At 39.7% G+C, this 72,089-nt stretch overlaps 1 protein-coding gene across 1 annotated transcript; it reads right to left on the reverse strand.

The window, feature by feature from the left end:
• Window positions 1-7,014: 7,014 nt before the first annotated feature.
• LOC112630798 (cytochrome P450 2J2) lies at window positions 7,015-38,861 on the reverse strand. Its single transcript, XM_025395419.1, has 9 exons — window positions 38,600-38,861; window positions 28,173-28,335; window positions 25,436-25,585; window positions 24,871-25,031; window positions 23,063-23,239; window positions 21,073-21,214; window positions 18,433-18,620; window positions 14,163-14,301; window positions 7,015-7,208 (listed from the first exon to the last, which is right to left on the reverse strand). Exons 1-9 carry the CDS (start codon window positions 38,807-38,809, stop codon window positions 7,030-7,032), a joined length of 1,509 nt encoding a protein of 502 aa, XP_025251204.1. The 5' UTR covers window positions 38,810-38,861; the 3' UTR covers window positions 7,015-7,029.
• Between the last annotated feature and the right edge of the window lie 33,228 nt (window positions 38,862-72,089).

Consider the following 72,089-nt stretch of genomic DNA (forward strand, 5'->3'; position numbering starts at 1 on the left):
CCCATGCCAGTCCAAAATTCAGCAGAGCAGTCAAATCTTAAAGCTCCAAAATAATCTCCCTTGACTCCCTGTCTCATATCTAGGTCATATTAATGCAAGAGGTGGGTTCCCATGGTCTTGGGCAGCTCTGCTCCTGTGGCTTTGCAAGGGATAGCCTCCCTCTTGGCTGCTTTCACAGGTTGGCACTGAGTGTCTGCAGCTTTTCCAGGCACATAGTGCAGCTCTCAGTGGATCTACCATTCCGGGATCTGGAGGACAGTGGCCCTCTTCTCACAGCTCCACTAGCCAGTGCCCCAGTGGAGACTTCGTGTGGGGGCTTCAACCCACATTTCTCCTCCACACTGCCCTAGCAGAGGTTCTCCATGAGCACTCCACTTCTGCAGCAAACTTCTGCCTGGGTATCCAGGTATTTCCATACATCCTCTGAAATCTAGGCAGAGGTTCTCAAACCTCAGTTCTTGACTTCCGTGCACCCACAGACTCAACTCCATGTGGAAGCTGCCAAGATTTGTGGCTTGCACTCTCTGAAGCCATGGCCTGAGCTGTACCTTGACCCCTTTCAGTCATGCCTGGAGCAGCTGGAATTCAGGGCACCAAGTCCCTAGGCTGCACACAGCAGAGGGAGCCTGGGCCCAGCCCACAAAACCATCTTTTCTTCCTAGGCCTCCAGGCCTGTGATGGGAGGGACTGCTGTGAAGACCTCTGACAGTCCCTAAAGACATTTTTCCCATTGTCAGCTCCTTTTTTACTTATGCAAATTTCTGCAGTCAGTTGAATTTCTCCTTAGAACATGGGATTTTCATTTCTGTCACGTTGTTAGACTGGAAATTTTCCAAACTTCTATGCTCTGCTCCCCTTATAAAACTGAATGCCTGTAACAGCACTCAAGTCACATCTTGAATGCTTTGCTGCTTAGAAATTTCTTCTGCCAGATATCCTAAATCATCTGTCTCAAGTTCAAAGTTCCACAAATCTCTATGGCAGGGGCAAAATGCTGCCCGTCTCGTTGCTAAAACATAACCTTTGCTCCAGTTCCAAACAAGTTCCTCATCTCCATCTGACACCACCTCATCCTGGATTTCATTGTCCATATCATTATCAGCATTTTGGTCAAAGTTATTCAACAAGTCTCTAGAAGGTTTCAAACTGTCCCACATTTTCCTGTCTTCTGAGCCCTCCAACCCATTTCAACATCTGCCTGTTACCTAGTTCGAAATTTACATCCACATTTTCAGGTATTTTTTCAGCAGCGCCCCACTCTACTGGCACCAATTTACTGTATTAGTCCCTTTTCACATTGCTGACAAAGACATTCCTGAGAACGGGCAATTTATAAAAGAAGAGGTTTAAAGGACTCACACAGTTCCACAGGACTGGGGAAGCCTCACAATCATGCTCACAATCATGGTGGAAAGTGAAAGGCACATCTCACATGGCAGCAGGCAAGAGAAGAGAACATGTGCAGGAAAATCACCTTTATAAACCCATCAGATCTCCTGAGACTTATTCTTATCATGAGAGTAGCATGGAAAAGACCTGCCCCCATGATTCAATTGCCTCCCACTGGGTTCCTCCCACAACACATAGGATTTATGGGAGCTAAAACTCAAGATGAGATTTGAGTGGGGACATGGTCAAACCATATCAGGCACTATGAGGTCAGTCCCCCTCCTGGACCTCTCCTAGGTGCATGCAGCCCCACTATGCCTGACTCAGGCACACTTTCCTAACAACTCAGGGTATCCTGTGTGTCCTGCTCCTCCTCTGCTATAAGTCCCTCAACTTCCAACCTGGTTTTAAATTTATATTGCAGCATGCATGTGTCTGCATCTCTTTGTAGGAGAGTGGTAGAGAGAAGATCCACAGCCTGGGTGCCTTTTGGCAAATCCATGCCTCATCCATGATACCACAGATCATGTTATATTGCTTGCACACCATGTGTCATCCATCAGGCACTGACAAAAGACAAGGGGGTCAGGGGCCCTGGAGCTTCCAAAATAGATGGAAGAAAAAGAGAGTTAGAAGAGTGCATACAGAACAAAATATTTGTGTGGGACAGGAAGTCTTTGGACAAAATGGGGGCTCATATTTTAGAGCCTTTCCATGAGCTTTGAGAAAAAAGAGATATTTTCTTCAGTTACTCACAGCCATCTATTAATTGTGGTTTCTGATTAGTTGTGCTCGCATCCTATTTGGCCCAGGATCCCATTGCATTTATCAGGTCAGGATGAGTTCTCAGTGTTTTTACACTTATTCCCCCAAGTAACAGGTGTGTACTGCCCATCTAGAGTCACAGAAGATGCACAGCAGAGTAGAAATGGAACTCAGAGATGACTTCAACAAAGTCCTTCATTTTACAAATGAGGAAACTGAGACACACAATGTATTTTGGCCAGTGTCCTTTTGAGTCTCCTACTTGGGTGATCTGATTGGGGAAAAATGGAAGTCCTGGATGTTTGAGAAGTTCAAGTTCAAAGCCTGATTTGATTGGTTTTATTCTCAGAATACCACTTGGCCTGTTTTCTAGAGATGCAAATTTCTGGTGGGTTACAAAAAAAAAAAAAAAAATGCACATAGGTGGGGCTCTCACCTCTATTTTTTCTTTTACTAGGGAAGGATCAAAGACTCCTCCTACACATTAAAAACCCAACCATGTTGTCCAGACATACCCTTTTCTTGGCTCCCCAGCTAGCTTAGCAGCTGCAAACATTCCTCCCATCCTTTTCTGTTTCCCTTTCTCACAGCATCAATTTAATTGGCTTTTCTCTGAATCCCAAGCAACAGGAAGAAAGAGCCCTGTGACTTCATGACCCATTTTGTTTTAAGCTATTTAAATTACTTAGGTCTAACTACTTGCTATGGTTTTGATGTTTGTCCTCTCCAAAACATATTTTGAAACTTGGTCCCCAATGCTGCATTGTTGGAACGTGGGGCCTAATGAAAGGAGACTGGGTTATGAGAACATGGGCCTCATGAATGGATGGACGTCATTGTTATGGGAGTGGGTTCATTGTTATGGGAGTGGGTTCATTGTTGTGGGAGTGGGCTGATATAAAAGTGAGCCTGGCACCTCCTGCTTTCTGTCTTTTGCATGCACCTGCTTGTCCTTCTGCTGTTCTGCCATGTGATGACACAGTATGGAAGCCCTCACTAGAAGCTGCCACAATGTCCTTGGACATCCCACCCTACAGAAATGTGAGACAAATAAACTCCTTTTCTTTATAAATATCCAGTCTCAGGTATTCTGTTATAGCAACAGAAAACAGACTAAGACACCACCTTAGGAAAAATGATCTTTTTATAAGGCTTAGCCCAGGTTCCCAGGGAGTTCACTTGTTTGCATTGGTACTGGGGTCAAAACTTCATGTACTATCAGTGTTACCTGGCCTTCTACTTTATAATCCTTATCTTTCTTCAGCAGCCACACCTAGAAAGAGTGAGCAGGATTTTGGCATTTCTGTTTCCCTGCTATAAAATACCAAGGTCAGCCAGGTACAGTGACTCACACCTGTAATCCCAGCACTTTGGGAAGCCGAGGTGGGTGGACTTGAGTCAGGAGTTCTAGACCAACCTGGACAACATGGCAAAACCCCGTCCATACTAAAAATACAAAAATTAGCGAGTTATGGTGGCATGCACTTGTAATCACAGTTACTAGGGAAGCTGAGGCAGGTAAATCACTTGAACCCAGGAAGCAGAGGTTGCAGAGAGCCAAGATCATATCACTGCACTCCAGCCAGGGCAACGGAGCAAGACTCCATCTCGAACAACCACCACCACCACCACAACAACAAAACAGGGCCCAGGGAGTTTAGGCTGGTAATATTAGCCACAAAAAGCTTACGATCTTAATTGCAAGAGAAGATCACACCCACCATCGTTAAAGGCAGTGTGAAACAACATAGGAATAAGTGCCTGATGGAGGATTAAAGGCCAGAAGGTATTGTTAAGGATGAAAAATATTTCCACATTTGTTCCTGAAACCTGTTTCCCAGGTTGGTTAATTGTGGTCACATCCCACTTGGCCTTGGGTGTGTGCTTATGTAAACCACAGAAACTGTTTCAACTTGCTTTCCCTGTCTCTAAATGAGGAATAAAACCTGCCCTGCTGACTTATCAGAGGATCAGTTTGAGACAGAAACAAGATAAAGCATGAACAGTACTACCAAATTGGGGAGCCTTCATAGCTCACTTCTGTGACTGCTCCTAGGGCCCACTTTTAACTCTTATCAACTATTTTGCACCGCTTTGACCTGAGCTTCTCAACAGATCAGAAGCAAATACATATCTCACAGAGGAAGCAGGAAGAAGGCACACTACAGATAGAACTTTTATGAAGTGCCTCATGGTTTACAAACCACTTAAAGCTCACCATTTCTTTTGATTCTTATAAGAACTTTCTTTATGGAAGGAATCATTATCCTCTTTTCGTCTCCTAGATAAAAAGGTAAATTATTTAGCATGTAAATGATTTTCCCAAGGCTAATTTGGAGGAGACAGTAGAGCTGGGATTTGGATCTAGTTTTTTCTGAGTCAAATTCCTCTGATCATTCCTCAAAATCACTTTCATTTTGTCCCATCACATCTGAGCAGGCATCAGTGGCTTCAAAACACATGCCATGTCTTCTTACTTTCCTTGCCCCTTCCTTCCTTCCTTCCTTCCTTCCTTCCTTCCTTCCTTCCTTCCTNTTTCCTTGCCCCTTCCTTCCTTCCTTCCTTCCTTCCTTCCTTCCTTCCTTCCTTCCTTCCTTTCTTCCTTCCTTTCTTTCTTTCTTTTCTTTCCCCTCCTTCCTTCCCTCCCTCCATCCCTCCCTCTCTTTCTTTTTCTTTCTTTCTTTTTTCTCTTTCTTTCCCTTCCTTCCTTCCTCTTTCTTTTCTTTCCTTCCTTCCTTCCTTCCTTCCTTCCTTCCTTCCTTTCTTTCTTTCTTTCTTTCTTTCTTTCTTTCTTTCTTTCTTTCTTTCTTTCTTTCTTTCTTTCTTTCTTTCTTTCTTTCTTTCTTTTCTTTTCTTTTCTTTTCTTTCTTTCCCCTCCTTCCTTCCCTCCCTCCATCCCTCCCTCTCTCTCTTTCTTTTTCTTTCTTTCTTTCTTTTTCTTTTTTGTCTTTCTTTCCCTTCCTTCCTTCTTTCCTTTCTCTCTCTTTCTCTCTTTCTTTCTCTCTCTTTCTTTCTTTCTTTCTTTTTCTTTCTTTCTTTCTTTCTTCTTTCCTTCTTTCTTTCTTTCTTTTCTTTCCCCTCCTTCCTTCTCTCCCTCCCTCCCTCCCTTCCTTTCTTCCTTCCTTCCTTCCTTTCTTTCTTTCTTTCTTTCTTTCTTTCTTCTTTCTTCTTTTTTATTATACTTTAAGTTCTAGGGTACATGTGCACAACGTGCAGGTTTGTTATGTATATATACATGTGCCATGTTGGTGTGCTGCACCCATTAAATCGTCATTTACATTGGGTATATCTCCTAATGCTATCCCTCCCCACTCCCCCCACCCCACGACAGGACCCAGTGTGTGATGTTCCCCTTACTGTGTCCAAGTGTTCTCATTGTTCAATTCCCACCTATGAGTGAGAACATGCAGTGTTTGGTTTTCTGTTCTTGCGATAGTTTGCTGAGAATGATGGTTTCCAGCTGCATCCATGTCCCTACAGAGAACATGAACTCATCCTTTTTTATGGCTGCATAGTATTCCATGGTGTATATGTGCCACTTTTTTTTTAATCCAGTCTGTCATTGATGGACATTTGGGTTGATTCCAAGTCTTTGCTATTGTGAATAGTGCCGCAATAAACATACGTGTGCATGTGTCTTTATAGCAGCATGATTTATAATCCTTTGGGTATATACCCAGTAATGGGATGGCTGGGTCAAATGGTATTTCTAGTTCTAGATCCTTGAGGAATCACCACACTGTCTTCCACAATGGTTGAACTAGTTTACAGTCCCACCAACAGTGTAAAAGTGTTCCTATTTCTCTATATCCTCTCCAGCACCTGTTGTTTCCTGACTTTTTAATCTGCTCAGTGAAATAAAAGAGGACACAAACAAATGGAAGAACATTCCATGCTCATAGAGAGGAAGAATCAATACCGTGAAAATGGCCATATTGCCCAAGGTAATTTATAGGTTCAATGCCATTCCCATTAAGCTACCAATGACTTTCTTCACAGAATTGGAAAAAACTACTTTAAAGTTCATATGGAACCAAAAAAGAGCCCGCATTGCCAAGACAATCCTAAACCAAAGGAACAAAGTTGGAGGAATCACACTACCTGACTTCAAACTATACTACAAGGCTACAGTAACCAAAGCAGCATGGTACTGTACCAAAACAGAGATATAGACCAATGGAACAGAACAGAGCCCTCAAAAATAATACCACACATCTACAATCATCTGATCTTTGACAAACTTGACAAAAACAAGAAATGGGGAAAGGATTCCCTATTTAATAAATAGTGCTGGGAAAACTGGCTAGCCATATGTAGAAAGCTGAAACTGGATCCCTTCCTTACACCTTATACAAAAATTAATTCAAGATAGATTAGAGACTTAAATGTTAGACCGAAAACTATAAAAACCCTAGAAGAAAACTTAGGTAATACCATTCAGAACATCAGCATGGGCAAGGACTTCGTGTCTAAAACATCAAAAGCAATGGCAACAAAAGCGAAAATTGACAATGGGATCTAATTAAACTAAAGAGCTTCTGCACAGCAAAAGAAACTACCATCAGAGTGAACAGGCAACCTACAGAATGGGAGAACATTTTCGCAATCTACTCATCTGACAAAGGGCTACTATCCAGAACCTACAAAGAGGTCAAACAAATTTACAAGAAAAAAACAAACGACCCCATCAAAAAGTGGGCAAAGGACATGAACAGACACTTCTCAAAAGAAGACATTTATGCAGCCAGCAGACACATGAAAAAATGCTCATTATCACTTGCCATCAGAGAAATGCAAATCAAAACCAGAATGAGATACCATCTCACACCAGTTAGAATGGCAATCATTAAAAAGCCCCTTTCTTTCTTAGCAAAATCACACCCGAGGAACAGCGCAGAGGTGGTGACTGACTGGGGAAATAGTGATGCCCATTCTAAACTTCGGGCTCAGCTTCTCATTGTTTGGGGGCCTGAAGGTAAATTTTTGCACAAGGGAAGTGAAGAAAATAAACAGCTCAGTCCTGGCCAACTGTTCTCCGAGGCATGCCCGCTTTCCTGTAAGACAAAATCAAAAGATGGGTTAACTTCTCAGGTGGCATTTGTGCCTAGCAGAGATAGATGTCCTCAATCATATCCCAAAAAACTGGAGCAGAGGAAGGGCCTGTAGGCCCCAGGATGTTATGGCCAGCAGCTTATTTAAGTCTGACAACCACTTGGGTTCATCAATGCATAGAAAGCAGAAGTCCAGGAACACAAAGTCAAATGCTGTCAGGGGTCTGGCATGTGAGCTTCCAGGGTGAAGTTGCAGGGTGTAGGACCATAGAAGTGGAAGGTGAGGGCTGACCTAGAAAGAGGGTGTTTAGCCTAAGAGCTTTAAAAAAAGAATTTAACAAACATGACAAAAAAAGACAATAAAAACAACCAAATATGTTAACTTTTTCAATCCCTACAAAAATTGTTGAAAATACAAGGAATTAAATGTCAGAGCAGAGTTCCTAAGGTATAAGTCATCTTTTCCCTGTGCCACTTTTCGTCCTTAATCATAGGGGCCTTCTGGCATGGGTGGCCCTCTATATTGTGACTGCTTTGGCCTTCGTCCTTCAATGGTTCTTTTTATGCACAGTGGCCCTTTCCCTTTGCAGGCCCTTTCCCTTCCCATTTCTTCTAAAGTGTGGTCCAAGGCTGGGTCCTGGTCTCCACAGCTGATACCTAACACTGTCCTGACCTCATCCCACTCCCTGTTATGTGTGGATGAACTGGAGGCAGAAGGACAGAGATTCAATTCAGCTTCTCCTACCTCTTAACCACATGATTGGGGCAAATTAACCTCTCTAGGCATCCGTGAAAATGTACGTGTGCATATTAGTGAAAATGAATACGTGTTTAAGATGAGAACTTTATATACTGTGTGAGCTACATGCTGAATCCAAATAGGCCAAATAATTTAATAATTTATACCTCAAAACAAAGTATTTTAACATGTCACCTAGGTAATAATAAACAGCTGTACAATTGCTTATTATTAACTGGATCTGGTTAATTCTCAAAAAAATAGAAGAATACAATTTAAAAGATGACCTTTAAAGAAAACCTTTTGGGTGGTAGCATTACTCAAACAGCTTTCTGTATATTACAATTCTTTACTGTGATACTTTCCATAATGTACCTTTTATTCTGAAATAATTTCAAATGTACAAAAAACTTGGAGAGATAAGACAAAGAACCTGGCTCTCCTGAATTGTTTGGAAGTACATTGTCTACATTACCCATGAAATCTTCAGTATGTATTTTCTAAAAAGAAGGACATTCTCCAACATAATCAAAATGCAACCATCCAAGCCAGGAAATTAACACTGATGAATGACCATCTTCTCCTGAGGTCCCGTTCAGGGTTACCAGCTGTCCCAATGTCCTTCATTAGAAAAGGGTCCAGTACAGCCAGTACAGGATCACGGTCTGCATTTAGCTGTCATGTCACCTTAGTTCTTCAGTCTGGAATAAGTCCTCACTCTTTATACAACTTTCATGGCACTGGCCTTTTTAAAGATTACAGACCAGCAGTTGTTTTGTAAATGCCTCTCATGCTGTCTCATGATTGGATTCAGGCTGTGAAGTTTTGCAGTTTTGGTAGGAATATCACCAAAGTGATACTGTGTTCTTCTCTTTTTATCCTAGCAAGTGCTGTACAATTTTGATATGTGACATTGTTGGTAATCACTTGATTAAGGTGGTGTCTACCAAGTTCTCTTGTAAAATTATTCTTTTTCTCTGTAACTAATAAGTACTTCGAGACTATGTCAACAAACCATTCTCATTAAACTGTGATCCACTCTTTTCCATTGCTATTTCTTGACCATATTATTAATTGCTGATAGCTACCAAATTGCGATTTTTAAAATTCTGTCATTTCTTCCACATTTAATAGTTAGCACTCTACTAAAGGAAATGCTTGCTCCCCTTCCCATTTATTTATTCACTCATTTATTGATATCAGTTGGATTCATGGGATTCCTGTTTTTATTCAAAGGGTTATAATCTGTTACTATCATTACTTGTTCTGATGCTCAAAATATTCCAGATTTGACCATTAGACGCCCATTCAACCTGTCACTTCCTGACTTTTGGCACAACAATCTATTCCAGGTTGATCTTATACTTTCCCTTTCCCAGCCCTGGAATCAGTCATTTTTTCCAAAAGTCCTGGTTTCTTTTAGTGGATAATAATATGTAGAAATCAAGATCTGGGCATTAGGCATGCTCATTGCTCTCCAGATATTGTTGCCCCTCGCTCATATCGGTGGCCAGAGCTAGGGAATATATGTATGTATATAATGTGGGTATATGTCCAAAACTGTGTGTGTATACATTATATATATATACACACACACACACACCCCATATTTAATCTACATTTCTATATTTATTGACTTATCTATTGAAAATCTGAGTTCATTATAGATTATCTCAGATTCCAATCCAACACCACAAAGTTTGATTTTCTCCCTTTCTTTATTTGCAACTTCCTCTCATTATCCTCAATATATTTATTTATTGGATCAGTATCCCTTGTATATAACTTACCCCTCATCACTGCCACAGCCACCCTGTGCATATTCCACCTCATACCATTTGTGCTCTGAGACCAGCTCTCAGCTTCCACCACCCCCTCCCCTGTGTGAATGTCCTCCTCGCCCCACTTGGGCTACATTACCCCACACAAGTCACTACCGCCATCTCTATTGTGTGCATTTTTAACAGCTTACTTTCTCCCTAAGTAATACATATTCACAGCAATAATTTAAAAAAGCATGACAAAGAAAAGTATAAAGACAAAACCATAAAATGTTTGTAATCCCATAATCTAGACAAAACCATTGTCAACATTTTAACATATTTCCTTATTGTCCTTGTGGAGATTCTTTGTACATCATAACAAATATGATTCCCTGTAGTCAATTCTCTATGCTGCTTTTACCTCTTTGTATTTTCCCATGTAATTTAATATTCTTGGAAATGTATGTATGCCTAAGTTTTGTCCTCTGTCTGTAACAGGTTGTTAAGGAAATAAAGTTAGATCATATATGCAAAAGTGCTTAGTAAAGGCAAACGTGCTTCATGGTTATGTCATTATTATATTATTTGTGCCTGTGTTTCCCACCAGTGTGTGTCTAATTCATCTCTGTTCCCCTCACCTTTATCTCTTTATCCATCACAAATAGTACAATTAGCAACAGGTTAAAATGATACCAAATCAGTTTATTGTAAATATACCCAAGATTCTCCTAAAAGAATCCATATATCATGGCAAACTGGACCTAGCAAGTCAGGAACCAGGATTAAAGAACTGGCTTCATCAGTAACCAGCTGTGTGACTATTAGTAAACCATTCATTCTCGCAAAGCTAAACTTATCTCATTTGTCAAATGCATGAAATAAATTCTCTCCTAACTATGTTACACGGCTAGGCAAGGATCCCAATGTAATGGCAATGTGAATTTGCTTTTAAAAGCATGAAAATTAGGACTGTTAGGTGTCATACTTATGCCTGGAAGAAAGGAAACTTGGCTCCCATCCCTGGTGCTTCCCCAAACTATCACTAACCAAACAGGCCAGTTACCTCAGTAGTAAAATGAGAGAATTGACCTACATTTTTGGCAAATTTCTTTCCAGCCCTATCTCCTAGAATCTAAAGATTTTAACTGGAAAGAGAGGAACTGGGTTCATGTATTTCATGAAGTTGCTTCCTGCTTTGATGGATCAAACAGGAAGCATTTAAATGAGGAAAAGTAAATATAAATTTGCGGTAAAACTTTGAAACCTGTCCTGATTATGCACACTTTAGAAGCTGTTACATCTTGTAAAGTGAGGACTTCGGAAGAGTCCTCTAGAAGACTCTTTACCAAGAGTAAAGGAACAGCAAGGAAAAGCAACTGCGTGCCAAGAGTGGGCATGTGATTAAAAAGACAGTTGTGTTGATGTTTTGTTAACCCTTTGGATTCTTCAGATTTCTATCTCCTGATCCATTTAACTGGTCCTCATCCTATCACATCTTCTGTGGGACATCCCAGATACATTGCTTGCCTTCTATGAATTTCATTCTTCTCAGAAAAAGAGATGGTAAGAACAAAGCAGCCTCAATTTCCCCCTCTTCTTGGATCCACATCATTTGTAATGTGATGTCATAGCTCTTCCCATTAAAAATTGTAGTAATATCCCCTCCCCTTAAACTGGGGCTGGCCTTATGACTGGCATTGGCCAACATAATGCAATGGAAGTGATGGTGTGTCAGTTCCCAGTCCGGACCTTAAGAGGCCTGTGTACTTCCATTCTCCCTCTTTTGACCTTATCACCACCATGTGACTAAGCCACGGCAGCTTGCTGGAGGATGAGGGATAATGTGAGAAGGGCCTCACTGTCCCAAATGAAGATATCCTAGATCAGCCATCAGCCTGCTGACCTCTAGTCAAGATCAGAGAGACCAAGGGGGCCGAGCCAAGATTGGCAGAGCCACATATCTGACTTACAGACTTGTGAGCAATAATTCATGCTTACTGTTCTAAGCTGCAGAGTTTTGAACTGTTTGTTATGTAGCAATATGCTAACTGATGCATGTGTTATGAAATTAGTGAATCTTAAAGTAGAGAGGACTTTAAGTAAGCTACATTCTAGTCTTACTAGAGAGAACACTAGACTAGAAGTATAAAAACTTGAGTTTTAGGTCCTGTTCTGCAAATTCCTTGAGCATATGATCTTGGATAGGAAACAACTCTCTCTTATTTTTAGTTATCTTAAATTAAAAAGAGATCCCAATTCATTTCCTGCCTATTAATAACTGGGCTGTTGTAAGGATTAAATTAGACAATTTTCTTGCAAATGAAGTCTCTAAGAGGGTGCAATACAACTCTCAATAGCAAAGCAGCAGTGAGTCACTGCGTATAGTTTTTAAAAAGACTACTGCTAATTCAGATAAGATAATTTTTTAAAAACGGGAGACATGAAGCAACTCTGAGAAAGAGGCTTGTGATACGAAGAAAAGATATCCAGGCATCACTTAGCCCAGAGTATCCTTTTTCCTTTTAAAGCCATGGCCTTCTAATAAGATTCCTCTCATCACAGTTGCAGATGGCATTAGGTGAAGCATTTTTGTGGAATGTAGAAAAGGTCACATTTCTACCATTTCCACATGGATGTTGTGCAAGAGTCAAAGAACAGGAATAATTAATTATAATAATTGGAGCATAATAGCTGAAACGTTGTGCTATAATACAAAATTTGAAACTATCGTAGACAGGAAGACTGGAAGATATTCCTACATCTTATATCAGCTTTCACATTCGAAGTGAATTGTCCAATGTGAGCGGAGGTGACAGAATCAGATGAAGAAAGACAAAGACAGCACTGATCGTCAGAATCAGCCCAGAGACATCTAAGGCAAGACAGCACAAGACAGCACAGTGGGAGAGCATGGGCTTCGGAGTCATACCAACATGGGTCATTCTGTTTCTGTCCTTTCTGAGCCTTAGGGTCATCCTCAGCAAAATGATGTTGTCTCAGAACATCAATACGTATTTTAAATTAACAATAAGAAAACTATCATGCATTCCACAGGGTAAGTCTGTGTAGCATTTAGTTATTTTCAGTAGAGAGTGTTAGGAAGAACGCACATTTTAGTTTTTGATAAATGTGGTCGACACTGATCCTAGCTCTGCCACATGAGTTTTATGACTTCAGTTTCTATACTGGGTTAAGCTTCAGCTTCCTCATCACTAAAAAGTGGTTACAGTAACATAAACTTTATATGATTACACTAGAACATATGCACCATGGGAGCAGTTTTGTTTTGTTTTGTTTTGTTTTCTGTTTCACTCATTCATTGTCATATCACCAGGGCTGAATGCTTGACACATAATAGATGCTCAATAAATACTGATGGAACTAAAGAATTGTGAAATTATTTGAAATAAACTATGCAACATATCTAACTCAAAACCTGGAACATACTAAGAATTTTTGTTATTGATTTTTCAATGTCATGAGTTAAAAATATATTTTTGGACCTGGTTATCTTAAAAACAGGAGAAAAAAGAGAGTTTTCACTGCCTCTTCTTTCTTAATTTTCAAGTTACACATTATATAAATGTATTAATTAGATTTAAAAAATGAATTAAAATTACAAAGGCCAAAGAACCTTTTCGAGGGCGTACTTAGAGAGTAGAATCCAATCTAGTGAAGCCACTGACTGATGCCCATGTGGCAAATAAGTTTCTCCTTCCCCTTGTCCCTCTCTATCTCCTTATTATAGATCAGTTCTATTTCTCTGTGAGTGGGCAGTCCTTAAAAAGAACTGAGGACATTTTAAAATTTAGTAAAGATGGCAGCACTCCACCGGGTGCAGTGGCTCATGCCTGTAATCCCAACACTTTGGGAGGCCGAGGTGGGTGGATCATCTGAGGTCAGGACTTCGAGACCAGCCTGGCCAACATGGTGAAACCTTGTCTCTACTAAAAATACAAAAAATTAGCCTGGCATGGTGGCGCATGCCTGTAATCCCAGCTACTTGGGAGGCTGAGGCAGGAGAATCACTTGAACCCGAGAGACAGAGTTGTAGTGAGCTGAGATCACGCCATCGCATTCCAGCCTGGAGCAACAAGAGTGAAACTACGTCTCAAAAAAACAAAAAACAAAAAGCAAACAAACAAAAAGCAGCACCCAATCCTCTTTGTGAGCTGGAAGTGGAGTCTGGGTCTCTGTCCCCAGTGTTCCAGAGGACAGAACACAGGAAAGCTGAAATCTCCAGCAGAGGCAATGGAGGGCTTAGGAAGTAAGGGCAGGCTGAAGCAACGCCCAGCCCTGGAAATCCCAGGGCTGACCCCTACAGCAAGATGGAGTGATTGCACTGGCCAGGCTGTCTGGAGATGTTCCAGTGAAAGCAAGGGAATACAGGGAGAGAGCAGGGGAGCGTTGGGAGAGGGGCCCTGGACTCCCATATGCCTGTTTATTACAACTTACCTATTGAGAAGGGTAGAAAGGCTTCTCTTTTCTTAAACTGTCCATTCTCCAGAAAATGCTCTGGATTGAACGTGTCAGGGGTGGCCCACTCTGTGGGGTCCCTGTGCAGTGCCGTCAAATTGGTCAGGATCATGGTCCCCTAGAGAAAGCAGCAGAGACTCAGGCAAGGCTTGACCCATGAAAAAGCACACCAATGCAGAGGGTGGTCATCCTCGGGCTTCCATGCTGGAGGCTGAACATACTCTGAACTGCCCCACCCTCCCCAACTGCAGTACACAGTCTCCTGTGTCCCCCAACCCAGGACCCTCCTCTTTGTCTGGGACAGCCTACAAATTAGATTGGATTTCCCTGCTGGGAATTTTAACAGGGATGTTTGGCTACACTTGAGTGCAGGATGGATCTTCCTTACAGGGACAGGTCAGTTTAGGTAGGTCTCGGAGGGAGGGGACGTGAATACACTGATGAGAGAATAATCCAACAGTCAGTCTGCAGTGTACCAAAACCAACCCAGCTGCTCAGTGAAGCTATAACGATGGCGGCTCTACAAAGGTAAAAGACATCTCATTCATCTTGGCTTCGCCATTCTCTTTCCTCCAATGTCTAGTACACGGTACCCCACTCCCCACAGTAGGTTTAGTAATAGAATCAGGCAGACCCATGAAAGGAGCCCCTGTCCACCCAGGTATATATTAAGAAACACAGGAGTTCCCAGAGGGAGCTTTTCCTTTACTCTGCCTTTATCCAACCCATCAACGAGATTGGTCAATGTTACTTTCACCTCCATTCCATGTCCACCATGCCCACTTAGTCCAGACTTCTTCCCGGCTTGCCTGGACCCCTGTTACAGTTTCCTAACTATACCCCAAATCCTGTCGCCCCTTTCAATCTGCTTCAGACTCTGGAAGAGAGTGAGCTTCCAGCATGATTTGGTCATGTCACTCCCCACCCCCACAGCCCCCACTGCTCATATCTAGGACTTGACACACTTCAGTAGTCACCCATTGCTCTCAGGGCAAAGACTCATCACCTGGTCCCAGTCTGGGCCACTCTTCCCCTCTGCCTGCACTCCCACTACAGGGCTCTTCTTTCAGTTTCTCAAACATGCCGTGTTCCTACTTAGTTCAATACCCTTTTTAAATGCTAATTGCCTTGCCAGGAATGTTCTTCTTCCCCACTTTGTCATCAAGCTAACTCTTAATGATCCATTAATCCTCAAACATCACTTGCTTTTGGAAGCCTTCCCTGACCACTCCTGCTAGTCTGTGTTTTTAAAGACCACAGTGAGTTTTCTCCTTTGGGCAGTTATCATGTTTCTAAATATGTACTTGCACGATTAATTTTCTCAGGGTTATTTTGCCAGACCTGAGCATTTCAGGTATGTAATGTTTGTTGAATTCATTCAAATATTAACATATTAATATAATATTAATTCAAGGAATTTAAATCATTAGTTTTCAATATTAGTATAACTATTTCTTTCTTTCTTTTCCTTTTTCTTTTTTTTTTTTTTTTTTTTTTGAGACGGAGTCTAGCTCTGTCGCCCAGGCTGGAGTGCAGTGGCGCAATCTCAGCTCACTCACTGCAAGCTCCATCTCCCCGGTTCAGGCCATTCTCTGCCTCAGCCTCCTGAGTAGCTGGGACTACAGGCATCACCATCACACCCAGCTAATTTTTTTCTATTTTTAGTAGAGATGGGGTTTCACTGTGTTAGCCAGGATAGTCTCGGTCTCCTATCTCGTGATCCGCCTGCCTTGGCCTCCCAAAGTGCTGAGATTACAGGCATGAGCCACTGTGCCCAGCTTTTTTTTTTTTTTTGAGACAGAATCTCACTCTGTCACGGAGGCAGGAGTACAGTGGCACTGTGTCGGCTCACTGCAACCTCCGTCTCCTGGGTTCAAGCAATTCTCCTGCCTCAGCCTCCCAAGTAGCTGGGATTACAAGCACCCACCACCATACTTGGCTAGTTTTTATATGTTTAGTAGAGATGGGTTTCACCATGTTGGCCAGGCTGGTCTTGCTCCTGACCTCAGGTGATTCACCCGCCTCAGCCTCCCAAAGTGCTGGGATTATAGGCGTGAGCCACCACGCCCAGCCAATAACTGCTATTTTAAGCACTTTCTGTACTAAGTACTAAGTTAATTACCCTACATGCATGATCTCATTTTACCTCCACGTGGATCTTGTAAAGTAGGTTTAAATGCATTTTTTCAGATGAAGAAATTGAAGCTATGAGAGGTAAAAAAATGGGCCCAGAGTCAGACAGTGGGAAGAGGCAGAGCCATGATTTGAACTAGGTCTATTTGATGTCAAAGTCATAGCTTGTAGACTGTGTAACACACGGTTATTTCAATTTGTCAGTTCCCAAGATGATTATTAAAGCTGACAAAAATCAGTGGCAGAAGTCTGTTGAGCCGAGCTGGTTTCCTTGAGTTAAATAAATTGCTAGAAAAATGCAAACAGCACCAGGGGAATTTAGACCTCAGCCTTTATCCACTAGATGGCCAATGAGTAAGAAAATAGTAAATGTAACAGCTGCTTTTCCTGGCTCTGCAGGGACAGTAACCAAGCAATGTCCAATGGGTAAGCTCTTCTGATTCTACTTCTTGAGATTTTCCCCAGGTATGACACACTCAGAGGTACTTAGACAAACTGGAATAGATCCACAGAGGCTGACCAAAGTGGTTAGAAAGTAAGGAAAGGAACTGAAAATATGCAATGTGGGGAGAGGGCACTAGAGGGCACATGATAGCTGTCTGCAGAGATCCTAAGCATGGTGAGTGGAGTGACATCAGAATTCTGTTTGTTGCAGAAGCAGAAAATGAAATACTGCATGTTCTTACTTATAAGGGTAGCTAAACATTGGATAGACATGGACATAAAGATAGGAACAATAGACACTGGAGACTACTGGAGGAGAGAGGAGGGCAAGGGTTGAAAAACTACCAACTGGATACTATGCCAGTCACCTGGGTAATGGTTCAATCATACTCCAAACTTCAGCATCATGCAATGTACCCTTGTAACAAACCTACACATATACTGCCTGAATCTAATACAAAAGTTGAAAGAAAAAGAAAGAAAGAGTTCCACTTGTGAGTACAGGGAATCTAACCGAGAGCAAATGAAAAAATAGCAGGGAGATGCTTTTAAAGTGGACGCAAAGCACCTCCTGTGAAGGGAGAATGGTGTCATGCAAAAAAACAAAACAAATCTGCTTCCAGATCCCAACTCTTCATAGTTGAGAGATCTCATGCAAACCTAATTTTTCTGAGCCTCTACTTCTCAATCCATAACATGGAAATAACAAGCTTCTTTTGAATAAACTTACTCTGAGAATTAAGACATTTTGAAAGAGGCCACACTGTTCACAACACATAATCATTGCTTAATACATGTTCGCTCCTTTCTTTCCCTTTCCAGTAATGAATATTGCACATGCTTAGATTGGCTTCCTTATAAGATAATAAATTATACATCTGCTGGACGTGGTGGCTCACACGTGTAATCCCAGCACTTTAGGAGGCTGAGGCGGTGGATCATGATGTCAAGAGATCGAGACCATCCTAACCAACCAACATGGTGAAACCCCATCTCTACTAAAAATACAAAAATTTGCTGGACATAGTGGTGCATGCCTGTAGTCCCAGCTACTTGGGAGCAACAGAGCGAAACTCTGTGTCAAATAAATAAATAAATAAATAAATTAATTAATTAATAATACATCACAGGACTATAAGAAAAAACTGGAAAAATGCCTGTGGGGATATTATGTTAAAAACACCAGCATTAAATGTGGTGTTGTCCCAGGTGGTCTTAAATGTCCTTTCACATTTCAGCATTCTAGAACCCCAGGATCATGAAGCAGAATTTCCCAAAATTTGGCAGATCCCTAGTCTGGTGAGATGTTCTACCAAAACAAAGAAAACTGTTCTGTGATAAAGTCTGACCTAGAACTGCTGCCTGTCGCGTGCCCGCAGACTCACAATGCACATTAACATGGTAAAAACACTGAGAAGCACCACAGGAAAGAAACGCCAGTCTTTATCTAAACATATTTAACGTAAGAATCCTTCCTGCTCCCCTCCCCACAATACCTATTTATATCTAGCTGACACATGGAGAAAATCTAGTATCATATCAGGTATAAGATATCTTTCTCTTCCATTTAAATGACTCCTCAGGACAAGAATAAATGTCACTTCTCAAGTTCAGGTTTTCACCCCATCTAAAAGATGGGCTTGAAGATGTGGGGCTAAGCATGCTTAGTTACCTTGGGCAGGTGGTACCCAGCCAAAGTAGTATCAACTGTCGCTTCCCTGGGAACGTTCAGGGGGATGATGTTGCCCATTCTCTGCACCTCATGGATGACGGCATTGGTGTAGGGCATGGACTCCCGGGCGGCTGTGCTCGGCTGCTGCCCCTGGCCGATCACTCTGTCAATCTCAGCTTGTACTTTTTCTGGTAAAGAGGGAAGGGTTCTATTATTTTTTAAGCTTTTATGCTTTATTATAAAGAGGTATGAGTGGTCTCCAAGATCTCATCTGTTGTATTTAAATTACTGACCAGGTTGCAAGAAATAAAATGGTTTGTAACTTTTTGAAAGGCTTATTCAGAAAACTACCAACTCTGTAAATCTCCCTGAGCCTGGTTAGGCTATGGGATGGAATGACCAGGATTAACATGGCTAAACTCCATCATATCAGACCCCAGCAGCCTTGGTGTCTGGTGAAGACCCACTTTCTGGTATACAAATGGCACTTTCTCACTGTGTCCTTACATAGTAGAAGGAGTGAGGCAGCTCTCTGGAGTCTCTTTCATAACAGTATTACTCCCATCCCTGAAGGCTAATCACCTCCCAAAGGCCCCACCTCCTAATATCATCACACTGGGAATGAGCTTTCAACATATACATTAGGGCTGGGGTGGGCCCAAATATTCAACCCTTAGCAGATCTACAGACTCTAATTTCTCGGGTAGACACGTAAGAGTGGAAAGCGGGCCCTGGGGTAAGACCCATCGGATTGCAAACTTGCTCTACAACATTGATGCCTCAAGTTACTTACACTCTTTAAATCTCAGTTTCCTTATTTGATGAGGGAGGATAAATCTACCTTCATCTTAAGGATGTTTTGAGATTTACATGAACTGATGTTTTGAGATTTGTGTGACCAGATAGGACTGCTACCAGTTTCTTTCGCTGGTTGAGTGCTCACCTAGCCAGTGAGAGAAACTGCAGCAGTCTTACCTCTTTTCTCTTTTTCTAGAGTAATAGAGATTTTAGCTGGAGACCTGACTGCCCAGCTAAAGAATATATTTTCCAGGTCCTATTGTAACTGAGTGTGACCATATGACTAAATTCTGACTAATAGAATGTAAGCAGAAGTGACGTTTAATCCTTGGAACAAGTTCTTAAAGAAAGGATATGCGCTTCCTTCCCCCTTTCGCTTCCTACTGGAGGAAAGCCTATTGGTGAGCTGTCTTAGTGCTAACAAGAGCATCATTCTAATCACAACAGAGCAACAAGTTGGAAGGAGTTGGGAACCCTAATGACTTTGCAAAGCCTAGTTGGGATTTTTTTTTTTTTTTTTTTTACCTGAAAGTGAAATAAATTATAATTTTTGAAAAACATTTTATTTGTGGGTAAAATACCCACAACATAAAATTTACTATGTTAGCATTTTTAAATGAACAGTTCAGTAGTATTCAATATATTCACACTGTTGGGCAATCACTCTCCAGAACTTTTTCATCTTGCAGAACTAAAGCTCTACATCTCCTCCCTCAGCCTCGGGCCACCACCATTCTACTTTGTGTCTCTAGGCGTTTCACTATTCTTGATAACTCATGTAAGTGGAATCATACAGTGCTTGTGTGTTTGTTACTAGCCTTTTTAACTGAGCATGACCCTGGATGCATATACCTAAATACACACATATAAAGCATACATTATGCAGATACAGAAGAAAAAATAAAGTTCTGTAAACAAACTTACCTTAGTACATGGGAAGCACTCTGATCTTTTCTATTTTTATCTTAAGAAAAAAAGTTGGTCTTGATCCACTAAATTGATTTTATGACTCATTAATAAATGGTTACCCACAATTCGAAAAACTGTATTGTTAAGCATTCCCATCCCCCATATGTTCAAACTGTTCTGGAAGCTGGAGGAAGAAAAATGATGTGAACATCATTCTTGAGTGGACTATAGTCTGTGGGGAAGCTATAGAAATAATACATGATAAGCCTAGTAACAAAGGCACATTACATCATCTCTGGAGGGAGAAAATGTTAATAATTTCCTAGGGGAGTGCAGAAACATCTTAGAGAGGTAGTATTTGAACAGATTCTTCAAGAAGAGCTAGGAGTTTACTATGTAGGAAAACTGGGCAAGTAGAGGGGAAAGCATATATCATGACATAGAGCCAAAATACAGACTACAAAGAAAATGACGTGTCACTTAGTGAGGCCACCATGGAGGGTAGGTGGGGCCAAGGCTAGACAGACAGAAGGGGCATATCGGAGGGTGACATATACCAGACTAAGGTGTTTGAACATTATTCAGGGGGAAATGGGAAGGCATCACTTAAAAGAAGGGAAAGACACAACTAGACTTTCACATGAGAAAGTAACTGTTTCCTGGAACTGTCTCAATGTCGATTGACTTCATGGATTTCCCTCTTGCCTCTGAGCTTCTTGAGGACAAGGATTCTCTCTCACATTTGTATTACCTGGGCCCATCACAGTTCAGACAGAATATGTGAAGAATGTGCAGTTTCCAAGACCTCATCACTCATGACTGTTCTGCCTCTCTTTTCATCCTACAATGAGATCTTCTGGCTCTGACTTCAGGCAGCACGTCCCAGGAGGCACTATTCTGTCCTGGTCCAGGCTCACTCACTGACATGCTCACCTTGGATTTCTGGGTAGAGGGCCATATAAAGCAGAGCCCATCGTAGAGTCGTAGAAGTTGTCTCGGTTCCAGCAAAGAAGAGGTCCAGAGTGCTGCAGATGAGGTTTTCTTCATGGAAACTTGAAGTAGAATTGCCTGTGTGCTAGAAAAGACAATGTTTAATCTTATTTATTGGTTTATTCAGAGGATTCCTGATTGTTATAACACACAGGGGCTTCTTCCTAAGAGGAAATTTGGAAGAAAAGGTCCCCAAAAGAAACAGTTTTCCCTTTGGCCTCTTTAGAAGGCAGACTTTTATTACAGCAATATCGTTAGCACTGTCCTGCCTCAAGTGCTGGACACCTTTGGATGGATGAAAATCAAGACAATTGTTTTCTTTTGCCTCTAATTTGGGGGAAGCTTTTAGTACAGTGAAAGGAGAATGGGATGTGAATAAGACAGATTTGGCTTCCAATATTAACCACTTCAATTAGCAGCTGTATGACCTAGGGCAAGTTACTTAACCTCTCTGTTCTTCAGTTTCCCATTTTATACACTGGAAATAGGAGTGCACACCCCTTAAGAGGGCATTATGGTTTACATGAATGCAAGGATGCATAGCAAATACTTGAGAAATGTTTGTACTGATAACAGAAAAGACAAATGGAATTCCTCTTGTGAACAACAATTCTTATATCTCCTCATTCATCTTTTCCTTTCCAATTTGAACCTCACTGATTCTAACAAGCATTCCTCATGACACTGATATCTTTAACATCAGCTTCTGGAAACTTCAATTTGTCCAATGTTGCTCTTGATGTTAATGGTCCCTTCCTTACCTGCACAACATATAGCGAATCTCCTCCTCTGAGGTGAAAACAATACTTCTATAAATGTCATGCCAATAAGGTTAAATAAGAGGGAAAGAAATCCACCATTCTTTCCAATCCAGAAGGAGGATTGGATGTATAAAGATGACAGTATTGACACAGAGATACATGTTAACCAGAGGGGTAACTGTGTTCAAAGTCATGCATCCAATTTGGTTTCCTCTTTACTTCTGGCCTGTAATGTTGGAAAGTGAAAGGTACAAGACAGAAGGAAAGGCAAAAGCCCAACTCAGGCCTTAATAAAGTTGGCCTTTAAACTCTGGCATCTAACTCAGCTTTACTTGTATTCTCTATGGGGGCTGAGAAAAGGATATAGGTTATTGGGTCCAGGCCCAACTAATGATAGAACAGAGCTTTGAGGATTAACTGCTATGTTCCCCCTTTGTGTATACCTCCAAAAAACAGTAGAGGGTAGGGGATGGGGGATGAAAGGGCAGTATTTGGGCATTCACAGGACCTCAAACCAAATGCCATTAACCCCCATCTTTATCTCTAATTGCATCATCAATACTGAGTTAATGTTACTCTACATTTTCTGAAATATTGCCCTTAGTTTTACTCCTGTAGCAGGCTGAATAATGACCCACAAAGATGCCCATCCACATCCTAATGTCTGGAATCTAGGGATGTTACTTTATAGGGAAAAAGGAACTTTGCAGATGTGGTTAAGGATTTTGAGATGGGCAGATTATCCTGGAACATCCCAGTGGGCCCAGTGTTATCATAATAGTCTTTATTAGAGGGAAATAAGAGGGACAAAGTCAGAGAAAGGATGCCAGGATGGAAGCAGATACCAGAGAGAAGAGAAGATGCTGTGCTTCTGGCTTTGAAGATGAAGGAGGTGGCCCCAAGCCAAGGGATATAGGCAGCTCCTAGAAGCTGGGAGAGTAATAGAAACAGATTCTCCTCCAGCACCTCCAAAGAGAGCCAGCCTAGCCAAAACCTTACCTGTAACTCAGTGAAGCTGATTTCATACTTCTGACATCTAGAACTGTGAGAGAATGAATCTGTGCTATTTTAGGCACCAAGTTTGTGATCATTTGTTATAGCAGCAGCTGGAAACTAATACACCCCTATTTGTGCTGTAAGAAAAAAATACAAAATGACTTTGGTTTTCTCACCTTTGACATTTCTTTGAGGTAAGCATCAATAAAGTCTCTTGTTTCTGCAGGATTCCAATCCTTCCTGTGTTTTTCAATCATATGAGAAACAAACAATTTCAGTTTTTCCCAGTTGCTGAAAAGAGTTTGGTGGGGTCCAGGCAGGAATTTCATTAGCCATGGAAAGATATTGTAGAGCTAATTGAGAAAAACAAAACAATCATGCAGATAACATTGTGCCTTTTTTTCACTTTTTAAGACAACAGAAACCATCTTCTCTTTCTATCGCTTTTATTTGCTCACACTTAAACCTTGGTTATCCTTGACCCCTCTTTTCTCTCTCACCCCTCTAGTGAAACAGTTCAGCTCTCTGTCAAAAATATATCCAGCCTCAGACCACTTGTCACCACTCCAACAGTTTGCCACCAAAAAAAAAAAAATACTTATGAGACATCTGGGGACATCTGAGCACTGGCTGAGTGTTTGAAGGCATTAAATAACTATTGTTCATATTTTTCAGGCACGATGGTATTTTATTTTTGTTAAAATGGATCTTTTTATAAATATATGCTGAAATATTTATGTATCAAATAATTGAGGTCTATAATTTGCTCCAAAATAATTCAGGGACAGTGGGAATGTGGTGGTAGGGCACAGATGCAGACACAGTGAGAATGGCCATGTGCTGATAATTGTTAGAGCTCATTGACTAGTACACAGTGATTCATGATTGTATTCTTTTATGTACATTTGTAATTTTCAAAAATAGAGTCATTTTTTAAACAAAGGAAATTTTTAAAAATTTTGATAATGGCACACTGCATAATTCAAGGGCACTCTTTCTATTGAGAACACCAAGAAAAGATACATGTGTATGCATTTAAGCACACATATATACAAACCAAGATAGTGAGGAAGTTTCCAGGATAAGGCTTAGGGGAAGAAGAAAGCCCAGGGTATGAACTCAATACTTGGGGTCATCTTCTCCCCCTGCCCCCTAGCTCCCAGAAATGTCTTCCAAATTCAGAAAAGTGACTGAGGAACCAAGAAACTGAGCAGAGTTTTTGACAAAGACTCAAAGGCTTATATGGACAAAAATTGGGGTGCAGGGCCCACCAAGGGAGGATTGAGTTTGAACCCCAAACAGCTACATTCTATGGAATTAGAAGATTGATGATATTAAATGCTGATGGGCAGACAAATAATGCAATGAGCTTGGCAATCTTTAAACATCTTTTATCTCTAGATACATATATAAAAAATTAGTGGATGTAACCACAAGAACACTTGTACAAGAATGTTCATGGCAGGTTTATTCATAGCATCCAAAACTTGGAAACAATTTAAATGTCCGTCAGTACAGAACAGATTGACAAAAAGTGGTACATTCATACAATGAAATACTAATCTGCATTAAAAAAGAGCAACCAACACAGATGAATCTCAAAGCAACTTGCTGAGGAAGAAAGCGGATACAGAAGAGAACCTCTGAGGGAGGAGGGAAATGGACAAGTTGGGGAAGGACACAGCAAGGAGAGACTCAAGGGCAACGGCAATATTGTTGTTCTTTTTAAAAAGAACAATATAGGTGGATAGGCGTATGTCATATAACATGTTGCACCTTACATGCATGTTAGAAATGGTTTTTGCATATAAATATTTCATATTATTTAAAAAACTAAAGTCAACAGACTGATTTCAAATAAGTTTGTGTTGAAATCAGTTTTGAAAGGTTATATTTTAGCTTCAAAAACCCACAAAAAACTAAAAGGAAAAACCCATATGTGTCTGACATTGTCCCCAATTTGCTGAACCAAGATAAGCCTTACCTGGCACGTTTTTGAAGCCTCCAAGTATGTGACTTCATCCAATAACTTCAGCAGCTCCTGAAACTGACTATCCTGGTACTCAAAGCGTTCTCCAAAGGTGATGGAGCAAATGATATTGGAAACTGCATTGTTTATCTTGAAGTGAGGGTCAAAAGGCTGTCCTGAAGGTGGAGGAAGGGCAAGATGGATGCTTCTGATGGATTTGTCTCCATTTCCTACTAAGAGTCTACTCTATATGGCATAAGACATACCTAGTGCAGAACCATATATGCGGCTCTGGCCACATGGCCTTACACTGCGTCTGACATACAAATAGTATTCAGTCAACTCCAGGGAAGTCAAACTGTGGACCAGGGCTTAAATTCAGTAATGTGTTTAGTGCCCATCTTTGCGTATTTACTTCTAAAACTCTTTGAGGACGGAGTCGTGGTTAAGTTGTTCACTGTTCTATCTTCCATTCCTAGCACACTGCTGGGCATAGAACAAGTACTTACTCACTTAGTAAGTATCTGTCCAATGAACAAATGGGCCACAGTCTCTCACATTTGTCGTATGCAATGCTCACCGTTCTCCTCTTTTATTGCTTCAGTGAGGTGTTGGGCCTCCTCCTGAATGCGTTCCTCTAAGCTCTTCTTTCCTAAACCAAAGTTCCTTAGTGCTGTCAGAGTGAACCGTCTTTGCTCCTTCCATATCTGGCCACTTGACATAATCAATCCTGGGAAAAAGAAAGTCAACATTACAGTATTCTGATTCCATAATGTGAATATCCCGCAAATGATACGGGGATGTGTATCAGATGAAGGACAGGAGAAGATCATTAAGGCACTTGAAAACTGCCCAGAGAAATAATCCCAAAGCAATAGATAAAATGGCTAATATTTACTGATTGCTTGCAATGTCAGGCACTTTAATATGTATTTTGTTGTGCATTACATAATTTAGTACTCATAGAAACTCTTTGGGATAGGTACAATTATTACCACTCCTCACCCACTCATTTTGCTCATGAAAAAACTGAGGAACAAGGGATAAAGGATAAAATACACTTTACAAGGTCTCACAGTAAGTAAGCAACTAAACAGGTGTTCAATTTCAGGTCTGCCTGATTCCAAATCCCATGCTTTGATTATTAGTTACATAAGATAAGTATTTATGTTATGCTAAAGACTAGGAATGCACTAAGGGATAAGATGATATCTATACTCTTAAAGAGGCTAAGAAAGGCTTTATAGGAGAGGTCCTATCTAACCCGGACATTAAAAGATGACGTAAGGAATCAAGAGAGCAAGGAGGAGTGAATGTTCCATGCAGAAAGAAGAGTACAAGCAAAGAAAAAAAATTTTGGTGGGCTTAACAGACCATCATTTGTTTTATAACATAGGTAATGCCACATTCCTTTCAATTTCAATTCCAGAGCACTCCTCAACACCTTTTAATATCTGACTATGGCCTTCTCACTCACTGAATTGGTCTGCCTCGTTGTCATATGCAGGGATACCTTTTGACCTCGTCTTACTTGCAGCTGCAGTAGACGCTTCTTTCTTGAAATACTGCCTTCCAGTGGTGCTCAGAATACCATTGTCTCCAGATTTTCTTCCTAATTCTCTACCAGCAATTTCCTATGTCTTTTGCTGGTTCATATTCCATTAGATCTTGAAATGGTGGAGTTCTTCAGGAACTTCTTCATCTAAAACTTCTTTTTCTCACCCTATACTCTATTTCTGGTAAATCTTATCAACTCCTAAAATTTTAAATAACATCTATTGATAGTGACCATCTATTTCTGTCCCTGAGCTCCAGAGTCTTATATACAACACTGCCTGCTTGACTTCGCTGATTTAAAGGCATTTTGAATTCAGCATATCCATGACTGAACTCACAATTTTCTCCATATGACTTTTCACCCATGCCCAACTAAACCAAATACCTTGTACTAAGTGTTCCTTTTCTCCATCATATACCCATCTGAGTGTCACCTCAACACCTCCTTCTCCCTGCACCTATGTCATCAGGTCTTAAGAGGTGTACTTCCTGGATATCTCAAATCCAGGTCTTCCCTGCTGTTATCTTGGTGTAACCTACTGTTATTTCCCTACTGTTATTGGACCTCCCTAGCCTGAGCTACCACTGTCTGTAACCTAAAATGCTACAAAAGTCTCTTGCTCCTTTTCTTCTATTCTCTGAATAGCAGCCTAAATAAAACCTAAAAATGTACAGTGTAAGTATAGTTCCCTTCTCTACTTAAAGCCATTCAAGAGCTTCCATTAATGTTAGGATAAAAACTAATATCCTTAACAGGAACTTGCACGAGCTATTCCTGGCCAAGCTCAGTAGTTTCATCTCCCTTTAATTATCTCCTTTTAATCCCCATCCTTGTCATATTGGCCACCTTTCATTTCTCAAGTTCCCTGTCCTTTTCATGTCAGGGACTTTTCATATTCTTTTCTGTCTGCCAGATTGTTTCACCGGTTTATTAAATGAATATTTACTTACTTTTTCTGCATCCCAGGACTGCATTAATAAGTACATTCTGCACTCGACTTCAAAACACTGTAGACTTCTAACTATTATAGTTAATTGATACTATTTTTTCTCTCTGCATAGAATATAAACTACATAGGATATGGATTTTATCTATTCTTCTCACTGTTACATCACTCATGCCTAGTACTGTGCTTCACAAGGCAGATAATACAGTGAACGGATATAGAATTAATTGAGGACCTATTTCAAAGAACTGAGAAGCACCTAAAAGTGGTGCTTTGATAGAGTAATAGATTTGAGATTGTCATTTCAATTTTTAAATGTTTCCATATATTTAACGGTAATTTTAAGTGTTCATGCCAATCTGTTCTATCATAGACCAGAAAGCTCAAGATCCTCTGTGTGGCACAACCTTAATGAAAGAGAATAAAGAACTAGAGACAGGAAGAAGCAGCAACAGAATGAGGAAGATCCACATCCATTTTCCTAAGGGGAGAGGGTTGGAAGAGGAAAACAGAGAGAACACGTTCCTCTGCTATAAATGGGTAATGTGGTTACTTCATTAGAAAAGCATCCACAGTAGGTTTGGGCAGGGCATGTGGCTTCTCCCAAATCCCAGTGAGGGATGATCTTATCAAATCTTCTGAGGGAGTGACTTCAGTCAGGAAATGTGAATACCCAGCTTCCTTTAGTGGCAGGAAGTTTACTGTGGGGCTGGTTTCTAGGAGTGTTGTAAAATTATAGCCACCAAGGTGCCTTTAGCAGACTATAGGACTATCAACATCAAGCACTCACCTTTCATTGGCCAAGAAACTTACCATTTTTCTTAAAGGTACGTTCTCGCATAGGGGTCATGGGGCGGTTCCCAAAGTTTTGGTCCATGTGGATAAGGGCTTCTTTGATTAAGGGCAAGCCAGTAATAAGAACTGCAGATATGTCACCAAGCTCCAAGCTAAAAAGGTTCCCATATTTCTTCACAAACTGAAAAATAGTTAAATAGTAACAGTTGAATATGCACATATCCATGTGTTCAGAGATGGCGGATGTGTGTAGCTGGAGGGGCTCATATTGAGAGAAGTGTGTGTGTGTCTGTGTGTGTGTGAGAGAGAGAGAGAGAGAGTACATTGATCTCACAGGAATAATTTTATTTCCTTTTCCCCTCCTCTCAACAAGGCTCAGATTCAATTCACTTCAGAATGTGAATGTTTCTTTATAAAATATCTATTTATGTATTCAACCAACATGAATTGAGTGAGCATCTATCATGTGTCCCTAGGGCAAAGGCATGAGGATAAAACTGTAATAAAATAAATAAGTTCTGGCCATGTGGAGTGGCTCATGCCTGTAATCCCAACACCTTGGGGGGCCGAGGTAGGCAGATTGTTTGAGCCCAGGAGTCCGAGACCAGTCTGGGTAACACAGTGAGACCCTGTCTTTACAAAAAAATGAAAAATTAGCTGGGTATGGTTGTACACGCCTGTGGTCCCAGCTACTCAGGAGGCTGAGGTGGGAAGGTCACTTGAGCCTGAGAGGTTGAGCCTGCAGTCAGCCATAATCGTGCCACTGCACTCCAACCTGGGTGACAGAGTGAAAACCTGCCTCAATATATAGACGTAGTAAACAAGATTTCTAACCCCAAGCATCCTAGAGTGTAGTGAACAGAGAGAATTCAGCACATCTGCATTCTCTTCTCAACACTAATCATGTCTCAGCCACTTAAGAAGGCTGAGACTTCTTCAGTCTGGACTTCCTAGTAAATCGTAACTATCTGTTTAATCGAATCAGAATGCCCCCTTCCTAGACTGGGCATAGATTATAGAAACATATGCTAGATAATAGAAGGTGCATTATAGGGCAGGGGCCAAGCATGGAGGAAAGTCCTCAAGCTCTGGAGTTAGGTGGCAATCTGGGGTGTACAGTTCAATCGTTTTGGGCTCTTGGGGAAGTTGCTTTATTTTTTGAGCCTCAGCTCAGCTCCCCAGCTATAAAAGGGAGAAAATTATTCCTCCCTCTTAAGGTTCTGTGAGGAAGAATGAGAGCAGCAATGTGAAAGGCACTTTGTTTTCTGGTTCCAGGCGCACAGCCACCCGGCGAGTCTCCGAGGAATGAAAGAGCTCTGTGTGCAAAGGGCCGTGGATGCATTCTTACGGTGGCAAAGGGGACAGGAACCCACTGGTGTGTGGGAAGAAGGCACTCATGGTCACAGGCAGCCACTGCTAATCACCTTTCATATTTTATCTCATTAATCTCACAACCACCCTACAGTAGTAATAATTTTTCTCCTCTTTCAAGAGGGAAAACCTGCGTGACAAAGTTTAGTGGGAGTGACAGAGTGAAAGTAAGAATGAGTGAGAGTGAGAGAGTTGGGGTGGGAGAGAGAGAGAGAATGGGGGTGTGTATGTTCATGAATATGCACAAGCGTGTAAATATCTGCAAATATAGGTTGGAGGACAGTGTACAGTCATGAATCAAAATCCTTCCTAATCTACCTGTTCGACAAAGGGTCCCAGGTAGACCCTGCCTTTTGTCTGCCTGGGTTGTGTGTAGCTGCAGGCAGTGGTAACAATCCAAAGGACTTCATTTCCCTTAGATGTTTGTGGCCTCTTCTCCACAATCCAGATGCTTTTGCACTTACGCTCCACCATGTTCCTCTCAGAGTCCTGTACCCAACAGTCCCCATCTAGGCAAATACAATGGGTTCAGTCCTGAACTCAGTCCTTGTATTCTTTTGGCCCAGAGTCCTCCATCAATCTTTATCTCCTACACAGGATTTCCTGTCTTGCTAGGAAAAGCAGAGCTGAGATTCAATCTCAAGTCAGTTTGCTCCTAAAGTAAGCATCTTTGCTTCTATGAAATGGCAGTAATGGAACCACACACGTTAAGCATTTTTTTAAATGTACACTTGCTGAATTCCTGGATGAACTTCTTAGGCCTGACAAGAAGGATTTCTTGACTAATTTAGAACATTAAATAAGGATGTTTTTGGTAGAGCTGAAAAATATCAGGTTAAGTTAAATGACGTCTAACTAGCAAAGTATACAGCCTAGAACCTCAGCTTGTACTTGGGAGGGATTCAGAACTCCATTACTATTTACTGAAATAAACTTCTTAAGAATTTTATCTCTACCAACTCTCTGCCATTGCATATTTCTAGTTAAACAGAATTAGATCAACAACTTGTATGATATTATCAACTGTTTAAAGATGGAGTAGGAGCCCTGGGATGAGAATGGCGATGTCTAACAATTCTTACAAGCACCTTGTCAGTCATTTTATCCATTGCTTTAGAAAGATTAAATGACCCAGAGGGCTTCTGAGAAGATTTTATAAGGTAGGGCACACTTTTCAATTGCATATCATTAAATGAACCACGAATAAAAAAAAAAACCTCAACAGAATAAAACAAAAGGAGATAAAAATAAGATGCTTTGAAAGGCAAAAACAGTCTTAAAATCAGAAATGAAAATAGAAAAAGAAAAGAAATGAAACAGAATCTTTAAAAGTCAAACAAACAAAAGTAATAAGGGACAGGAAATGTAATGCTAGGAATAAAAATTCCAAATGTAGCATAAGCATTTTAAAAAGTGTGGAACAAAATAAATGTTTACAGTAAAGAGGAAGAAGTAAAGGATTAGTGGGAGAAGAGATTGAACTATTGAACCATGGCTACCAAGAGATATAAAGTTGACAGAGATTCCACTTAATCTACGTTCTTAAATTTAATAACCAACAGAACAAACACATGAAAAGAGGAAAAGAAAAACAGGAAAAGAGTGTATTAATTCACACTCCCGCCAGCAGTAGGTCAGAGGGCCTGTTCCTGAGCTGTGCCTCTGTGTGTGTGTGTGTGTGTGTGTGCGTGCGCACGCGTGTGTGTGTGTGAGAGAGAGAGAGACAGAGAGAGAGAAATCCTAATAGGCACAAAAATGCATGCTGTTTCTATATTTCTCTAAAGTTTAACATCTTTCCCTCAATCTGGATGTTGTATTTTTAAAGTCATATGTTTATGTCTTTCAAATATTTCCGTATCAAGGTATTCAACTTTTTTTCTCATTGATACATGGAATTTCTAATAAAAAGTTGGAAATATAACTTTATTTTCATTTATATGCAAATCTGGAAAGATATCCACCAAGGTCCTATAGAGGTACTGCTGAGTGTGTGTGTATGTGTGTGTACGTGTGTGTGTGTGTGTGTGTATGCACATGCGCACGTGTGCACACATTCACAGTGATGGCAGGATAGGCACAAGGACTCTCTCTTGTTAAACTGTATTTTAATATGCTGTCTCACTGTGTATGGATTGTTGCCTTTACAGTTGAAAAGCTTTTTTATCCAATAAAGAAAAAAAATAAACAAGAAAATGGGAAATAAAGCTTTAAAACAGTGGTTCTTTACTTTTTTGAGTTATAGAATCCTTTGAAAATATAATGTATATCACAGACCTACTCTCCAGTAAACACATACACAGCTATACACATAAACAGCTTTGCATGCAGTTTCAGGAGTTACCAGTCCTCTGGGGCCCATGAACTCCTTCTAAGAATAATGGTTTCACAGATAGTTCTTGGGGCTCTGCTGGTTTCTGAGAACAGGCTGTGGAGATCAAATTCATGTTCAATTTAACAGGCTTTTATGAGATGCTTAAGAGTTGCCAGGCACCTTCTGGCACTGGTGTATTATAAATGGAGGTAATACAAAGATCAACATGATATGATGTTTTCCTAAAGTGTCAAAGTCTCTTGCGAGAGACTGACTGTGCAGAAAAATATTGGAATGCACAGCAGATGACATGTGTTATTATGCTGATAGAGAGGGACATAAAGCTATCACAAGAAGAGATGACTTTCCACCATAGATATAAGAAAAATATCTTTTTAAAGAGTACATGGATCTGAGCCAGATTTTAAATGAAGGTCAGGATGTCACCAAAAAACAAACAGACAAAACCCAACAACCCCCAAACCACAACAATAATAAAAAAACACATGGTAAGAAATTAAAGGCATTCTAAGTTGTGGGAACATCATATACAGATGTAAAGGGGAAATGCAGAAGGTGTTTGGGAGCAAGAGAGCTACCTTGTCTGACTGAAGGATAGGGTTCATTATTTAAAGAGCACTGACCATGTGCCAGGTCAAGACCAGGTGCTGGGGAGTGCAACAAGTCCTTCACTTCAAGAAGCTAACAATCTAATGGAGCATATAGATAAATAATCACTTCTCATTATTATCTATTATCATTCTTTACAATAAAACATTTGATGGGAGGAAGTTAAGAACCACATAAGAGGACCAGGGTTGAGGCAGGCTCCTGGGAAAAGCATCTTCTCAGTCGGTAAGGGAGATGGGAGACAAGGCTGACAAGGTAATCTGAGCTGGGCTGAGGAGAGTCTTAACATCAGGTATAATATTTTGGATCTTGTTTGGTTTTCAATCAGAATTCTAAGATGTTTAAGTAGGAGAGGTGATGCAAGGGAGTGCTTAAGAGTTTGGATTTTGAAGTTATACAAACTTGTTTGAATCCAGGTTCTGCTTCTTAGTTTCTGTGTGATTTGGGAGAAAGTTATTTAACTTTTCTCTGTCTTAGTTTCCAAGTCTATAAAATGGGGGATGTTATTAGTTCCCATGTTTAGTATTGTTGTGATAAGTAATCACGATACTAAAATTAATAATAAAATTCTTATGGCTCAGACCATTTTCCCCTGTTAAAAATCTTCTGTCCCTTTACTCCATTTAGCCACTTGCCAAAAATCAAAATTTTCTTTAAAATTCAGCCCAATTTCTTCCAACATTCTACAAAAGGTTATCCCCAGGGTTTCCATTTAGTGATCCAATCTCCTTATATCCCATTTGGTTGCCAAGTGTGTACACTATACATTTAGTCATATACAGCCTTGTACTTTGCCTGACATATGATAAGCACTTAATAAATGTCTGTTGAATGAATAAACATGTGAGTAAACCAATTGTCCTCTAACTATGTCATGAAAAGTCAGGCAACATAAAGTAGATAACGGGTATATGTAGGGAGACTCCCTGAAACTATTACTACAGAATAAAAGATGAAATGCTCCTGATTATTGTAAATGCAAAATTGCATGCAGGATTGTGTAAAGACAATGCCAGCTGGGCTGCCAGAATGAGCCAACAGCACGTGATGTGCTTCCCCCTGTAGAGAGCCTGTAAATGGATGTGCAGTCAGGGAGGTTTCACATCACCAAGATTCCTATCCCAGAAAAGCAGATGTTCAAAGCTCTGGGAATGGAATGCAACCCTTGTGGAGAGCCTATAAATGGACGCATGAGGGGCACCTGTTCATATGGATAAGATAGGGCTATAAATGCCCTTATCTTGCCACGGTTCTTCTAGGTCTCTTTAGGGTTAAGGCATACTCCATTCTGGGAATTTTTGGTCTAACTGGTTGTCTAGCTTCACATCCTGTTTCTATTGATTGTTTGTAACCAGCTTTTGCTGCAGCTATTACTGCTGATTAATAACTTGCTAATCATAGGTATGGATGGACTGTGTTTCTGTTTTAAGGCTCTGTAAGAAATTGCTGACGCACACACTATATTGTAAATTCTTATCTCTGCATACTATACTTCTGCATACCGATGTTATGTTAAAGAATTACTTCATCCCCATGTGACCATCTCACCTCATAATCAAACGACCCCAAATCCCTCACTAACCTACCCCCACCCTCACTAAACTTAATAGTAAATGCTGGTATATCTGGTGCATTGGCAGCATCACAGGACCAGAAGGCAGTGACCCCCCTGGACCCAGCTTTCACTATCTTGTGAGTGTCTTCTATTTCTCGACCTGCCAATCCGCCTGGGAACAAGGAAAGAGTCTCATCACATTGCGGGCCGCTGGCCAGATCCCACAATAGGTATACAAATCAAATAGTCTCAGGTTCAAATCCTTATTCGTTATTATTTAGCTGAATAACCTGGGCAGTTCACTGTTTGTTCTCAGTCAGTTTGCTCCATGGTAAAATGGAAGCAACACCAGATCATACCTAACTTGTGTGCCTATCATGAAGATGAAATGAAAATTAACATAAAAATCCTTATGTAAGATCTATTAGTTAGTACTTAATGTTTTCCAATTGCAAGAATGTAAATTTAATTATAACTAAATTACACAATTTAACTCCAATTGTCTTACACCCAGAAATACAAAAATGTAAACCTATATAAAATAAAAATAAACAGTGACAGTGTGATAAAAAAAAAAATCACAGGGCCAAGGATGAGATCCTAGTCTCAGTTTTATCACTGGCTAGTTTTGTGACATTAGGCAAGTCATTTAACCTCTCTAGAAACACCTATCTTAGGAATACAACAAAAGTGCAGATCAAGCTTCTTATTCCAGACAAGATTGAATGAAAGCTTTCCATTTTACTTCTATTAATCATGACACCAACTAACACAGACAAAAATATCTTCAAGAAAAGTCTACTCTCTCTAGCCAAAGGACTAGGAAAAGGAAAGCCCAACAGGACAGAAACCATTTAGCCTTTTTACTTCTTTTTTGTGGAGGCAAATACCATGAAAAACATTTGACCCTTCCCAATTCTAAAAGGTCCTACAGCCCTGGAGTACATGGACAGTACCTTGTCTTTCACCCTACTTTGCAATAACGAGGTAGTACCCTTCTCTGCTGAGGCTGTGAGCTGAATTGTGAGTTCTATTCCTAAGCTGAAGTAAAGAAACTCCCTGCAAGAGTCAGAGGGCAAATTAGGACTTCCAGCCTTCTTCTATAGTAATAAGGAGGTGCACTTCCCCTTGGAGCAGATATGGGCAGATCTCTGACTGTCTTCCCTCTGTAGTAGAGAGTAAGCTAGTGTACCAGAGGGTTTCCTGTCTTCTGTTCCATATTCCATTTCCCAAGCTTGTACTGATGAGAATGTGAGATGGGCTCCTGTGGGAGTGGGTAATACAAAGTGGAGTAGACCAGAATAGCACTGCAGAAGCTTTATAACCTGCATTGGTATTTGAACTGCCGCCCACAAAAGTGAGCATTCAGAATCTAAATAGGCTATATGCTAAAATAAAAGATCTGTATAGTATCCAGGGTAAGTCTTACAACAAATATATAAAATGTCCAGGATATAGTCCATAATTACTCACCTTATCAAGAATCAAGAGAACATCAATTTGAGTGAATTGACACCAACAGTGAGATGATACAGATGTTGGAAATACAGAATAATTAAATATTTAAAAGCAGCTGTTATAAAGCTTTTCCAATAACTATGAATAGTCTCAAAACAAACAAAAAATTAGGAAATTTTAACAAAGAAATAAAAGATAAAGAAGAACCAAGTGAAAATGTTAGAACTGAAAAATACAATAGAATAAATTTAAGAATTCAATAAAATAGCTCAACAGCAGAATGGCAGTAATAGAAGAATCTGTGAAATTGAAGACAGATCAGAACATATTCAAACTAAACAACACAGAGAAACTACATTGGAAACAACAAAAACTGAGTTTCAGGAACTTGTGACACAACAAGAGATCTAACATTTGTGCCATCAGTATCCAAGAGTCCAAGAAAGAGAGGAAAAAGAATATGTAGTTGAAGAATAGTTGAAGAAAGAGTGGCTGAAACTCCTCCAAACTGGCAAAATACAAATCTATAGTTTCAGAAACCCAAACAGGATAAACCCAAAGAAAGTGGTACCAAGATCTATCATAATTAAACCTCTAAAAATTAAACAAAAGCATAAACAAAGAAAATTTCTTGAAGGAAGGCAGTGAGAAAAGGTTCATTACATATGGGGGATAACAATTCAGATGACAGTAGATTTCTTAACAGAAACCACAGAGGCCAAAAAGAAGTAGCACAACATTTTAAAATGTTGAATGAAAGGAATTGTCAACCTAGAATTCTATGTCCAGTGCAAATGTACTTCAGAAATGAAGGTGAAATTAAAACATTCTTAGATGAAGGAAAGCTAAGAGAATTTCTTGCCAGTACACCTGCACTATAAGAATGACTAAAGATAGTTCTTCAGATCTGAAAGGATATGATAAGCTTGTAACATCAGAAATGAAAAAAGATAAATGGAAAGTGTAAATAAATGGGTAAATACAATAGACTATTATTCTCTCGAGTTTTCAAAATTGAATTTAACATTTAAAAGTAAAATTATAATATTATCTGATGTAGTTCTCAACATATATAGAGATAACACTTATGAAAATTATGAAGTAGAGAGGGTAAAGGAACCTAAATAGTTGCAAGATATCTATATTTCATTTGAGGTGGTAAAATTTTTATACTAATAGACTGTAATCAGCTACATCTACATATTGTAATCCTTAGAGCAATCACTTGTAAAACACAATACAAAAAGAGCTGCTAAAATCACCTCAGATAAATAAGAATAAAATTATTTTTAATATGTTCAAGTGATTCACAGGAAGATGGGAAAAGGAAAATAGAGGCATAAAAAACAGGAAAAACAAAATAAATAATAAAATGCTAGACAAATCTTAGTATGTCAATAATTACATTAAATATAAATAGTCTACATTCAGCAATTAAAAGACAGAGATTGCCAGAATGAAAAAAAGACCCAAGTATATGCTGTTTTCAAGAAACTAATTTCAAGTATAATGATACAAGAAGGTTAAAAGTTAAAGAATAGAAATGCATATACCAAGCACATACTAATCAGAAACCACGTTGTTGTGGCTATATTAATCAGATAAAGTAAAATTTAGGCAAATAAATTTTGAAGAATTAAGAGGGACATTACAGGATAAAGGGATCAATTCACTAAGAAGACATGATAATCTTAAATGTGTATGTGCAAAACAACAGTTTCTAAATACATAAAGAAAAACTACTAGAACTGGGGAGAAATAGATACTCTCAATTGTCCTTGGAAACTTCAACATTCCTCTTTCAGTAATTGATAGAATAAGTAGACAAGAAGTCAATAAGGACAGAGGCGAACCAAACAATATCATTACTCATTAAAATCAAATTGATATTGATATCAATTACTTCACCCAATAATAACTTATATCAATTATTCCACCCAACAATACATATTTTTTCCAGCCTGCATGGCACATTTATCAAGATAGACTATATCTTGTGTCATTTAATCAACCTTAACATATTTAAAAGAACTGAAATTGTACAAAGTATGATGTTTGACCACAATGGAATCAAACTGGAAATAATTAACAGAATGATAACAAGAAAATCTCCACATACTTGGAAATTAAACAACATATTTACTAAACGAGGGCACAGGTTTGGGGGCTTAGCTTTAACATTCTGTGACTAATTCTGTCAGTCAGTATTACCAATGGGGTATTTCTCCCATAAAGTGATAAAATTTGGTCTATCAATATTTGAGTACAATATACAGCCATGTGTTTAAAGCACTGCAGGTATGTGTAGGGAAAGGAGAACTAATATCTGTTATGTACCAACTATAAGCCATGTCAATATTGACCACTCACTATTTTAATCTTCATAATCACTTGTCTTGCTGTTCTCTCTCAGCAAGATACCTGTGCTGAGTGGCAGGAAAACCGGCACTGGTTTCTTGAGATAGAGTTTGATGGCTGAGAGAACTTGAAAGAATTCGGTCACCAGAGTTGGGGAGCCCTGATGGGAGATTATTGCACAGAGGCAGAAAGAGGCTGCATCAAGAAGGGTCCCAGGTGGTTCAGTCAGGAGTCTGAATACCGTTTGGCAAAAATTTAAGCAGAGGAGGAACATTTTAAAATTATTACTTAGTGAGCATGCACTGCAAGGGAAGGAGACTGAAGGTGGAGGGATCAATTAGTGTAGTGGGAATAACTCAGTTGAGAAGTGATGAAGATTGAGGTAGTATTATCACCACTTTATGTATGGGAAATGAAGTTTCTCAGAAAGAAAGTATAGCGTTTTTGAGGACAATCATATAAAAGAGGACAAGGTAATCACATTACAAATAAGGTGTTCCAATAATGTTTAACATGACGACATGCAAATTAGTAAACATTTAATAATATTCCATCCCTAGAAAGTGTAGGTGGAATCATGCCTGTTAATGGGTTAGGAAACGAAACCCAAAGTGGGTTTTACCAGGTTACTAGCGTTAGCCACACCACTTCCTGCCCTTCAACCCCGACTCCACCCACGCTCCCGGAACGTCCGGGAATGGCCCTTGTACTGCAGAACAGGGTTAGGGTGAGGACACGCCAGGTACCTTCTCCCGCTCCTACCTGCTGAATCTCCAGGTGCGACTGCTCGAAGTTCACATGGAAGAAGTTGCCAACGAAGGGCAGGGGCCAGGGCCCCGGCGGGTAGTTCTTTGGGCGCCGTCTTTTGAGAAAGTCAGCAACGAGCAGAAAGGCGACAGTGCCCAGCAGGAGAGTTCGAGGATGGACCACCGCCCAGAGGGCAGCCGCCAGAGAGCCTAGCGCTGCGAGCATGTCGCAGACGTCCTCCTGCTCTTCTGCGGTCTAAGCAGTCGCCGGTCCCTGCAGCGCCTCCCCGCCCCGCCTGGCTCCCAGCCGCGCCCCGCCTCCCAGCCCCGCCCCTTCGCTGCACCCCGCGAAGTTGTCAGGCGCTGGATTCCCGGGAGGACACGCACCAGTCTTACAAAAGGCCAGGCTAGGAGCAGTTTCTTTTCTATTCAAGAAGCCCATGGGTTTACTGAGAGCATCACAGACATTTGAGCCTCTTCGTTTCGATCACCGTCTCTCCCATGATTGGAACCATGCCTGGTAAATAGTGATGACAACAGCAGTACCAAGAAACAACATTTCTTGGGCTCTTACTAAATGCCAGACTCTTTATAAAGAGTCTGCCTCTTTATAAAGATTATTATTTCATTTTGACAAAATTATGCAGGAGAAGCTCTCGGTAGTCTCATCTTGCAGTTGAGGAAACAGAAAAGTTAAGTACTAAGTATGTGGTGAACAAATAAATCCACCCTCTGAAACACATCTAAACGAGGTCCTGTATTTGAAAGTGTTTGGAAGATTAAAAGGCACTACATTAAAGCTGCTAGCACTGAGCAGCATTCATAATAAGTGCTTAATGAACATTTGTTGAAGGAATGTCTTAGTCCTGATCCTTGCTGGTTTGCTTTGAAAGGCTCCTCTCCGAAGCCCCAAGACTGTGGGACCGCCGGGTTCTGGCCTTTCATACCATCTGGTGAGTGCCTGCTTGGGTCTCACAAATGGTGAGACTCAAAACATGAAACATAGCTCGGGAATAGTATAGTATACACTCATGTACTCAACATAGAGTCACATATTCTGCTTACAATATTTTATTTCTTTATTTATTTTTGAGATGGAGTCTTGCTCTGTCACCCAGGCTGGAGTTCAGTGTCACCATCTCAGCTCACTGCAACCTCTGCCTCCAGGTTCCAGCGATTCTTCTGCTTCAGCCTCCCATGTAGTTGGGACTACAGGCACGTGTCACCACGTTCGGCTAATTTTTGTATTTTTGGTAGAGACGGGGTTTTGCCATGTTGGTCAGGCTGGTCTCTATCTCCTGACCATAGGTGATCTTCCCACCTCGGCCTCCCAAAGTGCTGGGATTACAGGCGTGAGCCACTGCGCCCAGCCCCCTTTTATTTTTATTTTTTGCGTTAAAAAAATGATGCAGGGGAATGACTTCCATAATGGCAGCATGAGAAACCCCATAAAACCTCATCCTAGTAAAAAACTGTGATTGCTAAAAATTATTTGTAAAACTAAAATAATTTAAGTCCCTGAAAATTGTTATAAAGGCAGACAGTAAATAAATAAATTTTATTTAAGAAGGATCTACTAAACCCTAGTAAACACAGTAAGAGTCTGTGGCATTTGAACCATAACCCACTCCTTCTCCTAGTCCTCAGATCAGTGTGACAGAAACCTCATTCTAGACAGTTATATCCAAGAACACTTGCCCTAGATCCCAAATGAAGGCTACAGTATCTTCCTGAGAGGGAAAAACTGCCAGCATTTCTCATACCTAGCCCCCCAAATTTCATGTTGCAGAAGCTCTATTCTAGGCAAGACTGGCTAAGAAGTCTAAGGATATCCTCCTCCATCCAGCCCTCACTTGTAATGCAAAAACATTACCTGCCCCATGCCATAATTGCCCTCATCCCAGCTTGCTCATGAGATAGAGGTTCCACAGTGGGAGAGGTTAGCCACAAACACCACAGATGAATGCCTGAAACAATAGAGATTTTGGTGGTAAGCAATTAAGAGAAGGCTGGCAGTTCTATGAGAACAAGAAGCTAAACCATAGGCTAACTAGAAGTTTACCAAGTCAGTCAGCACAAGAGTTAGCCAGGAAGAGCCTTCCTGGGATCAGGACAAATCTCAAAGTCTGGCCTCAAAGACTATTCCTGAGAAGCAGCCCAAATTTAATTGGATCAAATTGTGTGGCAATGTATGCCCCAAGGCATTGTTGAAAACAATAGAGCAGTCAGCTGGAAGTCAGCAGAGACTGTGTGTAATACCAACAGAGGCAGACGGTTTTAAATATAGAACAGAGAAAAAGATAGTCAAAGAGAGCCCTGCTAAAGCCAATGTCATTGTATTGTGGCTGTGTGCACACCCAAGTCCATGCCCTCAGGTAAGTGACATCAGAGGCTTTACACTGTGGGGAAATATGTTTCACTAAATTAGTCAGCCCTGTCAAGTCAGTAAACAAATGAAAGTACAAACAAAAAGAATTGGAAGAGAAAGGCAGATCATTAGCCATAATTGCCATAATATATTATCTAAAATGTACAGTTTTCAACAAAAAATGATAAGACATGCAAAGAAGCAAGAAAGTGTGACCCAACAGAGGAAAGAAAGCAGGCAACTGAAACTGCCTGTGAGACAGCCCAGATGTCAAACAGCCAGGACTGTAAAGCAACTTAATTATAAATATGTCCAAAGAACTAAAGAAAATCATGGTGAAGAAAGTAAAGGAATGTATGAGACAATGTCTCAACAGATAGAGGATATCAATAATGAGATAGAAATTATAAAAAAAAAAAAGTGGAAATTGAATTCAAAATTGCAATAACTGAAATTTTAAAAATCACTACAGGGGATCAACAGTAGATGTAAAGTAGAAAAGGAAAGAATCAGTGAGCTTGAAGATAGCTTGATAGAGATTATGCAATGTAGAGGACACAGACAGAAAAAAAGAATAAACTATCTCGGAGAAATGTGGGACATCACTAAACACACCAGCGTATATGTCATCAGAATACCATAGAATACAATGGCGAGAAAAGAGCAGAAATGTATTTGAGGAAATAATAGCTGTAAAATTTCCAAAATTTCATGAAAAACATTAATCTATGTATCCAAAAATTCCAGTGAGCTCCAAATAGGATAAATGCAAAGGAATCCACATGCAAATACATCATAGTAAAAATACCTCATAGTAAAAATACTGAAAGACAAAGACAAAGAGAAAATCCTGCAAGCAGCATGAGAAAAATAGTTCATCCAATAAATTGGAACTCCAAAAAGATTAACAGCTGACTTGTAATTAGAGAAAATGGAGACCAAAAGGCAGTAGGATGATATATTCAAAGTGCTAAAAAGAAAAGAAAAAAACTCAGAAAACTGTTAATCCACTTGAGGTGTGTCCACCTCTTGGTTATTGTGAATAACTGCTGCTACAAATGAAGGTGTGTAAATATCTCTGAGATTCTGCTTTCAATTCTTTTGGGTGTGTTCCCAGAGACAGAGTTGCTGGATCATATAGTAGCTCTATTTCTTAATATTTGTAGGAACTACCATGCTGTTTTTCATAGGGATTACACCATTTTGCATTCCTAGAAGCTGTGCCCAAGATTTTCAGTATCTCCACAACTTCATCTGTATTTGTTATCTTCTGTTATTTTTTGTTATACTATTCATCCTAATATGTGTAAAGTAGAATCTTACTGTGATTTTGATCTTAATTTCCCTAATAATTAGCGATGCTAAGTATATTTTCATGTTATGGTTGTTCATTTGCATATCTTCTTTGGAAAAATGTGTATTCAGGTTCTTTGCCAGTTTTTAACTAGGCTGTTTAATTTTTTACTGTTTAATTATGGGAGTTATTTATGTATTCTGTATATTAATCTTATCAAATATATGATTTGTGAATGTTTTCTCCAAAAAAAGGTGTCAGCCAAGAATCTTATATGAAGCAGATGGTTCATTTTTTAAAAAATGAAAGGAAAAACAGTTATCTTCAGATTTAAAAAATACAACAACTGAGAGAATTTACTGCTAGCAGACTTTAATTTTTAAGAAAGTCCTTAGATTGAAAGCAAATGACCCTAGGTAGTAATTAGACTACGTGGAAACACAAATTGCAAAGTTCATTATGTGATTATGAAAGATGCCATAAATGCATATTTCTTCTCCTTTCTCCTCTTAACTGCTATAAAAGTATTTGTAAATATGTCTGGTTTCTAGTCCAGTGTGAATGGAGCTTGGAAGTCATCACTCCTATCTTTGCAACAGAAAAAAGCTGAACAAACAGAAAGTTAACTCTTCTTAGATTGATCTGAAAAGTAAGATAACAGGGCAAACTCTTACCCCCAAAATAGAGACACACAGTCCGGGTAAATACAAACAATCATAGGTTAATGGATCAGAGCCTAGGGAGCAGAAACCAGCAGTACCACAGTAGGAAAATTTAAACTTTAAATTTAAAATTGAAATTTTATATTTAAGCTGTAATTGACAAATTGCTAGATGCTCAGTGTGAATAAGATTCAGAGTTTAGAAATTCTGGGGAGCCTAGACTTAGAGGGACCCCAGATTATCATTAGTTTTTCCTCTGGGAGCCCAACCAAGTTCTCAGCATTGTAGTGACCAATCCCCCAAATCATCGAGTTGATATTTTAAAAAGAAAGAAGAAAAAAGCTTGACATTGTGTACATGTTTTAATTTTTTTAAAAAAATTAAAGCACACACATGGAAAAATACAAGTGAAACTGAGTAGAATATATATAACATATTGACTTAGTATTACTAGTGGGCAGAATACCAATGAGAAATTATCAGATTATTCCCTTTATTGGTCCCTATGCCACCCACATTTCTGAATAAACCAATAACCCATTAATCAATCATTACTAGTGATGACAACTAGTAAGTGATATTTTTCAGCATTAAAAACTGTTGAAAACCTGTTTATCCAAAAAGTGAACTCTATAAATATTAACATAAAATTTAGCTAGAATATTTCTAGGTATTAAATTATATACCAAAAATTTTAAATGTATTTGAGATAAAAAAGTAAGGCGTATTTCCCAAGCAACAGTGATAATTTCTTATTTTGCAAATTTCTTATTTCAGAAATCAGGATAATTTGAGATTTAAAAATTTCATTAGTGATCTTATATCTTCTTCCACAACATAGATGCATTGTTTGACAACTAGAAGACATAAATGCTTTTTGAATGCTTTAAGGATTTAGTTAAACTTTAATTGATGTGATGTATTTTTTTACTAAGTAGTAACTTGGTCATCATAACTTTTATGTTTACTTAGGATTTATTTTTTATTACATAAAAGTTGAAGGCATTTCTGTCATAACTGTAAGCAAACTTAACCTAAGTATGTGAAAAATATTCTGAGGTACTCTGTATATTTTCAGTGTCCTGGAAATTGGAAGGCTAATCTATACAGGTATGTTTTAGGATATTCAATAAGAAAAAAATCATTACTTTTACTATCAATCTTTTAGATTTCATGAAAATTTTATTGAGGAATAATAGTACATGCTATAAGCATTGACAAAACTCTGCAAGTTTTTTTTCTATAAGATATAAAATTCTCAATATCTAAGTTAAGTCAGGCATAGGAGATTCAATTTAGAGTGTTTTGTGTTTTATATTCATCTAATAATGTTCAAATTGCAGTTACAACATTTTAATATTTGTCAGCATGCTTTTATAAAAGTAAATTCTAAGTTTCTAAGCTTCAAAAAAGTGAACAAGAAGTGAAAAGCAAAAATTGAGGGAGTTTGTTACTAGTAGACATGCCTTAAAAGAACTAGTAAAACAAGTTATATAGAAAGAAGGAAAATATTTAGGCCAGAAACTGAGATATACATACAGAAAGGAAGAATACCAGAGAAGAGAAGAGATAAATGAAAATAAGGTAAATATTATATTTTATTTTTATTTTTATTTTGAGACAGAGCTTTGCTCTGTTGCTCAGGCTGGAGTGCAGTGGTGCAATCATGGCTCACTGCAGCCTCTGTCTTCCAGATTCAAGCAATTGAACCTGAAGTATTCAGGTTCAATTGAACCTTGAAGGGTTGTTGTGTTGCTATATTCACTATCCCATTATTTACAACAGCCAAGATATGGAAACAAACTAAGTGCCTGCTGATAGATGGAGGGATAAAGAATATATATATATAACAGAATATTACTCACTCTTAAAAAAGGAGGACATACTGCCATTTGCAACAACATGGATGAATGTGGAGGACATTATGCTAAATGAAATAAGCCAGTTACAGAAAGGCAAATACTGTATGATTTCTATTTTATGTGGAATTCAAAAAAGTCAAATTCATTGAAACAGAGTGAAAGGGCAGTCTACTTGGCCTTGCAGGTGGGGAAAGGGGAGATGTTGGTCAAAGGGTACAAACTTGCAGTTATAAGATATATAAGTTTGGAGACCTAATGTATGGAATTGTGATGATAGTTAATAGTGCATTGTAGATCAAAGAAGATCCTGGATGGCTGAATAGAAACAGCTCCAGCCTCTAGCTGCCAGGGTGAGCGACACAGAAGATGTGTGATTTCTTCATTTCCAACTGAGGTACTGGGTTCATCTCACTGGGGCATATCAGACAGTGGGTGCTGGTCAGTGGGAGCAGTCCACCAAGCAAGAGCCAAAGCAGGGCAAGGCATCACCTCTCCTGGGAAGTGCCAGGGGGAAGGGAATTCCCTTTCCTAACCAAGGGAAACCGTGACACTCAATACCTGGAAAATTAGGTCACTCCCACCCTAATACTGTGCTTTACCAAGGGTCTTAGCATAACGGCACACCAGGAGATTATATCCCATGCCTGGCCCAGAGGGTCCCATGCCCACAGAGCCTCCCTCATTGCTAGCAGAGCAGTCTGAGATCTAACTGCAAGGTGGCAGTGAGGCTAGGGGAGGGGCGCCCGCCATTGCTGAGGCTTGAGTAGGTAAACAAAGCGGCCAGGAAGCTCGAACTGGGTGGAGCCCATCGCAGCTCAAGGAGGCCTGCCTGCCTCTGTAGACTCCATCTCTGGGGAAATGGCATAGCCAAACAAAAGGCAGCAGAAAACTCTGCAGATTTAAATGTCCCTGTCTGGCAGCTTTGAAGAGAGTAGTGGTTCTCCCAGCATGGAGTTTGAGATCTGAGAACGGACAGACTGCCTCCTCAAGTGGGTCCCTGACCACCAAGTAGCCTAACTGGGAGACACCTCCCACTGGGGGCAGACTGACACTTCACACCTCACATGGCCGGGTACTCCTCTGAGACGAAGCTTCCAGACAAACGATCAGGCAGCAACATTTGCTGTTCAGAAAGATTCACTCTTCTGCAGCCTCTGCTGCTGACACCCAGGCAAACGGGGTCTGGAGTGGCCCTCCAGCAAACTCCAACAGACCTGCAGCCGAGGGTCCTGACTGTTAGAAGGAAAACTAACAAACAGAAAGAACATCCACACCAAAACCCCATCTGTACGTCACCATCATCAAAGACCAAAGGTAGATAAAACCACAAAGATGGGGAAAAAACAGAGCAGAAAAGCTGAAAATTCTAAAAATCAGAGTACTTCTCCCCCTCCAAAGGAATGCAGTTCCTTGCCAGCAATGGAACAAAGCTGGATGGAGAATGACTTTGACGAGTTGAGAGAAGGCTTCAGAGCTGAAAACCATGGCATGAGAACTACGTGACAAATGCACAAGCTTCAGTAACTGATTCAATCAACAGGAAGAAGATCAAATGAATAAAATGAAGTGAGAAGAGAAGTTTAGAGAAAAAAGAGTAAAAAGAAATGAACAAAGACTCCAAGAAATATAGGACTATGTGAAAAAACAAAATCTATGTCTGATTGGTGTACCTGAAAGTGACAGGGAGAATGGAACAAAGTTGGAAAACACTCTGCAAGATATTATCCAGGAGAACTTCCCCAATCTAGCAAGGCAGGCCAATGTTCAAATTCAGGAAATACAGAGAATGCCACAGATACTCCCCAAAAAGAGCAACTCCAAGACAGAGAATTGTCAGATTCACCAAAGTTGAAATGAAGGAAAAAATGTTAAGGGCAGCCAGAGAGAAAGGTCGGGTTACCCACAAAGGGAAGCCCATCAGACTAACAGAGGGTCTCTTGGCAGAAACTCCACAAGCCAGAAGAGAGTGGGGGCCAATATTCAACATTCTTAAAGAAAAGAATTTTCAACCCAGAATTTCATACCCAGTCAAACTACGTTTCATAAGTGAAGAAGAAATAAAATCCTTTACAGACAAGCAAATACTGAGAGTTTTGTCACCATCAGGCCTGCCCTATAAGAGCTCCTGAAGGAAGCACTAAATATGGAAAGGAACAACTGGTACCAGCTACTGCAAAAACATGCCAAAAGATAAAGACCGTCGATGCTAGGAAGAAACTACATCAACTAACGAGCAAAATAACCAGCTAACATCATAATGACAGGATCAAGTTCACACATAACTATATTAACCTTAAATGTAAATGGGCTAAATGCTATAATTAAAAGACACAGACTGGAAAATTGGATAGAGTCAAGACTCATCAGTTTGCTGTATTCAGGAGACCCATCTCACGTTCAGAGACACACATAGGCTCAAAATAAAGGAATGGAGGAAGATCTACCAAGTAGACTTTAAACCAACAAAGATCAAAAGAGACAAAGAAGGTCATTACATAATGGTAAAGGGATCAATTCAACAAGAAGAGCTAACTATTCTAAATATATATGCACCCAATACAGGAGCACTCAGATTCATAAAGCAAGTCCTTAGAGACTTACAAAGAGACTTAGACTCCCACACAATAATAACGGGAGACTTTAACACCCCACTGCCAACATTAGACAGATCAACGAGATGAAAGGTTAACAAGGATATTCAGGACTTGAACTCAGCTCTGCACCAAGTGGACCTAATAGACGTCTACAGAACTCTCCACTCCAAATCAACAGCATATACATTCTTTGAGAAGCACCACATTGCACTTATTCCAAAATTGACCGCGTAGTTGGAAGTAAAGCACTCCTCAGCAAATGTAAAAGAACAGAAATTATAGCAAACTGTCTCTCAGATCACAGTGCAATCAAACTAGAACTCGAATTAAGAAACTCACTCAAAACCGCTCGACTACATGGAAACTGAACAACCTGCTCCTGAATGAATACTGGATACATAACGAAATGAAGGCAGAAATAAAGATGTTCTTTGCAACCAATGAGAACAAAGATACAACATACCAGAATCTGTGGGACACATTTAAAGCAGTGTGTAGAGGGAAATTTATAGCACTAAATGCCCACAAGAGAAAGCAGGAAAGACCTAAAATTGACACGCTAACGTCACAATTAAAAGAACTAGAGAAACAAGAGCAAACACATTCAAAAGCTAGCAGAAGGCAAGAAATAACTAAGATCAGAGCAGAACTGAAGGAGATAGAGACACAGAAAACCCTCCAAAAAATCAATGAATCCAGGAGATGGTTTTTTGAAAAGATCAACAAAATTGATAGACCGCTAGCAACACTAACAAAGAAGAAAAGAGAGAAGAATCAAATAGAAGCAATAAAAAATGATAAAGGGAATATCACTATCGACCCCACAGAAATACAAACTACCATCAGAGAATACTATAAACACCTCTATGCAAATAAACTAGAAAACCTAGAAGAAATGGATAATTTCCCGGACACATATACTCTCATAAGACTAAACCAGGAAGAAGATGAATGCTTGAATAGACCAATAACAGGGTCTGAAATTGAGGCAATAATTAATAGCTTACCAGCCAAAAAAAGTACAGGACCAGATGGGTTCACAGCCAAATTCTACCAGAGGTACAAGGAGGAGCTGGTGCCATTCCTTCTGAAACTATTCCAATCAACAGAAAAAGAGGGAATCCTCCGTAACTCATTTTATGAGGCCAACATCATCCTGATACCAAAGTCTGGCAGAGACACAACAAAAAAAGAGAATTTTAGACAAATATCCCTGATGAACATCGATGCAAAAATCCTCAATAAAATACTGGCAAACTGAATCCAGCAGCACATCAAAAAGCTTATCCACCATGATCAAGTGGGCTTCATCCCTGGGATGCAAGGCTGGTTCAATATACACAAATCAATAAACATAATCCAGTACACAAAGAGAACCAAATACAAAAATCACATGATTATCTCAATAGATGCAGAAAAGGCCTTTGACAAAATTCAACAGCCCTTCGTGCTAAAAACCCTCAATAAATTTGGTATTGATGGAATGTATCTCAAAATAATACGAGCTATTTAGGTCAAAGCCACAGCCAATATCACACTGAATGGGCAAAAACTGGAAGCATTCCCTTTGAAAACTGGCACAAGACTGGGATGCCCTCTCTCACCATTCCTATTCAACATAGTGTTGCAAGTTCTGGCCAGGGCAATCAGGCAGGAGAAAGAAATAAAGGGTATTCAACTAGGAAAAGATGAAGTCGAATTGTCCCTGTTTGCAGATGACATGATTGTATATTTAGAAAACCCCATTGTCAGCCCAAAATCTCCTTAAGCTGATAAGCAACTTCAGCAAAGTCTCAGGATTCACAATTCCCTCCCATTCAGTCCCACAATTCACTCCCATTCACAATTGCTTCAAACAGAATAAAATACCTAGGGATACAAATTACAAGCGATGTGGAGGACATCTTCAAGGAGAACTACAAACCACTGCTCAGTGAAATAAAAGAGGACACAAACAAATGGAAGAACATTCCATGCTCATGGAGAGGAAGAATCAATGTCGTGAAAATGGCCATACTGCCCAAGGTAATTTATAGATTCAATGCCATCTCCATTAAACTACCAATTACTTTCTTCACAGAATTGGAAAAAACTACTTTAAAGTTCATATGGAACCAAAAAAGAGCCCACATTGCCAAGACAATCCTAAGTCAAAAGAACAAAGCTGGAGGCATCACGTTACCTGACTTCAAACTATACTACAAGGCTATAGTAACCAAAAAAGCATGGTACTGGTACCAAAACAGAGATATAGACCAATGGAACAGAACAAAGCCCTCAGAAATAATGCCACACATCTACAACCATCTGATCTTTGACAAACCTGACAAAAACAAGAAATGGGGAAAGGATTCCCTATTTAATAAATGGTGCTGGGAAAACTGGCTAGCCATAAGTAGAAAGCTGAAACTGGATCCCATACTTACAACTTATACAAAAATTAATTCAAGATGGATTAGAGACTTAAATGTTAGACCTAAAACCATAAAAACCCTAGAAGAAAACCTAGGCAATACTATTCAGGACATCAGCATGGGCAAGGACTTCATGTCTAAAACACCAAGAGCAAAGGCAACAAAAGTCAAAATTGACAAATGGGATCTAATTAAACTAAAGAGCTTCTGCACAGCAAAAGAAACTACCATCAGAGTGAACAGGCAACCTACAGAATGGGAGAAAATTTTTGCAATCTACTCATCCGACAAAGGACTAATATCCAGAACCTATAAAGAACTCAAACAACTTTACAAGATAAAAACAAACAACCCCTTCAAAAAGTGGGCAAAGGATATGAGCAGACACTTCTCAAAAGAAGACATTTATGCAGCCAGCAGACACATGAAAAAATGCTCATCATCACTTGCCATCAGAGAAATGTAAATCAAAACCACAATGAGATACCATCTCACACCAGTTAGAATGGCAGTCATTAAAAAGTTAGGAAACAACAGGTGCTGGAGAGGATATGGAGAAATAGGAACACTTTTACTCTGTTGGTGGTACTGTAAACTAGTTCAACCATTGTGGAAGACAGTGTGGTGATTCCTCAAGGATCTAGAACTAGAAATACCATTTGACCCAGCCATCCCATTACTGGGTATATACCCAAAGGATTATAAATCATGCTGCTCTAAAGACACATGCACACGTGTGTTTATTGCGGCACTATTCACAATAGCAGAGACTTGGAACCAACCCAAATGTCCATCAATGATAGACTAGATTAAGAAAATGTGGCACATATACACCATGGAATACTATGCAGCCATAAAAAAGGATGAGTTCATGTCCTTTGTAGGGACATGGATGCAGCTAGAAACCATCATTCTCAGCAAACTATCGCAAGAACAGAAAACCAAACACCGCATGTTCTCACTCATAGGTGGGAATTGAACAAGGAGAACACTTGGACACAGGAAGGGGAACATCACACACTGGGGCCTGTTGTGGGGTGTGGTGAGGGGGAGGGATAGCATTAGGAGATATACTTAATGTATATGATGAGTTAATGGGTGCAGCACACCAATATGGCACATGTATACATATGTAACAAACCTGCACATTGTGCACATGTACCCTAGAACATAAAGTATAAAAAAAATAGTACATTGTATACTTGAAATTTGCTAATAGAGTAGATCTTAAGGATTCTCACCATGCACATGCACATGCATGTAAGTATGTGAGTTGAATATGTTAAGCAACTTGATATCAGTTATCACTTCATAATATATACATATATCAATGCATCACATTGTTCACCTTGAATATATACAAATTTTATTTATCAGTTATATTTCAATAAAGCAGAAAAACATAAAAGATCACTCAAAAGAAAATAAAAAGAGAAATACTTAGGTATATATCTAGCAAAACATGTAAAAATGTATACGAAGTAAACTACAAAACTCCGATGAAAGAAATCATAGGAGGTATAAATAAGTGAAGATATATTCCACGTATATGCATAGAAAGACTCAGTATCATCAAGGTGTCAGTCTGATGTCCTCTTTTCAGCCTGGAAATACTTCACTTCTTCTGAGTAGAATATACTCGTGCATCCGCGTGTGTGTGTATGTGTGTGTGTGTGTGTGTGTGAGATGGAGCTTTGCTCTTGTCACCCAGGCTGCAGTGCAATGGTGTGATCTTGGTTCACTGCAACCTACTCCCAGGTTCAAGCGATTCTCCTGCCTCAGCCTCCTGAGTAGCTGGGATTACTGGTGCCTGCCACCATGCCCAGCTAATTTTTTTTTTGTTTTTGGTAGAGACAGGGGTTTCACAATGTGTGGCCAGGCTGGTCTTGAACTCCTGACCTCCAGTGATCCACCCACCTCAGCCTCCCAAAGTGCTGGATTACAAGTGTGAGCCACTGCATCCAGCCCAGAATATACTCTCTTACACTTGAGATGTGAATATTAATCCTCCAGTTACCTATGTGCCGAATGTCATAATGGGACTTTTTATGGTTACTATTTCACTAAATTCTTAGAACAGACTTCAGATGTAGGTGCTCTTGTCCTAATTTTTCAGATTAAGAAACTGAAGTTTGTGCATTTGAAATCATTTGTTCAAGTTTAAAATGCCAGTGAGTGACAAAGCAAAAACTCAAACCCAGCTCTGCTTGAGAGCAGAATTTTTGTTGTTTTCCTAAACTATAAAATCAGGAGTGAATTCCTTTACCCTGTGTCACACGTGAACACCTCTGCTTAGTCTTCCAAAACTCCATAATCATGCCACCCTTCCTCTCCAGCCTAGCCCTCTGATTGAATCATCAATTATTTTGAAAGACGCACTTTAGCCCCAGTGACTCCACCTTTCCTTTGCATAAATATTTTTACCTTTAAACACATGGACCTTGGACTTCCTTGGGATGCCGTCTCTAGTCCTTCTGTTCATCAAAATCCTGTTTATCTTCAGTTTAGGTCCTACTTCTGCCAGGACATTATGTACTTTTGTACCTTGCTTTGTCTTGATTATTTACTTTTGTTTTTTTTCCCCTGCTGTCTCTGCCTAGAATAAATATTGAAATTCTGCACAAACATCAAGGGCCAGGTCAAAGGCTCACTGTCCCAGGACATGGGATTAGATATTCCCTGATGGAGTGATATCCGGAACCAGTTTCAAAGGAATTGTTATCTGGCCAGTGAGGTATCAAGCAGATTACACACTAACTTTAGGAATAAATGTTCAGTTATTACAATCACATATCACAACCATAAAATGATTTCTACTCAGAGTAACTCAGGTTACTTATTGGTTTATAAAAAGCAATGAGTGTCCTGAATATTAGCTCAGGCATAGGGTAAGCTGCTGTAGCAATGATCCCAAATGCAAGTGATTCAAATAGGATTAAAGTTTGTCTCTAACAGAACATTCCAGAGATTGGGAGCTGGTGTGGCCACTAGATAGGTGGTTCTGTTCCACGAACCTTTCAGGGTTCCAGTTTCTTTCTTTCTTTCTTTCTTTTTTGAGACGGAGTCTCGCTCTGTCACCCAGGCTGGAGTTCACTGGCCAGATCTCGGCTCACTGCAAGCTCTGCCTCCTGGGTTTATGCCATTCTCCTGCCTCAGCCTCCTGAGTAGCTGGGACTACAGGCGCCTGCCACCTCACTTGGCTTGTTTTTTGTATTTTTTAGTAGAGACGGAGTTTCACCGTGTTAGCCAGGATGGTCTGGATCTCCTGACCTCGTGATCTGCCCATCTCGGCCTCCCAAAGTGCTGGGATGACAGGCTTGAGCCACTGCGCCCGGCCAGGGTTCCAGTTTCTTTACCTCTTGTTACCTCTCCATTTCCTATGATGTAGTCTTTATCCCCAAATGCATATCTGGTTCAACAGCACAGCAGCCATATTCTAGTCTGTTGGAAGAAAAACATTAAAATGGCAAGCATCTATTTTTTGAAAGCCATGATCTGAAAATTGTCTTCATCACTTACACTCATATCCCTTTGCCCAGAATCTAGTAATAATGGCTATGGCTAGTTGGCAAGGGAGACTGGCAAATGTAGTTTCCAGCTAGTAGTCATGTGTCTAAAACCCAAGGTATTCTATTACTAAATGACAAAAAAAAAAAAAAAAAAAAAGGAAAATGGATATTTAAGGGTGTAATTAGTGTTAGCCATAGGCTGTATGCCAAGCTCATTGGGAACTAACTTAAACACAGTTAGGAATCTTCTAGGTCAGAGTCAGAATTCAAGTAGTTTGCCTTGGATCAAAGTTGCAAAATAGGGCAATGGTAACCAAAAAAGCATGCTATTGGTATAAAAACAGTCTCATAGACTGATGTAATAGACATGGCCAGCTGACTAAAAAATAATTTTATGTATTTGCAGCCAACGAATTTTTGATAAAGGTGCTAAGAACAAACACTGGGGAAAGGACACCATCTTCAATAAATGGTGCTGGGAAAATTGTATATCCACATGCAGAATAAAACTGTACTCCACATTTCTTACCATATACAAAATGAACTCAAGATAGACTAAAGACTTAAATGTGAAACCTGAAACTATAAAAATACTAGAAGAAAACATAAGTGGAACACTTCAAGACATTGGTCCAGACAAAGACTTTATGGCTGAGACCTCAAAAGCACAGGGAGTATGTAGACATATAGGAGTATATTAAACTAAAAGACTTCAGCACAGCAAAGGAAACAATCAGCAGTAAACAGACAACCTACAGAATGGGAAAAATATTTGCAAACTATGCATCTGACATAGGGCTAATATCTAGAACCTACAAGGAACTCAAACAACTCAACAATAAAAAACCCCAAATAGCCTCATTAAAAAGTGGGCAAAGGACACGAACAGTGTTCTTTTTAAAATTTTTGTTGGTACACAGTAGGTGTATGTATTTATGGGTGACATGAGATATTTTGATACAGGCATGCCATATGTAAAAATCATTTAAGGGTAAATAGGTTATCTATCACCTCAAACATTTATCCTTTCTATTTCAAACCGTCTAATTATACTATTTTAGTTATTTCAAAAGGAACAGTTAAATTATTTAATTTTACTATTGTCACCCTGTTGTGCTAGTAAATACTAGGTCTTATTTATTTTTTCTAACTTTTTTTAATACTCATTAACCCTTACCCTTTCCACCTTTCCCCCAACTACTCTTCCTAGCTTCTGGTAACCATCCTACTCTCTGTCTCTATGAGTTCAATTGTTTTAATTGTTACCTCCCACAGATAAATGAGAACATATGATATTTGTCTTTTTGCACCTGGTTTATTTCACTTAACATAATGACCTCCAGTTCCATGAATGTTATTGCAAATGACAGGATCTCATTCTTTTTCTTTAATGACTGAATAGTACTTCATTGTCCGTATGTCCACATTTCCTTTATCCACTGGTCTGTTGATAGATACTTATGTTGCTTCCAAATTTTGGTTATTGTGAATAGTGCTGCAATAAATATGGGAGTGCAAATACCTCTTCAACATACGGATTTCATTTTTTCGGGGGGTATATACCTAGGAGTGAAATTGCTGGATTGTATGGTAGCTCTTTTTTGAGTTTATTGATAAACCTCCAAACTGTTCTCCACAATGGTTGTACTAGTTTACATTCCCACCAACAGTGTATGAGTGCCTTCTTTTCTTTATGTCCTCGCCAGCATTTGTTATTGCCAGTCTTTTGAATAAAAGGCATTTTAATTGAGGTAAGATGATATCTCATTGTAGTTTTGACTTGCATTTGTCTGATGATCAATAATGTTGGGCATCTTTTCGTATGCCTGTTTGGCATTTGGACGTCTTCATTTGAGAAATGTGTATTCAAACCTTATGCCAATTTTTCCATTGGATTATTAGAATTTTTACCTAAAGAGTTGTTTGAATTCCTTATATATCCTGGTTATTAATCCCTTGTCAGATGGGTAGTATGCAAATACTTCATCTGATAAAAGTTCAGTGACTCCTGCTCTTTTCTGGTTTCCATTGACATCCCCTTATTTTCAGTCCATGTGTCTTCATAGGTGAAGTGTGTTTCTTGAAGGCAACAGATCATTTAATTCAGTCTTGTTTTTTTTTCTTTTTCTTTTCTATTTAGCCACTCTTTGTCTTTCGATTGGAGAGTTTAGTCCAATTGCATTCAATGTTACTATTGATAAGAAAGGACTTACTCCTGCCATTTTGTTGTTTGTTTTCTGGTTGTTCTGTGGTCTTCTCTTTCTTCTTTTCTTCCGCCCTATATACCCTTTAGTGAAGGTGATTTTTCTCTTGTGACATAATGTAATTCATTACTTCTTGTGTGTATGTATCTACTGTTTTTTTTTTATTTGAGGTGACCATGAGGCTTGCAAATACTATCTTATAACCCATTATTTTAAACTGATAACAACTTAACACTGTTTATATAAGCAAACAAATGAAGAAACAAAAATAAAACTAATAAAAACTCAACATCTTAACTTTATCCTCCACTTTTTAACTTTTTGTAGCTTTCATTTATATCTTATTGTACTTATTGTATTTATGTCTTGAAAAGTTGTTATATTATTGTTTTTTATTGGTTTATTTAGTCTTTGTACTTAAGAATAGTTTATACACCACAGTTATGGTGTTATAATATTCTGTGTATTTCTGTGTACTTACTATTACTGATGAGTTTTGTACCTTCGGAGGATTTCTTATTGCTCATTAGCATCCTTTTCTTTCTGGTTAAAGTACTGCTTTTAGCATTTCTTGTAGGACAGATCTGGTGTTGATGAACTCCCTCAGCTTTTATTTGCCTGGAAAAGTCTTTATTTTTCCTTCATGTTTGAAGAATAGTTTTGCTAGATATAAGATTCTAGCACGTTAAATATGTCATGTCACTGTCTTCTGACTGAAAAACCTGCTGCCAGACACACTGGAGATCCACTGTGTGTTATTTGTCTCTTTTTTTCTTGCTCCTTTCAGGATGTACTCTTTATTTTGATTTTTGAAAGTTTGATTATTAAATGCCTCGAAGTAGTCTTCTTTGGGTTAAATCTGCTTAGCGTTCTATAATTTTCTTGTTTATATAACCTTCTTGGATATTGATATCTTTCTCTAGGTTTGGGGAGCTCTCCGTTATTACCCCTTTGAATAAACTTTCTGCCCCTCTCTCTTTCTTGATCTCATCTTTCAGGCCAATAACTCTTAGATTTGCCCTTTTGATGCTATTTTCTAGATTCTGTAGGCATGCTTTATTGTGTCTTATTCTTCGTTCTTTTGTCTCTTCTGATGTGTATTGTCAAATAGCCCATCTTTGAGCTCACTAATTCTTTCTTCTGCTTATCAACTCTGCTGTTAAAAGACTCTGAGGTATTCTTCAGTATGTCAATTACATTTTTCAGCTCCAGAATTTCTGCTTGATTCTTTTTAATTATCTCAATCTTTTTGTTACATTTATCTGATGCAATTCTGAATTCCTTTTCTCTGTTATCTTGAATTTCTTTGAGTTTCCTCAAAAGAACTATTTTGAATTCTCTGTGTAAAATGTCACATATCTTCGTTTCTCTAGGATTGGTCCCTGGTGCCTATTTAGTTCATTTGGTGAAGGCATGTTTTCCTGGATTGTCTTCATACTTGTGGATGGTTATCTGTCTCTGGACATTGAATGAAGGGGGCCAGCCCCTCCACACCTGTGGATATTTCTTGTCAGGTGGGACGAGAGACTGAGAAAAGAAATAAGACACAGAGACAAAGTAAAGAGAAAGAACAGTGGGCCAAGGGGACCGGCGCTCAGCATGTGGGGGACCAACGCTCAGTATGCAGAGGACCTGCACTGGCACTGGTCTCTGAGTTCCCTCAGTATTTATTAATTCCTATTTTCACTATCTCAGCAAGAGGAATGCGGTAGGAGAGCAGGGTGATAGTGGGGAGAAGCTCAGCAAGAAAACATGTGAGCAAAGGACTCTGTGTCACAAATAAGTTCAAGGGAAGGTACTATGACTGGATGTGCACGTAGGCCAGATTTATGCTCTCCACCCAAACATCTCAGTGGAGTAAAGACTAACAAAGCAGCATTGCTGCCAACATGTCTCGCCTCCCACCATAGGGCGTTTTTTCTCCTATCTCAGAATTGAACAAATGTACAATCGGGTTTTATACCAAGACGTTCCATTCCCGGGGCAGGCAGGAGACAGAGGGCTTCCTCTATCTTAACTGCAAGAGGCTTTCCTCTTTTACTAATCCTCCTCAGCACAGACCCTTCATGGATGTCGGGCTGGGGGACAGTCAGGTCTTTCCCATCCCCCGAGGCCATATTTCAGACTATCACATGGGGAGAAACCTTGGACAATACCTGGCTTTCCAGGGCAGAGGTCCCTGTGGCTTTCCACAGTGCATTGTGCCCCTGGTTTATCGAGACTAGAGAATGGCAATGACTTTTACCAAGCATACTGCTTGTAAACATTTTGTTAACAAGGCACATCTTGCACAGCCCTAGATCCCTTCAACCTTGATTCCATACAACACATGTTTTTGCAAGCTCAAGGTTGGGGCAAAGAGGTTGGGGCAAAGTTACAGATTAACAGCATTTCAGGGCAAAGCAATTGTTTAGGGTACAGGTCAAAATGGAATTTCTTATGTCTTCCCTTTCTACATATACACAGTAACAGTCTGATTTCTCTTTCTTTTCCCTACAATTGAATGACTAGATATTTATCGTAGTCTTCACAGTCTGGGCTTGTTTGTCTTCATTCTTCTTGGGAAGAATTTCCAGGTATCTGAAAAAACTTAGATGTTGTGATCTAAGCTGTATCTGTATTATGGGACATCCCAAGCCCAGTAACACTGTGGTTCTTACAGATTCATAGAGGTAATGCCTTGATGGTCTTAGACAAGATCTGGAAGAATTCTCAGGCTTGTAAGTAAAAGACTCTTGTTCGCTCCTCTTAGTTTCTCTCAAACATAGAGTCTCTCTCTCTCTGTTCCAAACTGCCTAGAGTCGGGGGTGGAATGACAAAAACACCCCTGTGGCCACCACCACTAGGATTGCACTGGTTCAGACCTAATCCAGCCCAGCACTGCATCTCACCTAAGGTCTGCTATGACCACTCCCTGGCTACCACCTATGTTTACGCAAGGCTCTGGGGCTGTAGATGGCAAAGCCAGCCAGACGTGTTCTTCCCTTCAGGGGTCAAGTTCCTCTAAGCCCAGGGCAGGTCCAGAGGTACTGTTCAGGAGCCAGGGACTAGAGTCAAAAGCCTTAGAAGCCTACCTTATGTTCTATTGTACTGCGGCTGAGCCAGAACTAAAACCACAACACATAGCTCTTCCCATTTTTCCCTCCTATTTTCAAAGGCAGAAGAGCCTTCTCCCATGGCCACCACCACCACAAGCCCATAGGGAGTACTACTGGGCTACCACCAATGTTTCCTTAAGGCCTGAGGGCTTTTCAGTCAGCTTGTGGTGAATACTGCCTCACCTGGGACTCACTTTTTAGGGCAGTGGGTTCCCCCCTGGCCCAAGGAAGGTCCAGAAGTGCCATCCAAGAGCCAAGGCCTGGAATCGCAGACTCTCAAGAGCCCACTTTGTACTCTACCCCACTGTGGCAGAGCTGGACCTTAAGGTGCCAAAGTGCCCTTTATTTTTCCCTCACTTTTCTCAAGAAGAAGGAGTTTCTTACCATAGGCACCACCCCTGGGAATGTGCTAAGTCTCTCCTAAAGCTAGCAAGTCTCAGAGTCTCACCCAAGGCCCACAATTTACTACCTGGGTATTGCTGCTCACTATAAGGGCCCAAGGACTCTTCAGTTAGCAATTGATGAATCCTGGACTGGATCTTTCCTTTCAAGGCAGCAAGTTCCCCTCTTATGCAGGGTGTGTCTAGAAATGTTATCTGGTAGCTAGGTCCTGGAAAGGGGGTCTCATGACTCTGACTGGTGCCCTGTCCTACTGTCTTGCATCTTGGATACCAACCAAACTTGTAATGGCCATTGAAATAATGGTCATTATTTTTAATGGCCATTGAAATGATGGCCATTATTTTTAGTGGCAAAACTGCAATTACTTTTGCACCAAACTAATAGTACAACCTTTAGGAAAAACAGTATGGAGATTTTGCAAAGAACTAAAAATAGAACTACCCTTCAATCTAGCAGTCCAACTACTGAGTGCATACCCAAAGGGAAATAAATCATTATATCAAAAAGATTTGTATGTTTACCGCAGCACTATTCATAATAGCAAACATATGAAATCAACATATGTATTGATCTATTAGTACGACTGGACAAGTGTCCATCAATATATTAATACATAAAGAAAATGTAGTATATATACACAGTGGAATACTATTTGCCCATAAAAAATGAAATCATGTTATTTTTAGCAATATGGATGGAACTGAAAGTTATTATATTAAGTGAAATAAGCCAGGCACAGAAAGACAAATACATTCCCACTCATATGTGGCAGCTTAAAAAGTTGACTTTATGGAAGTAGAGAGTAGATTAATAGTTACCAGAGTCTTGGAATGGTGTGTGTTTGGGTAAAAAGGATGAAGGAGAAAGACAGGTAGCTTAATGGATACAAATATACAGTTCAGTAGATGGAATACATTCTAATGTTGGATAGCAGACTAAGATAACTGTAGTTAACAACAATGTACTCTGTGACAGATTGAACTCTAACACACCTTTTCCTGATTTTTGAGCACTTCAAAGTTTGAAGAGAATGACTTCTGCTGACCTGGCTTAGGTTATGTGCAGTCATACACTGCAAAATGATGTTTCAGTCAATGATGGCCTGCCTATATGACAGTGGTGCCATAAAATTATAATGGAGCTGAAAAATTCCTATCTCCTAGTGATGCTGTAGTTATTGTAATGCCATAGTGCAACACATTACTCCCACGTTTGTGATAATGCTGGTGTGAACAGACCTATTGTGCTGTTAGTCATATAAAAGTGTAGTACAAATAATTATGTACAGTACCTAATACTTGCTAATGATAAACAGCTATGTTACTGGTTTATGTATTTACTATACTTTTTAATCATGATTTTAGAGTGTACTCATTCTACTTATTAAAAAAAAAGTTAACTGTAAAACAGCCTCAAGCAGGTCTTTCAGAAGGTATTCCAGAAGAAGGCATTGTCATCATAGGAGGTGCATGTTATTGCCCTGAAGATTTTCCAATGGGAGAAGACGTTGAGGTGGAAGACAGTAATATTGATGATTCCGACCCTGTGTAGGCCTAGGCTAATGTGTGTGCTGGTGTGTTAGTTTTTAATAAAAAGTTTTTAAAAGTTAAAAAAACTAAAAATTTAAAAAAATAGAAAAACATGTATAGAATAATGACATAAAGAAAGAAAACATTTTTGTACAGCTGCACAATGTGTTTTAAGCTGTGTAATTGAATCAAAAGTTAAACAAATTTAAAAGTTTATAAAGTAAAAAACTTACATTAAGCTAAGATTAATTTATTATTGAAGGAAAAAGTTATTTAGTTTATGAAGCCTATAGTCAAGTATAGTAATGTCCTAGGCCTTCACATTCACTCTCCACTCACACACTGACTCACCCAAGACAACTTTCAGTGTTGCAAGCACCATTCGTGATAAGTGCCTTATACAGATGTAACTTTTTTTATTTTTTTGTATTTTGTACCACATTTTTTGTGAAACTTATGTTCTGGTTGGAGGCAGCTGATAATAAACCAATAAACCAAAAATTAAAAATCAGATAATTCAGATAATTGTCCAAAAAAATAAAATAAAGCTAGGTGAAAGAAAGTGACTGGTGTCTGCATGAGATTCGGTGACCTAGGAGGGTCTCCATGAGCAGGAATAGCAATTTGCCCCTGAATGCCAAGAAGGAGCCAGAAAAGAACTAGTTATAGTTGAGGGGAGGGGGAAGCATTCCATGAAGAAGGACTAGATAGTGTAAAGATTCGCCTAACAGGTTCTTCTCCTGAAATGGGAAGAATCTTGGCATATTCCTGTGGCTGGGGCAGAGTAGGTGAAGGAGAGGGAGGAGTGGGGCAATGTTTGAGGGTTGGAGGATAGACATCAGGTAGGGCAAGGAATGTGTAAGCCAGGGCCAGTTTGGTTTATATTTTAAGTTTGATTAGAAGCCATTGAAGCTTTTTAATCAAGGAGTGACATGATCTGATTTTTTTTTCCTGCTAAACTTCCATGCCTTCCTTAAAGATTGTGGACTGTGAGAGCAGAAGTAGGAGAGACAGGTTAGGAGATCATTGTAGTGAACAGGCTGGTGGATGGCATTGGCTTAGATTAGCCGTAGCAGAGGGAGTGAAGAAAAGCAGATGGAATTCAACACGTGTTTTTGGAAGCAGAGTTAAAATGAGCTTGTTGATGAGAAGAGAGTAATAAAAATAATGATAATAATGATAATATCTTTTAAGAACCTACTATGTGCTGGGCACAGAGTAACTCACTCAATCTGCGTAACCATACTCTGAAGTAGGTACTCTTATGAACCCTGTTTTACAAATGAAGAAACTAAAGGTAAAGTATCTAATTTTTAACAACTAAGTAAAAATAGTTAATGTTTCAATTTTGGGTGGTGGCACTATTTGTTGATATGAGAAAAAAATGAAAGGAGAACAGGTTTAATAAGATAATAAAGAATTATCTTCTGGCCGTGTTAAACTTGATGTATTTATTAGTTATCCAAGTGGAAGTGTCAAGTAGAAAGTTGATTATTCAGGTCTGATGATTTGGGAAGAAGTATTGTTAGGTCATGGGACTAGATGAAATCACCTAGGAAAAATATATAGAGAGAATCAAGAGGTACTGAAAGAGTCTTGGATCTGCCAAAGCTTAGAAATAGAAGAGAGGAGAAGGAGCCAACAAGAGTCCTGAAATAAAGACCAGCCAAATGGAGAAAGAGAGAGGAAACTTTTCATAACTGCTAGCAGGAGGGAGGGTCTCGAAGTACAACTCATCCACCCCTGGTGATTAACTGATGTTTTCTGGGCACATAGATTTCTTGTGAGAAAATACGGATGGAGGGAGAGGAATATGTGGTTGGGGCAATGCAGAGGTTAGCAAGAGTGGTCAAAATTAGACAGGCTACAGGTAAACAAGTCCAGGAAAGTATGGTCTGCAGTTGAAGTTTAGCAAGGAAACAGTCAATTTTAGCAAGTTCTGATGAGTATATGCCATGATTTTGGGTTTAGCAAGATAACTGAGTTCAAGAGCTTGCAAAAGTATTGCAGAAAATATCTCAAGCAGTTCCCCCCCACTCCTCCACAAAGCGTTGTAGGGAAAGAAGAGAAAGTCTGACATCATCACCAAGAATGTAAGAGAAAAGATTTTCAAAAAGAAGGGATTGGTCAGTGTGTTGACTTTGCAGAGAAAAAATGAGATAAGAACAGAGAGGTGGTACTCGGAGTTGTCAGTGTGGAGGTCACTGGTGATCTCACAGTGTCTCAGTTGAGTGGCTAGAAAGGAAGCTTGATTATGGTATGCTGAAGAAATGGGAGTTGAAGTGGAGATAGCAACTAAAGGAAATTCCTTCAAAATGTAGCTTCATATATACATATATGCATTTGTATACTTACTGGCCCCTTTAATGTACAAATTGTTGCTTGCTTGCTAGAGATATGATCCTAAACCTTGAAATTTTCATTTAATAAAATATCTTAGCCATTTTTTAAGTGTGTATAGATTTCTACTGTTTAAAAAATGACTATATATAATGTCTCATACAGTGAGCACTGGTATTGTGTCTAGCTGTCTAATGTTATAAACAATGCTTCAGAGAAGGTGTTTGTAGTCATATTTATTTATATATTTTGAGACAGGGTCTCGTTTTGTCACCCAGGCGGAGTACAATGGTGATCTCAGCTTACTGCAGCCTCAACTTCCCAGGCTCAAGAGATCCTCCCACCTCAGCTCCCCAAGTAGCTGGGACTACGGGCCTGCGCCACCACGGCTGGTTAATTTTTGTATTTTTAGTAGAGCCAGGGTTTCACCATGTTGGACAGGCTGGTCTTGAACTGCTGGACTCAAGTGATCCGCCCACCTTGGCCTCCCAAATTACTGGGATTACAAGCACGAGCCGCCGTGCCTGGCCTAAAAATTCTTGAGTATGTCTGTAGGACAAATTCATAAAAGGAGAACTATTGGGCAAAAGGGTATTTTCATTTAAATACCAAAAAATCTGACTGGATTTCCTTGCCAGGAGTCTCTATTTCCTATGTACAAGAACATCTGTTTCTTCCCTGCTTGCCAATTCAGAGCTTGTGGTTATTTGCCAGTTGGATTAGTAAAAAATGACTACATTTAGTTTCAATTTTATTGTTTATTACTTTTAATTACATCATTGTAAAGCTCAAAAAACTTTGAATTTCAAAAAATGCATTATTTTAATCACGTTATTTTAAATGCCACTTTTAAAAAAAGCCATCTGCATTTTTTTTTTTCTGAAATCATGACCTTCACCCAGATTTCTTCTATTCGGTAGTTAATCCTTTTCCTGTTGGCTTGAATATACCACAATACACTAAGGGAACTAGATATTTATCTATTACTTATGTTGCTAGTATTTTCTTTACATTTTTTCTGGTCTTTGACCTTGACTATGGTATTTTTACCACATATAAATTTTGTTTTTAAAATGTAGCCAGAATTATCAAGCTTTTTTGGGGAGTGAGGCGTCACAGTTTTGTGTCATGCTTAGAAATACCATTTTTACTGCAATAATATCATGTTGCCAAATTTTCTTTGAATTCTTTTGTGGTTTAATTTTTGCTGTAATATTTTTGACCCATCCGACACTTATTTTGTTATGAGATATAGACAGAGATCTTACTTCATTTTTTTTTCTACCATGGCTATTCAATTTGCTAACTAATCTATCTTCTTCCTACTGATTTAAAATGCTATCTTAATCAGAAAGCAAAATTCTCTCTATCTCTTTCTGTCATCTATTTAGCTATATATTATCTATCTATCTATCTACCTACTTATCTATCCAGTTAAAACTATTTGGGGCCACCACTGGCTCTATTGAGCTTTCTATCTACTTATATGCTAACATGAGCCTTTTTAAATTATAGAAGCTTAATTATTATCGTCCATACATTTTAGACTTAGTCCCCATACTTCCCAATTTCCTTTTCTTCAGAATTCCCTGGCTATTCTTTAAATTTCGATTTTCATTATAAACTTGAGAATCAGCTGCTCTAGCCAATTACGAGAAAAGTCCTGTTGGCAACTTGAATAGGTTCCTATCAAACCTGCTCCTCTCTCAGTCTTCTACATCTTAGAAATGAAAACTCCGTCCTTCTGGCTTCTCAGGCTAAGAATTTTGGAATCATCCTATTTTTTCTCATTCTTATACTTCAAGTGTTAATTGGCAAATCGACTTCAGTCTACCTTGTGAATCTATCCAGAAGCCAATCATGTTTCACTGCCTCCACTGCTAGCATCTTTTCACAAATCATCCTTATCTCTCATCTCCATTACTGCAAAAGCCTGCTTTAGTAGTCTTCCTGCTTTTATGGCTGCCCTGTGAACATTCATGCACAATCATGCCTTAGTTTAAAAACAAAATCAGATCATTTCATTCCATTGCTAAAGTACCTGTCTAATGCCGTCCCATCTTACTCAAAGTAAAAACCACTGTCCTCACGATGTTCTGAAAGGCCCTATATGGCCTGGCTTTTGTGATCTCTCTGACTTGATCTAGGATTCTCACCCTCTTTTAGTCTACTGCTGGCACACTGCCCTCCTCAAATGTGCCAGGTACGCTCCTCACTCAGAGCCTCTGCCCCTATTCTTTCCTCTGCCTGCAAAGCTGCTTCCCAAGATAGCTGTATGTCCTTTTTCCTAATCTCTTTCTAGTCTTTGCTCAGAAATTATTATCTCAATAAGAATTTTTTTTCTGACTACTCGATGTAAAACTGCAACTCCTTTCTTTCCTACTTTATTTTTTTCATACACCATTAATTCTCATTTAGCATATGACTTGCACTGATAGTTTATTCCCCCTCTGCTTCTCACACTAGAATGTGAGCTCCATGAGGGGAGAGGTTTTCGTCTGTTTTGTTCACTGCTATGTCACCAGTGATCTGTACATAGTAAATATTCGGCAAACATTTGTTGACTGAGTCAAGAGATACAAAACAAAAGGAAAAAATTCACACTCTAAGAAGTACAGAAAATAAAGCAATCTGAAAGAGACATTAAGGTATGTCAAATGTCTTAAAAGACGATAAAGAGATTAGATTTCGTAAGGTAAAAATGGAAGCGTTTACACGTAACAAAATAACTTTTATATTTACAATAGCACCAATACAATTTCTAAATGTGACAATATAATCTTTGAAATTATAATGCCTAATGCATATAGTTCTTATTAATTCCTGGCAACTTTTGAAGCATTTTAAAAGCATTTTGTAAAAAAAACTAATTTAATTTGAGGAAGATAAGATGGGAAAATGAAGACATAGGAGTGAAGTGAAGGATAGCTCTAAACTACTCATCCATTAAGTGATGAAGACAGGATTCAGACCCACGCAGTCTCCTGACCACTGTGCTGTTCTCTCTAGCTACTTTTATTTCTCCACTGTACTATGCTCCTCCTTGAGACTTTTTTTTTTTTTTTTTTTTGTCTACAACATGGAGGGTATGAGGTTAGGCTACACGATGTGCTAAATTTTGTAAAGCAAAACGGTGTTTGCACGGTCTCTCAGTGTCTGCACTGCCAAATCTCATGGAATGTCATCTGTGTAGTTTGAAAACGAAAACACCAAAACAACAGATTAGAATTTTACCTGGAGAATCCCAAGGACTATTTGGCGAAAACCCATAAAGCATCATTAACTGCAGAAAAAGTGCATTCCCCTGAAGACAGGCAATATAGAATAGCACCCAAGAGTGCACTTGACTGGAGAGCTTAGGTAAAATCTGGTGGACGTTCTGAGCTGAGCCAGAGAGCTTCTGGGATGCGATGGGTTCAATCCGCCCCCATGTGGTCTTAAGGTGCAACTACAGAAGCAAGCCAACTCCCGAAGTTGCTGGGAGAGCTTGGCTGTTTTCATGTTTCCTTCCAACCACTATGTCTCCAGATCTAAAGTCATCGATGAGAGTGATCACGCCCGTTAGGGAATATTCGTTGTCGAAACTGACTGTATGATAAGGTGTGAATTCCTGAGAAAGCACAGCATTCCTAGCCGTTCATAATCTGGGCCAGCTTAACTTCCCATCCTTGGCTCCATCTATGGGCATCTTTATTTCCTCCATATGTGAGGCACACTCATTGCTCTGTGATTCTGCATGTATAATCTTTTGGGTTGGAATGTTCTATGCATCCCTTTCTACTGGAAGAAGTCTCCATAATATTTGAAAACCTAGCTTAAAAATTATCTGTAACCCTTGTGTCTCTGCCACCAAGAGCCTGAGTTATTTTGGGAAGAATGCGATGGTTCTTTTGGCTTTGCATCTCCCAGACCCCTAAGATTAGGTGGATTTGCATTTGTGCCAGGGGTTGCACAGCATTCTCTGTCAGGATGAAGATGGAGAATCTTCACTTTTCTCGTGAAAGTTGGTGCCCGCTAGAAAGTTGATGCCCTTTGCTTATTGCATTTTATTTCAAGAGTTTTAAATAATCAGAATCACCTAATCTGGCATCCCTATTTCCCACCTTGACTACTCTTAAGCGGTCTCCTTGCATCCATTCTCTTCTCCCTCAGTTATTCTCTAAACAGTTATGAGAGTGGTAAGTCCAAAAACTCACAGTAAGAGGCCACTGTTTTATACGTCCATCACTTGCCAGAGTGGCCTTCAGATGTTTTGATTATTCACATCTATTAGTAAAATACTTTGCAGCATGCACCCACAACATACATTTATTTAGGCATTTATAAATCACATACCTGTACTACTATGGTCATAAATTATATATGTTATAAAACATATAAAAATAAAAATAAAAAAAAGATAGAAAAATATTAATACTCATATTGTTATTAGATTGGTGCAAAAGGTTTTTCTGTAATGGCAAAAACCACAATTACTTTTGCATCAACCTGATATTAGCAGTATATACTACCTTATTACACTAATAATCATATTTTTGAAGATAGCAATGCAATTGGATGCATTTGATTATTTTGAAAACCTCAGTTAAATCCTGTGTTGTTCTACTTTCAGTTTATTGGGGTATTTCATTTAAAGGACTGCTGTAGTGATATTGTTGTCACAATTTTTTTCAGCATCCTGATGGAGAATGTAGTGCAACCCTGGGTGCAAACGCAAATCCATTTTGGAAAACACTGACTTAAAGAAGAAAATCCAAGCTGGGTGAAGTGACTCACACCTGTAGTCCCAGCTTCTCAGGAGGCTGAGGCAGGAGGATGGCTTGAGCCTAGCAGTTAGAGGCTATAGTGTGCTATGATTGTGCCTGTGAATGGTCACTGAACTGCAGCTTGGGCAACATAGTGAGACCACATCTCTGAAAAAAAAAAGAAAGAAAAAGAACAGAATTCGAACTCTCCTGATAGCATTCAGAAGTCTTCACAGGCTGGTCCAACTCCTCCTTCTACCCTGTCTCTGTTGTTTCCTATATTCCTGACATACTGGATCTCAGACCTATTGCACAACTTATGGGTCCATGGAGTACCACATAATGTTCTATTTCTATGTTTTTGCGTATGCATGGAACGTCCTTGATCCTCTTTGTCTGCTTTGGATTTCTAGTCATTTTTCAAAAGTATGAATATAAAAGCTATCTGTCTTTGAGGTTTTCCAAATCCTACCCCTGACTCCTAGATTCGACTGCTTCCTCATTTGGTGTTTGGATAGCATCCTTATGTTTCCTTTGACTAAATACACATTTTTTTAGTATATTGTATATTTTTGGCTTATTGGTATCAATTTACTGCTAGATTTGAAGGAAGAAATTGTATATCCTTGACAACTTTCCAAGTTCATGGAGTTCAAGAAATGTTTGTGGAGTAAATAAGTGAACACCAATATCTTCCATAAAGTTTGCAGACTAAGTACATCTCTCAGACAATTCCATCATGAATAAACCCTGGCAACCCCCAATCACTAGAAGGAGCAGGTCCTAATTTCTCTACTGGGATATCTTGATCTGTGTCTGGATGCTTCTTTTTTTTTTTTTTTTTTTTTTTTTGAACGAGTGCAAAGTTTTATTGAGTGGAAGTAGCTCTCAGCAGATATTTATTTTTCCCTTCCTTTACAGAAGTCTTCTTGCCAGGTACTTTTTTTTTTTTAATGGCTCCAGTCACCCGGAGTATTCTGCTCCACCCTCTCAGTTCCACCCCAGGACTGCAGCTATTGTTTGCCTTACTACTTTCAAGGGAAAAGGAGGGGAATATTCTGTTGGTATTCTTGGACACTCAGTTCTTTTTCCTCCTGTTGTTCTGTATCATCTGACTGAATTAAACTTTTGGGAATGGGGAAGAAGCATAGTCTATTTCAAAGATCTGAATAGGTCAAGACTCTCTAACAACTAATGAATTGCACTTTGAACTGAATGGTCTGTTGTCAACTCGGTATTATCAGCACTCTAGCTAAAGACTCTAAGAAGCCATGGACTCCATTTCCCAGAGTCTCCTTCCCATGCAGTTTGGGTTAGAGCTTACCAATGAGCAGTAGAAACAGGAGATTTGGTAGGTATAAGGGAAGGAGATGCTGCTCTTCTCCAGTTGGTTGCACCCTAAGTAGGTACAGGTACAAAATTCAGAGAGGTTCTTCTGTGAGCTCTCAAGACCATTTGCTTTGCTGCAACAGAATGGCACAATGAAGAGCTTCCCAGAGCTCTTCATATTTCATCGACTTGAAGGCAAACTCTTTAGAGCCTATTTCAGATCCTCAGGCTGAATCTTCAGTGTTGGCTTCCCTGACATTTACTTCCCAGTTTTCCAAGTGGATGAGTAAGTTCTTTACACCTGGAATACTTGGAGATTTTTCTGCATTGCTAACCAAACTCTGCCATCTCTTGTGGTAATGAGGTAGTGAACAAAGAAGATAGTTGGGCTGTTTACAATGAAGAGGGTAATTTAAATCACCCCCGACCATAGTGGCTTGACCAGAAGCCATTTCTTTGCTCCCAAGTCTATGGGCCAGGACTTTGGGCAGAGCTCAGCAAGACTGTTCATCTCAGTCCTGTGTGCACAGCCTGCTGTGGCTCAACTAAGATGAGGAGGTCCAAAACGGTCTCGTTTGACATCTGAGGCATTGATGCTGGCTGTCCGCTGGGCACCTCAATTCTCCTCCACATGTCCCTTCTGTCCACGTGGTCTCTGACTGTTCAGTGGTCTAGCTGGAATTTTTTTCCATGCTGGCTGGCTTCTAAGAGGATGAAAGCAGAAGCTGCCAGGCTTCTTAAGGCCTGAGCCTGGACCAGCACAGCACCACTTCTGCCAGATTCTGTTCCTCAAAGCAAGTAACCAGCCCAAATGGAAAGGAGGGGAACTAGATTCCCCTCTTGAAGGGAAGAATGGCAACATACCTTTGTAAGGAGTATGGGAGGAATTGTGGCCACTTTTGAAAACAACTTCCACACTAGCTAAGGAAACTGAGACATAGAAATGGTTAAGTTACTTGCCCAAGGTCACTCAGCAGCTAAGTAGCTGGACCAAGATTTGAGCTTGATCGGTTCAATACCCATGTTCATGTTCTTTACCTCTATATTCTGTAGCTTTACAACTTCCTTTTTATTTATCTCTGGTGCTTCTCCTGACTACATGGTTTTATGTTCAATTCTCAAATGGCTTTCAAAGCCCAGAAAAGTGTCACTTTCCCTATTTTTCTAAGCTTGAAATAAATAGTCCTCCAGCTTCAACTTTCATAGCATTTTTCGTAAGGTTTTTCACATTTAAAAAAATAATACAGCAAAAAATCAGATAACTGAAGCAGATCCTTCTTTGAGTGTTTTAATATGTTAAGCAATATAGGTGGTCCTTATCTTCCCCATAAGCCTGTTAAGAACCCTGTAACTAGGCTTGGGTTTTATATATCTGTCTATCTCTTGGATCATATAGTGTAAGACTAGTACATAGTAGTAATTAACAAATACTAATTGACTGGTCATGGAATGAGCCTGCCTTATTTCTGAAAACCCCTTCTGACCTCTTAGTGCACCAAGAAGTGTATGGTGACTGAAAGTAAGCTCTGAGGGTCTTAATCCCATCCTTATTAGTTACCAAGGACCCTCCTGTCTTTTCTCCTGACCTTGCTCTTTCCACATTGCATATCCAGCCAGCTTCTGGTCCTTGAGTTAATACTATATCTTTGGCTCAGCTTTTAACTGTTGGTTTTGATATTCTTGTTTTTGACCCTATTGCCCTCTGAGCAGCACTTTTGATCAAATCTCCTACCCAACTTCCCATCTCTGTCATCTAAACTATAGCTTTGACCACTCTCTTAGCTTCTTCATAAGATCGGGGGTAGTGTCTTTTATTCTTTTTCTGGCTACCCAATACAAAGTTCACTAAATACTGTAAGGCTAGCACCAAACCTATGCACTTAACCAGCCCACCCTGGTCCCAAATGAAACTGTGTTTCAGATAGAGTGAATGACAGAAACATCTAATGAAGTGCTGGAGGCTGCCTTTGTGCTAGGGAGGAGCATGAGGGCAGGCTTCACCAGAAGGGCTTCCCATGAGCCAGTAAGCTGAGTAATCCTGAGGGACGCATGCCCAACATAGCCACAATGAACATTGTGTCACAGGGGTCAACCAGTTGCCAATTCTCCATGTGTATGCTCTTCTTCTTCTTTTTTTTCCTAACTTCCCTGGAGCATCTTTGCTTATTTAACTTTCCTTAATAATCAGCAGATGGCTTCGGTCTGGGCAATCATCAGCTGGTGCTTAGCAGTGGCAGATTCAAGAGGAGGCATGGGACTTGTTAGGGGTGGGGAATCCAGATGCCAACATACAGAATGCCAGGTGAAGTTATCAGGCATTGTCTAATTGGTGTTGGAGGCAGTGAGGACAGCTGAAAAGGGTATTAGGAAGAACCCTTCCCAGAAGGGGGAGACTGCTGCTCAGCGAGCCAGGCAGAACCAGAGAAGACAAGGACAACTCTAGAATAAAGACTAGCTATTTTCTGAGTCCTCAGTAGCCGGCACAGTACATCAGAAATACAAGTACTCAATCAATGTATAGCAAATATAAACTGGGACTCATCACTTATTCATGTGTTCATCCAACAAATATGTGTTGAGTCCTGCTGTGCACCAGGACACATCCAATGCAAAGAGGCACTGGAGATATAGCAGCCAACAAGACATGGTCCCTCCTCTACCTATCTTTTGTTTGCATGAAAATGATTAAGTGCATTCATCCAGTAGAATAAGCAAAATGAATGGTTCACTTTGCTTTAGGGAAAGGGGATCAGGTACACAGTAAGTAAGGCATGGAAAGGAAATTCAGCAACTGGAAGAGAGTGAAATGCAAACGTATGTAGTCAGAGAATTAAGTAAGACCATGGAGTTAGAGAAAACCTAGGAAGGTCAAGGAAAAGCTCTCCTCTGGCCTGCCTAGTAGCTCTTCCAAGTGTGGGGATACACATGATGCAAAAGGTCAAAGGTGAGGAAGGTCAAACCACTTATGGCCACATGGGTGGCCACAATGGGTGGCTGCCCTTTGTGTCAGAGTCCAGGGAAGTTCTCTACTTGAATGCTCACTAAGCCCTCAGCACCGGTCTAAATGAGGCTTGTGATGGGGCTTAGTCTAATGATTAGTGTGGGAAGCATTTAATCATGCCTTTAACAAATGTTTATTGGGCAGCCCCTCTGTGC

This window comes from Theropithecus gelada, chromosome 1, assembly GCF_003255815.1.
Source record: "Theropithecus gelada isolate Dixy chromosome 1, Tgel_1.0, whole genome shotgun sequence".
Taxonomy (NCBI): Eukaryota; Metazoa; Chordata; class Mammalia; order Primates; family Cercopithecidae; genus Theropithecus; species Theropithecus gelada.

What these genes read in the sequence shown, in the direction of transcription:
- LOC112630798 (XM_025395419.1), bottom strand. Translation starts at nt 38,809, where the DNA reads ATGCTCGCAGCGCTAGGCTCTCTGGCGGCTGCCCTCTGGGCGGTGGTC. An exon ending in CGCACCTGGAGATTCAGCAG is followed by an intron (nt 28,336 to 38,599) that starts GTAGGAGCGGGA and finishes ACTATTTTTCAG; the next exon opens with TTTGTGAAGAAATATGGGAA. An exon ending in CCTCTACCCAGAAATCCAAG is followed by an intron (nt 18,621 to 21,072) that starts GTGAGCATGTCA and finishes CCTCTTTACCAG; the next exon opens with AAAAAGTACAAGCTGAGATT.